The following is a 71,773-nucleotide window of genomic DNA, read 5'->3' as shown; positions in this document are numbered from 1 at the left end:
GCGGTGCGGCCGCTCTCGTCAGCGCGGGGGGAAACAGTCGGGCGGTTTCGTTTGGCACTCAGTGGCGCCCCCAGAAATTTTTCATAGGGGGGGCCAAATGGGGCCACTGAAAATCTTGGGGTGGCACACCTTGAACAGCACCTGATGTAAAATATCAGATAGAAGCATATTATGCACAATCAGAAGCTCGTGGCTGGGGGGGGGCAGCGGGGGGGGCAGGGATAGTATCAGGGTGGCCGTGGCCACCCCTGGCCACCCCTCGGGGGCGCCACTGTTGACGCTGATCGGTAAACCTGGGTAAAACACCACTCCGCCATCTTGGCATGCAGATATGGTTGCACCGAATCCGATGTGTCAAGGCAATTGAAAAAGAAAATTAGAAATAATAAGACTCGGCAGTGGCGACTGGCCGGTAGAGGGCGCTGGGCCGCCGCCCCCCCTTCGAATATCAAGAGATGAAAATCTACTTAAACATGTTAAGTATAATTTAGTTATAAAATGGAAATAATTATGAAGTTAAAGTGTTTTTCAGTCTGTGAGCGCCTGTCAGCAGCCATTAAATTTGGTTCCAAATGGTATTTGGTTGATTTCTGTCCAAATACATGTACTTCCTGGGTGAATACATATACTTCCTGGGTGAGGGGCGCCAGCCAAACCACACCTTATGTAAGCCCTCAAACTTGTGGCGAGCAGGTGACCCGAGGCTGCTGTCTGATTGGTTTCTTCAGATTTTCCAGGGGGCGCAGTTCTGTGCTGCCCCAGACACTCCCACTTTTATTGGCAGTGAATTGGTATCGTTTTAATGTTTTTTGATCTAATGCGATTGGACGATTCTCGTGGCTGTCAATCATGTTCACACCCACCACGACGCCTCATCTCGACTGTCAATCATCCACCGTCTACAAACCCTGTTAAAATCTATAGGCTACATTGTCCTTCTTAATAACTGTGACTGTGTGGCCATTAAAGCAGCTGTCAGGTGTGCTGCATCAAGGTAAATTGCGCCCCCCCCAAACATTTTTAGCACCAGCCGCCACTGAATAGACTTAGCTCTGCTCACATTGTTTAACACTTGTTTGCAGGATGCAATAAAGCGAATGTTCACGAAAATATACTGCGCAATCCTTGGCAAGTGCATGAGAGTTCCCATTTAATATGTGGGCAATATAAGTCATGACTCACACAGACCTCCATCGAAGTCTCCAGCCATGAACGGTAAATATATCAGTGGGCCATGTTTGGATGGTGTGACAAGTTTTCCAGGGTTATGGATTGAGACTCAGCTGTTTAGAGGACACGTTGAGGCTAACTTTATCGCAACGCTACTGATGATAACCTGGGAGAAGCTTTGCATGACAGCTTCCCATCTCCGCTCAGTGATTTTTGAAAGTCCCAGGAGGGCTGTGCAGTCAGTAAAAGTGCGCTGACCTAAAAAGCAGAGTTTTGCCAGACAAATACTGAAAATACAAATTTAGAGAAATGTAAATGATCAAAGAAGGTTGAATCAGTTCATCTGGATGCAATGTTTACTGACAGATACGTTTTACCACTCATCGAAGTGGCCTCTTCGGTCTAAACTGGCTGCAGGTATCCCCACCCTTATAAACAATACAGCTGCCGACTGTTTTGATTATGAGGGTGGGTGTGGGAAGATGGTGGCGCAAATTCATGTTTGCGGCGGCCTCACCCAGTACCGGTGTGGGAAGATGGCGGCGCGAATTCGCGTTTGCGGCGGCCTCACCCAGTACCGTCCATGCAGTGTCTTTGTCCACGTCTGCGTCTAAGTTTGTGTTCGTTTGATGGCTGGAAGAGCTGGCGCTGGATCGGCTGGGAGAGCTTGGTCTGCTGCGTCCTGTGGGCCCAGGGACCACGGCTCTGCCTGGAGCTGTAACACCGAGGGTGGTCTGACAGGACGCAGAAGGGGGGCAGGTTAAGCTAACTGCTAGCCCATGCAGACCGGCAGCTCCAATAACACCGAGGGCGGTCTGGCGGCGGCCTAGCCTAGCCCTGACTGTGTTTTAGTGTCGTTATGTGAAGTGCAGGGAGGTGTTGAAGGTGTCTGGCAGGGAGAGCTGGCGTTGGATCGGCTGAGGGAACTTGGTCTGCTGTGTCCTGCGGGCCCAGGGACCACACCCAGATAGCAAAATTACTGTGGCCTGGACCCATCCCACACCCGACATGTCATCCGGCCCACATATCGTATGGAATGGTGGCACTTGGGTGGTCCGCTCCTGTTTACCAGATTTGGGCCAGAACCAAGCCATAGCAATGCCACATATTGGCCACATATTTGTCAAAAGTGGCTCATATTTGTTTTGTGATATTAAGGCCATATTCACCATTTACCACACGGGCCACTTCAGGGTCACATCCAGATCACATGTTGCCCAGAGCATCGCATCTTTGCCAAAAAAGGCCCACGTTTGATTTGGGCCATATTTGGGCCATATTTGTTATTATACATGTGGGCCACTTCAGGCTCACATCCATTTTGTCAGGGCCAGAAGAAGGCCATCAGTGCCGCATCATTGCCTGAAGTGGCCCACATCCGGATGCTATCTGGGATCACAGGCACACATGCACACATTAAACACAAACACTACACTGAACCATTGCAAGTGAACATGTCTTATTCCTGTGCTCCACTGAGTGTGAATCAGTGTTGGTGGTGTTGGGTGATGAGCTCATTCCCCACTGGCAGGCAGATGATGGGTCTATTTTCTAACGAAGCAAGGCCCTGACAGGAAATGATGACACACTATACTGCCATGTCCATCTTTGAATGCAGCCCAGCCTCTCATGCCGCTCAACCCTCAATCCTCCCTTTGTACCGTTAAGTGCTAGGAGTAGAAAATATACCGCCGTGCTTATGTAATGATGCGCAGGTATTACGAGCCAGGGAAAGCTATTTTCCACAGTAAAGGAGATAGGGAAGGGAGGGTTTGAAGTAAAGTGGACTTCACATAAGTTTGTCTTTTGAAAATCTCTTTATCCCATTGCCATATCAAAAAAAGCAAAGAAATCTGGGTCAGAGTTGTCTTATGTCCCAGAGATTGAAATCGCTGCAGCATTTGAAAGCTGCAGTCAGCCACTTGTAAAAGAGCCTAATTGAAAATGGCAATGAGTGTCTGCTCTAGCCAGGTCAGCAAAAGACAAAGTCTCTCTTCTCTTGCTCCCTAAAACCAGTTTTCCCCTGATACGGCATTGACACTGACACTAATGTATGCTCAACATAGAAAATATTGTAGTGAATTCAGGGGGAACCACCGCAGCCAGGACGCGAACCTGGGTCTCCCGCACCACGGGCGACTACGTTAACCAGTTGACTAAAGGGTCTGACCTGTTAGCCAAGGGCTAGCGAGTCTAGTCATCTGTGGTTGTTACACTACCCCCCCCCCCGGGGAAGCGCGTCCCCATGCTTCAGTATATTAGCTCCCTCACGCCTCTGGGCACACGGGCTTCCGAGGGCCTCACGGTCTCACCATCCCACTTCTGACACCGATGTAGTGAATTCAGAGGGCAGCCGGGAACCGCCGCAGCCAGGAACCGCCGCAGCCAGGAACCGCCGCAGCGCGAACCCGCCCACATAGCAGACACATTTCAGCCTAATCTGGGGCACTTTTGGTACTTACGGCTCAGTTACGGCACTGGCAACTGTTGTGTGGGCCAAACGTGGCCCAGATGTCATAAGCCGGGCCTGACTTGGGTTACGGCACATACTTTGTGGGCCAGATTTGGCCCAAATTTAATGAGCCAGGCTTGACTTTAGTTAAGGCACATACTGCGTGGGCCAGAAGAGGCCCAAATGTCATGACCTGTGGCTGAGTTGAGGCAGCCACACTCACCCTGAGTCAACACCGTCATTCAAGGCCAAATGTGGGCCGTAAGATAACTGCAGATGCGGGCCATTTTTGGGCCAAAGATTCTTTGCTGTCTGGGTGGGTCTCCCGTACCACGCGCGACTGCGCTAACAAGTCGACTAAGGGGTCCGACCCGTTAGCCAAGGGCTAGCGAGTCCAGTCATACGTGGTCGTTACGGCATGCTTTACAAAAGGGTGCACAGCGTGCAGATCGGGTCCTAGAGACACGTGTTTGCCTATTGATCTGAAGTGACCAAATAAATGGGGCGAGGTAATTTCCAATCTACATGCTCCTTGTACATCCTAACAAGCAACACGAGGTGCAACCAGATTGATTTCTTTTTTTCTCCAAATGACCAGCAAGCACTTAAGTCGAGCATGGAATTCAGCATTGGCCACAGTCGTAGTCACTCGACACAATGTAAGGAGCACAAACTGCAGCCGTAATGATTTGTGGCTCACTGATGGATTTGCTAAGAGCCATGCCTAATTCATTGTGATGTGGAAGAAAAAAGAAAAGGAAAAAGTACAGCACACATCGACCACACTGCATGAGGCCGCGTTCGGAATGGTGCTCAGCAAACCTTTAAATGAATAAAATATAAGAGCAAGGCATTTATGTCTAATTAGTATTGACATTGTGTTTGGGAATGAGTGCCGCCAGTCTGCAGGGAAATTATGTTTTGGACTGGCACAATGTAATCACCCTGCAACGCTGGATGCTATGATCCATTACTTTAATATAAGACTTGAACAATGCTACTATTCATTTTGACAGAGCTGCCGCTGGCCAGAAACGGATTCAAACATAACAAATGGACGGAGGACTGTTGGAGGTTAGCAATATATGCAACTGCATGATAAGATAAATCAATAGGCCAATTCATATATATATATCACCCATATAACCCATATATATCAATAGCGATACAGGAAAAAAGTTTTAATACATTGCAGTTTTAATACTGCAATGTATTAAAAGTTTTTTACCCAGTATCTCTATTGATATTCCGCTCCTCGTTAATTCAGCACTTATAACAACACCATTGACGGTTTTGGGGAGAAAAATATATATACGTACACACACACATATATACATAAATACATATGCATATATACATACATACACATTACATACATACATACATACATACATACATACATACATACATACATACATACATACATACATACATACACACACACACACATATACATACATACGTACATACATACATACATACATACACACACACATACACACATATACATACACACATGCATATATACACATACATATATACATACATGCATATATACGTATAGACATACACACACACACACACACACACACATATGTCCTCAAACCCATACGACCACAGTTCGTTTGTTCCTACCCTCGAATACGACCCACACGAGCGTTTCCTAAATTAGCGCCCCTACCGGCGGCAGGAGATATACCATAGATACTTTTCGCCTCTGTGCATTGTGGGTTTTTATCTACTTGTTTTTGTTTTTTATAAATTTATTTCAGATTTTTCCCTTTTTATCCCAATTTAGTGGCCAATCGATCCCTATTCTAGTTCAAACACCCCCCCTCGTACTGCATGCGTTCTCCAACTGCATCTCTCCGGCCGGCAGTCTGGAAGGAGACGCCTCGCCACTTCCGTTACAAGGCGACTCCAGGCCGAACCACTTTTTTCCCGGTAGAGGCTAGTTCCCGTCGATGCAGAGAACGGTCAACTGAGCATGCGCAAGTACTGGTCGCCCCCGTTGTTTGGGTAGGTTAGGGTTGGGGCGGGGTTAAAGTTAGCTAGTCAGACGCAGAGTAGGGGCGGGTCTTCCTAGAATCCTAGCGCCTGGATGCTACGCGGGGCCTGTGGAGGCGTGGTAGAGGCATTTCGCGCATGCTCAGTTGACCGTTCTCTACTCCATTTCCGTTCTCTGCATCGATGGGAACTAGCCTCTACCGTTTTTTCCCCCCCACACAGACGCATTCATGTGACGAACACAAGCCGACTCCGCCCCCCTCCCGAAGACAGCGCTGCCAGTTATCGCTGCTTCATCGAGTCCGGCCATAGTCGGATCTGACGAGACCGGGGCGCGAACCCCGGTCCCCAGTGGGCAACTGCATCGACGCAAAGCCGATGCTTAGACCGCTACACCACCGCGGACCCCTTTATCCGCTTGTTGTTTATTCTCACTTAATAGGGGAGGACGACCTCGGGGCGTGAACACATCTCGTTTTTGGCCAAAGTAATATTCCAAGCAACACCAGTCTCCCAGTGGTGCATCGGCTAGCTTAGCATGCGGCCCCAACAAAATGAATTATTCTCCCTGATCTGTTATACTCTGCTGCTGCTGCATCGACCGCTTGAAGGGCTTCATCCAGAGATTTGATGAAAGATCTGTTTCCACCTAAAATAAGTACCTGAATAAGTATACGAAGCTATTTTGTGAAAGTCTTACACATCGCTTATAGTCGCCCTAGGGCCGTTAGTGTACCGTTACCATGGAAAACGCTGGTTCCGGTTCAGTGACAAGACGCGCCGGAAGTCGCGCCCATAATTCACGCAAAGTATCATGGGGGCTGGGAATAAGGTGGATATGTAGGGGGCGTGCAGGTAGCATAGCGGTCTATTCCGTTGCCTACCGACACGGGGATCGCCGGTTCGAATCCCCGTGTTACCTCTGGCTTGGTCGGGCGTCCCTGCAGACACAGTTGGCCGTGTCTGTGGATGGGAAGCCGGATGTGGGTATGTGTCCTTGGTCGCTGCACTAGCGCCTCCTCTGGTCGGTCGCGGAGGGAATAATAGTGTGATCCTCCCACGTGCTACGTCCCCCTGGTGAAACTCCTCACTGTCAGGTGAAAGAAGCGGCTGGTGACTCCACGTGTATGGGAGGAGCCATGTGGTAGTCTGCAGCCCTCCCCGGATTTGCTCCACCCTCCAGAGGGGGTGGAGCAAAGACCGGGACGGTTCGGAAGAGTGGGGTAAACTGGCCATGTACAATTGGGGAGAAAAAAAACCCCTCTCTAGGTAAACCATAACGTGCGTTACTTTAAATCTTTTTTCTTCTTTGCATTTTGTCCAATATCTTCTCATCTCTTCTCATCAACCCATTTACTTTATGTGTCCTTTACATGATCTACTCCTGTATTGTCACCGTGTGTGTGGTGTGTGTCTGTGTGAGAGTCTATAAACGGCCAAACTAAAGCACTTGGGGCCTTGATTCTTTTTGGAGGTTATTGGGGATGATCAGGGGCACCTATAAAAAAACAACAGACAATTAAATTTATGCATAATTAATTATGCATAAATATGCAAAATATGCATTTTTCTAAAAATGGCTAAAAAACAACTTTTCTCGGCATTTCAGGTGATTCTGAGCATCTTTGATTTTTTCGCCTATTAAAAAAAAATTTTTGGGACTTAGAAATGTTTTGGCATTATGCAAAATAAATGCATTTTTGCAAAAAAGCACTTATGATCCTTTTTTTTTGGAGGTGGTCGGCATTGTTCCAGAGAGGACCAGAGAAATAGCAGAAAATTAAAATAATTATGCATAATTATGCAAAATATGCATTTTCTAAAAGTGGCTAAAAACCACTTTTCTCGGCATTTCAGATGATTCTGAGTATTTGGGGGGGGGGAGTTGGAGTGGAGGGTTTAGGGGCAGGGGGAAGGCGGTTAGCTGGCAGGACGAAGAGGAGGGAGATTTAGACGGGTGGAGAACCAAACCGCTACATTGCAGCGGGGTTCTTCTAGTACCTCATATAACATCTTCCTTTCTTTTCAAACCCTTTTATTCGTTTGAGAATCCATACGAAACCGATTCGATGCAATAAAGAGCAGCGGATTCTGTGCAAGAATCGCCGGGACCGTAACGATATTGTCCGGTACCGAGACTTGGTGGAGGGCATCTGCAGACTAATAAGTAGGCTTCCACGTGAGGCCTCCTCCGTGCACGTGCAGCAGCGTTGAGGAAAACACACCCGGACTCCTCATAAGAGGCTGGAAGGGAGGAGGGGGGGCAAAATGCATGCACATTAAGGTAGGCCTGGTCACCCGCCTTCCAAATCAAAGCCACAACCCCGAAGATCGCCGATTCTGTCGAACTTCCTGACCCCCCATCCAGGGAGACGGGGGTAATTGCATCGGATCTCCGAATCCCGGAGATCCGTTTAGCATTAAACAGGTCTGACAGTGCTGTTGTCTCGGCGCCTTCGCCCACCAGCAAACACGCAAACAAGCTGAATAATGAATAAACACTGAACGACGTTGCCGGTGTGCAACGAAAGCGTCCGTGATTTGTATACTCGCGGATTAGCTGTGGTCACTGGAACGACCAAGGCCGTCATTTTGACGGTTTTGGAGCGTCAAAGTTTAATAACTTTGCGAGAGAGAAAAAAAACACAGAATGCTCCTAAAATTACACATATTTGCATTAAAATGAGTGTTAGATCAACTGCACACGCAAAAAAGTTGTGATGAGATCTACCTGAAACGACCATGAGCGGTCAAAAAGACCGCGCCACATTTGCGGGTGATCGTGTGCGCGTTATGTCACCGTTGTTGGTCGCGTCATTTCCTTCGCGGAGTTCGTTGCTGCGTCATAGAAACACACTAGCGCCCTCTAGTGCAGAGAAATAGTCTAAACTTGATTTGTGATTATTGCCAACATGTCTGGTTACAGATGCACCATGACTACCACCATGACTATCACCATGACTACCACCATGACTACCACTATGACTATCACCATGACTACCACCATGACTACCACCCAGGGGCGGATCTACAGGGTGGCAAGGGGTGGCAGCTGCCACCTCTGGGACACAGTTTTGCCACCCCTGTTGCCACCCCATTTATAAATCAGATAATGTGTTTTTAAAGTATATTTTATGTACATGCGTGGTGAAGGTCAATGAGACCCCGCACCAAACTCATCTCAAACAGAAGTCGCCGATTTAGAATCCCCCCTCCCCGGCGCGGATCTGCCACCCCTTTGCCACCCCAGGAAAAAATCTCTAGATCCGCCACTGCTACCACCATGACTATCACCATGACTACCACCATGACTACCACTATGACTATCGCCATGACTACCACCATGACTATCACCATGGCTACCACCATGGCTATCACCATGACTACCACCATGACTACCACCATGGCTACCACTATGACTATCACCATGGCTACCACCATGACTACCACCATGACTACCACTATGACTATCACCATGACTACCACCATGACTATCACCATGGCTACCACCGACGCGTTGCAGTATTTACAGGCGTTGGACAGCGGCCATTTTAAATTGAGACTGTCCTCCACCAAAAAAAAAACGACCCCGTAGGTCGTCTGTACAGGCAGCTTATTACCACCTATAGTTGAGTTTTAAGCCGCTTCCTCGCGGTCCTCCGTAATTATAATACTGTAACTTGCACGGATAAGTGGACCCGTCGGACCCTTTAGTCGACCGGTTAACGTTGTTGCCCCGCGGCGCAGGAGATACGGGTTCGCGTCCCGATGGCGGCAGTTCCCGGGTTGCCCCCCCCTTGAGTTCGCTGCAATACGTTACCTTCCCTGTAACAATAAGCATCTCCTCCCCTAAACTGTCGTGAGAAGGAATATTAATAAAAGCAAAGTTTAACGTCACATAGCCGTTATAATGTCCACGCTAGCTGACTTGCTAACGTTGAGTTAGCCCCTATAACGTTATTCACAGGTAAACATACTGCCAATAGCGATCTTAGTTACTATACTAGACGGCGAAACAACACAAAATCACACTGACCACACATTGTATTGTTCTCACATTGTTTTAAAAACCCACAATGCACAGAGGCGAAAAGTATCTGTGGCATACCTCCTGCCGCCGCTAGGGGCGCCAATTCAGGAAACGCACCTGTGTGTCGTCTGAGAGGACAAACGCCCTACGTGGTCGCATGGGGTTGGAGGACTTGTTTTAAATTGTTTGGTAAATTAGCGTTGAAGTTGTTAAAATGTTAATTTTGGTGTGAGTGGTTTCTTAGACACTCCAGTGGTACAGGACGATTCCCAAGGGACACCGGTTCGCATGCTGCTCTCCGGGGTGGTCGCTTTAAACACAGTTTAGTTGACCGCCCCGGTCAAGCCGCCTTGCAGGGAAAACCCCGCTTTTGTTGGCTCAGCCGATCGTCTCACTCCTCCTCCTCCTCGCCGCGGAACTGCTGCGGTCTTCACACGTGTGCCGATGCCGCTTTCGCCTCCGCCTCTGACCCGTATCAACACACACCTTTCAACTGATGCCCCCTGTACACACACACACACACACACAACCGCTCCGCACAGCCAGAGGGGCCTGTCGCCAGCTGTCAGATGACTGTCTCCTCTGATGCAGATTGCCATCGGAGATGCTAAACTGTGTCTGCGTGTGTGCGTGTGTGTGTGTGTGTCTGCGTGTGTGTGTGTGTGTGTGTGTGTCTGCGTGTGTGTGTGTGTATGCCCCCGCGCGCGCACGGTGATGCATGTGTGTGCATGTGCACACGCATGCATGAGTGTGTGTGTGCATGCGCACACGCATGCATGAGTGCGTGTGCACGTGCGCGCACACACACACACGCACGCACACACACACACACACACACACACACACACACACGCACACACACGCAGACACACACACACACAGAATCACCGGTTGCTGCCAGGGTAAGCTTTGACACGTTTCGTCTTAATGACCCGGTGGAGACGTTGAAAACAAAGACACAACGAGGCTGAAACACACACACACACACACACACACACACACACACACACACACACACACACACACACACACACATATATATTATATACACATACATCCTGACGCACCGACAGAGGTTAAGTCAAATATGATAAGCTTAATAAGGTGAATTTTTGGCAGGAGTAAGCTCGTGAAAATCCAGTAATCTACTCTGCCTTGGATTTATATTGGGTGTTGTGGGGGGGGGGTGCAAAGCTTAGAGTGCATGCGCATAGTGGGGATAAGATGACATCACACACACACACACACACACACACACATATGTATACAGAGACACGCACGCGTGTGTACACGCACGCACACACTCACCGCAAGGCAGGAAGCGGAGGACTCCCTGCTTTCATTCTGCAGTGGACTCAGGAGAGCCGGGGCTGATGCAACAGGAGCGCAGCTGCTTGGAGGTGATACCATTCAAATAACATAAGTCCCCTGTCATCCCATAAATTGATAATTTTCCTGAGGTAAAACTCAAGTGCGCTCGCTGGCTTATTAATCTGTCAAATAACAGAGGAGCAGGGGGGACCTCCGCAGGAGGAGCGTGGCTGTCGTGAAGGCAAGAAAAACAGTTCTAACGTCACTAGAAAATTCAAGATGACTACCTCTGAGTTGACAGGTGTGTGTGTGTGTGTGTGTGTGTGGTACAGGTGTGGCTTTATGCAACAGCATGGACGACTCTTGAGCTGATGACCTGTTTGCATTTTGCTTACGATGAATGAGAGAGGAACTTAAAAAAAAATATATATATATATATATATATATTCAGCATTGACTACAGATATAAGTGATGTTTTGTGATGCAAATCATCCAGAAGTTGTGGTTCATGTCTTTAGGCATTTTTGTTTTGTCTTTGTAAAAACCTACTTTGTTACCTTTTCTTTTTTTTTTTTGCAGCAGTGATGAGACGCTAATAACGGCGTGGCAGTACCTAAAGCGACCACTAGATGGCAATACAGGCCAGCGTTAACATCATGGTTTGAACTCAATATTTTTTTTCCATTTTTTTTTTCTCCAAAAAATCTAAATGATCTTGATCAACGTCTCCGAGACGAACCCTTCCTCTCGGAGTCTTCTTCGTGTTAATCAGCCCCACATAAGCTGCCTTGGGAAACGCAGCACACTTCATTTGATCTCTGCCAACTGCCGAAGGGTGTTCAGCAATTTGTTGTGCTCAGAATAAGGGGCAGTCTTTAGGCCGGCCTGCAAAGCATCTCGACGGGCCAACTTTGAACCTGCTGGACCATGCAGCTCTGATCCAGTGTGCCAGTTCGTGTCCTTCATCATCAGTACAATACACCAGCTTTGATTTCAGTCTGCAAGAGTGGGATGTTGTTTTGGTTTTGTCTTTTTTCCTTTAATCTGGGGGGTTGGTGACGCTAAACTTTCAAGAAAAAAAGCTTTTTTTCCCCCCTCCAGGATGCGAGTCTATTTAGCGTGCACTATATTGGGATCGGAAGAGTTTCAATGACCCATTTATCTTAGGAGGCAAAGTCACGAGGATCTGCATAGTTGCTCTTTGTTTTACTGTTCTCAGAGCGAGTCTGTCTGTCGATCCTTTATAGTATGGCCACTCCCAGGTCTTCTCTCTCTCTCTCTCTCTCTCTCTCTCTCTCTCTCTCTCTCTCTCTCTCTCTCTCTCTCTCTCTCTCTCTCTCTCTCTCTCTCTCTCTCTCTCTCTCTGACTACACTAGAAGTTGAGGGAAGTCGACGCACAAGGATTTGTATATGCAGTCCCTCTATGTGGTTGGGCAGTTGTTTTTTCCATCCCATCCTTGAACACAGCCTCCTTTCTTTCACTCTCTCTCTCTCTCTGCATCCCCCATCTCTCTCCTCTTATCCGGAGCGTGTGAATCCAAACGGAGATCGCGACAAAGATTTGTATTCTTCCAATCTTTTTTTTTTTCCCTCTTCTTCTTCATTCTTCTTTTTTGCATGCGGCCTTGAGCAGATAGATGCAGCTCAGATATGTCTTCCTCCCCCGAGCCCCCAGCTGCGGAGAGCTGTCTTGCCACTGCCCTCTCCCCTGAGGCCACGGGGGCGATAAATCACCCGGGCTCATTCCGGCGTATATGTCCACCGCTTCCCCCCCCTCTGACCTCCCGCGGTCGGTGGCCAGCCCCTCGCCGCGGCGTCTGTGAGGACACTCATGGAAAGGCCATGGAGGAGGCCTGCCAGAGGACCGCCGCATCTGCTCTGTTCTTGCAGAATTCATTACGGAAAGCGACGAGATATTCACGGAATTTCTTCTTTTTTTTCTTCCTTCCACGAATCGCATTCTGCCAAAAGAAAAATGCTTTAGATTTATGGACCCCCCCCCCTCTTGTATTCAAGGCTCATCTCACAATGCAGCCAGGTATTTGCAGAATGTCGAACTATCTGGTCTTACAGTAACTTTCAGATAGCATTAAAAGGGGCTGTTTGTTTGCCAGCGGCTCACGAGTCCGCCGCCCGGCGTGCGCCTCCAAACCTCCCTTACGCCAAATTCCCAACCTTACGGGATGAGTTATAGCCCAGAAACCAGTTTCCTCCGCATCCGGTGCATCAGCTCTTCCCCTCCGGCAGCAGCCACCAAGCCCGGGAGGCTCCAGCCAGGCACCAGACCTGTGTCCCCAGTCTGCAGGCCGCTGTAGGGGTCAGATCCTGAGGGTTCGGGTTAAAGCCGAGGCCACGTTGGGAATCCGCGGCGACAACGGGTCCGAGGAGACGGTGGAACGGGACAAAAGGATCCTGCAAGCAAAAAAAAAAAAAAAAAAAAACCCCAGATGCTTTCACGCCGTAAAACAGACTCCACTTTTATAGGCGAGCTGCAGAGATTGTGTCCTTTAGATCGCCTTCTGTGGAAAACAACGTGTTTCCTTCGTGTTCGCCTTTAAGATGGCAATGAAATATTCCCTTCCACGTATCCTCAATGGTTAAACCAGATGTCGGGTCCACGCTACACACAATAAGCTCATAGGTTGGGGTTTTTTTTTTTTTTTCTAAACTAGGTCAGAGCCCTCCGACTGTTGCCTCTGCTTTCTCCACTCAGACGTTTCCACGCATGTGACCCGTTTAGCCGTCCGGTTTCTTCTACGCGGGCGTCATGTGACGGCTCGAGCTCTCCCTCCATTTCTACTCGGCGCTTTTCGCGGCCTCCGCAGGGAACGCGCAGCCCCTATAATCAGAAAAAGCTGGCGCGCGACGTCGGATTCGAACGAAAGCGGTGATCTGTAAATGACCTTTGACCCGCGTCGCATCGAAAACAACACAGCGGCACGGTGTTTGATGTTCTACCTCGTACGTTTTGTTTTTTTTCAAAGTCAACGTCTCAGTTTTGATTACTGCAACATATTTCAAAAACAAATATCATGTGGAATTGGAATAAGAAGTCCCCGCATAGTCCACATAGTCTGCATAGTGTGTGTGTGTGTGTGTGTGTGTGTGTGTGTGGGCCCTGTGTGACGGCCTGGCGGCCTGTCCAGGGTGTCTCCCCGCCTGCCGGCCAATGACTGCTGGGATAGGCTCCAGCATCCTCGCGAGCCTGAGAGCAGGATAAGCGGTTTGGATCATGGGTGGACGTTTCATCATCATCATCTAAGTGACCTCTTCAGTCTCAGCTGGCTGCAGGTATCCCCGCCCTTACACACAAGGCAGTTGCGTAACGACGGAAACCAACGACCGGTTTCGTATGCAAACAGCCGCGACCATCAGCTCGAGTTACAGTGGCCATGTGTGCTATCGCAGAGGGTTCGGGATTGTTTGCAAGTGATGAGGCGATTCAGGTTCCCATACTTCCCGCAAATATGTCTGAAGGTGGGCAACAGTACGGGGGTCTTCGTTGTCGCATTTTGCATGCGCCACAGCATTCTCTGTTGCGGACAGGTCGGGACTGCAGGCAGGCCAGTCCAGCATGCAGCCACGCCTTTGTAATGTGTGCAGGATGTGGTTTTGCGTCGTCTTGTTGAAATATGCATGGGCGTCCCCGGGAACGATGTCGCCTTGAAGGCAGCACGTGGTGCTCCCAAATCTCTGTGGCCTTTTCAGCAATAGTTGTGCCATCACAGAAGTGTAACTTACCTTTGCCAAGGGCACTGACACAACCCCATACCGCGACAGACCCTGGCTTTTGGACTTGTTGCTGGTAACTTGTTGCGGCACGCTGGCCCAGTGGTCAGCACTGTCGCCTCTTAGCAAGAAGGTCCCGGGTTCGAACCCCAGGCCATCCCGGGTCCTTTCTGTGTGGAGTTTGCATGTTCTCCTCGTGTCTGCGTGGGGGTTTCCTCCGGGTCGTCCGGCTGCCTCCTATCATCAGAAAGACATGCATGTTAGGGTTCATACTCCTGCCTGTGCCCCTGAGCAAGGCAGTGGAAAGAAGACCTGGAGTTGGTCCCCGGGCGCTGCAGCTGCCCACTGCTCCTGTACAATAGGACGGGTTGAAAGCAGAAGACAGTTTTGTTGCATAATCCATCCATCCATCCATTATCCGAACCACTTATCCTGCTCTCTCAGGGTTGTGGGGATGCTGGAGCCTTTCCCAGCAGTCATTGGGCGGCAGGCAGGGAGACACCCTGGACAGGCTGCCAGGCCCTCATACAGGGCCAACACACACACACACACACACACACACACACACAAACACACACACACACACACACACACACACACACACACACACACACCTAGGGGTGATTTAGTACGGCTGATTCCCCTGACCTACATGTCTTTGGACTGTGGGAGGAAACTGGAGCACCCGGAAGAAACCCACTCAGAAACAGGGAGAACATGCAAACTCCACACAGAGGACGACCCGGGACGACCCCCCAAGGTTGGACTACCCCGGGGCTCAAACCCAGGACCTTCTTGCTGTGCTACCCACCGTGCCACCGTGTCACCTCGTTGTATAATGCAATGAGGAAATAAAGTGGCTTTCTGGCTTTCCTTCTTTCTAACGGTCTGGACGGTCCTTTTCTTCTTTGGCGCGGATCACACGGCGTCCATTTCTTCCAAAAAAGACCTGAAATACTGACTTGGCTGACCACGGTGCACAGCTCCACTGTGTGACGGTCCATCCCAAATGCCACCGAGCCCAGAGAAGTCCAGAAGCTTCTGGATGCAGTTAACATAAGGCTGCCTTTTGGCACAGTAAAGTTTTAATTGGCATCTGTGGACGTAACTACATATTGTCGTGCCTGACCAAGGCTGGCTAAAGTAATCCTGAGCCCAAGGAGTTATGTCGCTTATGACTGATGGTTCTTGATGCGGTGCCTCTGAGGGACCAGAGAGTACGGTTATGCAGCTTAGGCTTGCACCCTTGCCCTTTATGCACCGCAATTCCCTCGATTCCTCGAATCGGTCAGTTATGTTATGCACCGTCGAGGGTGAAGGATCCAAATCCCTCCCTCTCTTTCTTTGAGGAACATTGCTTTTAGACATTTCAGTAATTGTCCTGTGCGTTTGTTGGCAAACTGGCAATCCTTGGCCCCTCTTTGCTCCTAAAGGGCCAGGCTTTTCCTGGTTGCTGCTTTTGCAGCAGGTATCCCCCCCACTCTGCAGTCAGTTGAGGCTGAAGAGGTCACTTAGATGGTAAACATTGTGTCCACATGAACTGATCTTCCCACTTGACCATCTTCCGGTGTGGGAAGATGGCGGCGCAAATTCACGTTTGCAGCGGCCTCATCCAGTACCGGTGTCGGAAGATGGCGGCACGAACTTACGTTTGTGGCGGCCTCACCCAGTACCGTCCATGCAGCGTCTCTGTCCACGTCTGCGTCTAAGTTTGCGTCTTCGTTTGATGGCTGGGAGAGCTGGCGTTGGATCGCCTGGGAGAGCTTGGTCTGCTGCGTCCGGTGGGCCCAGGGACCACGGCCCTGCCTGGAGGTGCACCCGCAGAGGAAACACTGAGGGTGGTCTGACAGGACGCGGAAGCGGGGCAGGCTAAGCTAACTGCTAGCCCATGCAGACAGACAGTTCTGATAACACCGAGGGCGGTCTGACAGGACGCGGAAGCGGGGCAGGCTAAGCTAACTGCTAGCCCATGCAGACCGGCAGTTCTGATAACACCGAGGGCGGTCTGACAGGACGCGGAGGCGGGGCAGGCTAAGCTAACTGCTAGCCCATGCAGACCGGCAGTTCTGATAACACCGAGGGCGGTCTGTTAGAATGCAGATGCGGGGCAGGCTAAGCTAACTGCTAGCCCATGCAGACCGACAGTTCCGATAACACCGAGGGTGGTCTGGTGGCGGTCTCACCTAGCGTTGACTATGTTTTTAGTGTCGTGGTGTGGAGTGCAGGGAGGTGTGTCGAAGGTGTCTGGCTAGGAGAGCTGGCATTGGATTGGCTGGGAGAGCTTGGTCTGCTGCGTCCGGTGGGCCCAGGGACCACGGCCCTGCCTGGAGGTGCACCCGCAGAGGAAACACCGAGGGCGGTCTGACAGGACGCAGAAGCGGGGCAGGCTAAGCTAACTGCTAGCCCATGCAGATAGACAGTTCTGATAACACCGAGGGCGGTCTGACAGGACGCGGAAGCGGGGCAGGCTAAGCTAACTGCTAGCCCATGCAGACCGGCAGTTCCGACAGTCACCCTGCGTTCATTCTCTTGGACAGGGATTTTTTTTGTAGTTTGATATGTGTGTTGTTGTAGGTTTTGGATAGTTGTTTTGGTCTCTGTGTTGCACTGCTGTGGGCTGGGGGAGATGATATTTCATTTCACGTCTTCCCGGTTCCTGATTTAACTTTCTGAGATCTCCTCACCTGGATTACTGAGTGTGCGTCAAGACACAAGTCAAAGTACATTTAGAAATCACTGCTTTTCCTTTTGTTCCACAAGCCCGACTTTGTGCAGCGGTCCAAACGGCAGCAGGGACCAGCAGGCATCCACACCCTCATAGCTGAATATTTAACGAATCTTTTATGCTTCTCCTTATCACGCCTATCACCCGGTCCAAGACGGGGGGGGGGGGGGGGGGAGGAGAATTGAGTCTAGAAAATGTACTGCCATTGATTGGGCAACAACATCTCTGACTCAGAAGCGATGAGCGAGAGCGCATTTGTCCACACTTACATCACACTCAGCTCTCCCTCAGTAAATTAGAGCGGTAACTGGATATGTCATTTGTTCCACTTTGTGACCTCAACATCTGTCGGCGTTAGGAGGGGGAATTTGGTAAAACTGGGAAAATAGCCGTCTTACTTAGTGCACAAATTCAAAAACAGCCAACGATGAAGTGAACACCCCGGAACGGAGGCCAGCCTGTGCTGTTTTCTGGTGGGGCCTTCGCCGTCTCCGGCTGAAACGCCCTCCCGTGTGTTTCACAAGGGCGACGAACGGCGGGTTTGAGCTCGGCGAGGCCGCCGACCCTCCATTGCATTCTAAAGCCACTTTCCAACTGTCCGGATGTGCCGTGTGTAAGTCTCCGACTCCGAGCTGAATCTAACTGCTCCAAGTCAGCCCGTAAACCCCCTTCACGGCGTCCGGGGCTCCGCTACTTTCTCCCGGCGGCTCCGTTGCCACGGCGGTTTGTTGTGTTTGCAACAGGGCTCCAGTTGCAGCCTTTCTAATTGATTTGCAGTTACAAGATGTGAGATTACCTCAGCTTTAATGCACCGGGGCCTCGCCATCCTCCGCGTTTTAGTGGGCCTAAATCAAAAACGGTGCGAATTAGGATGTGGGGGTGGGGGGTGGGGGGTGGTGGGGTGGGGGGGGGGGGTGAAACCGCTCCAAGAAACCTCCCTCCACCTTTTCAGCTGAGTCATTTCGCAGCACTTTGTAATTTCGATGTGATGAGAATCGTCCTGTGGATTGCCTTATTGGTGAGGATTTTCTAGCCTTGAGCGCCAGCTGGAATCCGTCCTACGTCTCTGAATGACGGAACTAAAGCGGTGCGGCCTACCGAGGAGCCAGGACGCACGCCTTCCCGGTACAACCAGGCGACCGCTCGCATCAGAATGGGGAATCAACAGTACGGTTGCTGCCATGGAAAGTAGTGTTGCTCTTTTTTTGCTCCATCCAATCCCTCATATATTCACCCTCTTTGCAGGATTCCTGGCAGGGTGCAGCTCTTTGACCGTATATGCATGCATGCATGCATGCATGCATATACGGTCTCTCATATCTCTCTGCATATCTCTCTGCAGCTCACTGAGTCATGCATGCATGCATGCATGCATGCATGCATGCATGCATGCATGACTCAGTGAGCTGCAGAGAGATGACGCCCCTTAGGGAAAACCATACAACGTTATTTATTTCTGGTACGAAAACGAGATCAAGAATTAATTAAGGCCTAGCTTTTCCTCTTGTTTAATCATTACTACACAAATCCACGCGGGGACACATTTATGAGATACGATTACATATTGTAATTGTCCAACACGCTTTCAGAAGACCGAAACTCATTACTGAACAGACAAGCCGCTCGTCTGTCTTTCCGTTTCAGACACTCTGTTCCATCCATTTACCCCCCCCTCCGCCCCACCCCCGCCCGCCCCCACAATCAGGAATCAGGGATCAAGAAGACTTCATGTGCTTGGGTACACGAAATGGAACAAATGATTGTTTCCCCCGGCCCACAGCAGTGCAACACACAGACAAAAACACGTCTCTAAAAACTACAAGAACGCATATATCAAACTGCAAAAAAAAAAAGCAAAATAAATAAATCATAAAACAAAATAAAATCAAAAAATAACAAAAAATAAATTAAAAAATAGATAAAAATAGAAAAAAGAGAGACCACACCTCGTTTATACACAGCTCCCCTACTTCCGGTTAATGACTTACACATATGCAGTGCCGTACAACGTATGTTTTTGGCCGCCGTGCCACCGCTGAGATCTTTGTGCACCATCTTTGTGCTGCACGGTTCACGCTAACGGCTAACAATACTCGCACGACTGCTGTCTGCCAGCTGCTGTTGCGCCCTACTGTAACAGCCAGCAGCACGGCGCTGGAATGTTCCCATGCAGATCCCCTATTCACACCCAGACGTGCAGTATATACACAACCTACAGACAGAGAGCCCCGTAGGCACGCCCACACAGCTCATGCAGCGCCCGTTTCGTGGGGGACGTGAAACCAAGAAATGCTCTGGTAAGAGCCACCTGCTCGCCACGAGAGCCAGATGCCGCGGCTTATTGAGCTTCAACTGAGAAGCACCGTGGTTTGATATATTCCCAGGCTTCACAAGGCTCCTCTCCTTTAACGATAGGTATTTGCACACGCGGCGAGGTATGGATGCTCCCCGCTTCACCTAGTTGGCAGGCTCATCCACTGATGTTTGCTGTTTGGAGATTTGAAAGTGCGGTTTGGAGTAGCAGCATGTATTGTACTGCGCGTGGCAATGGGCATCCTCGGCTGCCCTCGGCGCAGGTGTGCAAGTGTGTGTTGTTGGGTAGACGAAAGCGACAAATGTGCAGAAATGAGGGTATACGAAAGCGGCAAATGTGCAGAAATGAGGGTATACGAAAGCGGCAAATGTGCAGAAATGAGGGTATACGAAAGCGACAAATGTGCATAAATGAGGGTATACGAAAGCGGCAAATGTGCAGAAATGAGGGTATAGGAAAGCGACAAATGTGCAGAAATGAGGGTATACGAAAGCGGCAAATGTGCAGAAATGAGGGTATACGAAAGCGGCAAATGTGCAGAAATGAGGGTATATGAAAGCGGCAAATGTGCAGAAATGAGGGTATACGAAAGCGACAAATGTGCATAAATGAGGGTATACGAAAGCGGCAAATGTGCAGAAATGAGGGTATAGGAAAGCGACAAATGTGCAGAAATGAGGGTATACGAAAGCGGCAAATGTGCAGAAATGAGGGTATACGAAAGCGACAAATGTGCAGAAATGAGGGTATACGAAAGCGGCAAATGTGCAGAAATGAGGGTATACGAAAGCGGCAAATGTGCAGAAATGAGGGTATACGAAAGCGACAAATGTGCAGAAATGAGGGTATACGAAAGCGACAAATGTGCAGAAATGAGGGTATACGAAAGCGGCAAATGTAAAGAAATGAGGGTATACGAAAGCTTCAAATGTGCATAAATGAGGGTATACGAAAGCGACAAATGTGCAGAAATGAGGGTATACGAAAGCGGCAAATGTGCAGAAATGAGGGTATACGAAAGCGACAAATGTGCAGAAATGAGGGTATACGAAAGCGGCAAATGTGCAGAAATGAGGGTATACGAAAGCGGCAAATGTGCAGAAATGAGGGTATACGAAAGCGACAAATGTGCAGAAATGAGGGTATACGAAAGCGGCAAATGTGCATAAATGAGGGTATACGAAAGCGGCAAATGTAAAGAAATGAGGGTATACGAAAGCGACAAATGTGCAGAAATGAGGGTATACGAAAGCGGCAAATGTGCAGAAATGAGGGTATACGAAAGCGACAAATGTGCAGAAATGAGGGTATACGAAAGCGGCAAATGTGCAGAAATGAGGGTATACGAAAGCGGCAAATGTGCAGAAATGAGGGTATACGAAAGCGACAAATGTGCAGAAATGAGGGTATACGAAAGCGGCAAATGTGCAGAAATGAGGGTATACGAAAGCGGCAAATGTGCATAAATGAGGGTATACGAAAGCGGCAAATGTGCAGAAATGAGGGTATATGAAAGCGACAAATGTGCAGAAATGAGACCAAAAAGCAAGCTATTTGGCTAACACACACACACGCACACGCTGCTTTTTTCCGTGCCTAACTTTTGTGCTGGAACAACGTTGATTCATAAACCGTCTGAAACGCTCAAGTTGATCAGTTAAATATTTGCTTTTTAGACGCCGCGGTCCTTACCATGTTGGGCACTTGCCCTGTTTGACCATTGAGACGGTCCATTCAGAGTTGCCCATTTGGCGACTGGTGAAAAGACCAGGACTGGAGAGGGCCTAGACCTCCTTGGATACCGGATGCCAGCGCACTGGATTGGTGGTGACTGACATTGTTTGGGCCGCTGTGCCGGCCTCCGCTTTGTAAGATCTGGAAAGACTGGAAGCGAGCCCAGTAAGCAGCAATAAGGTCAAACCGGAGAACTGTCCGTAACATCTGACTGAGACCCTGTGCAATATCATGTCATCTCGAGTCAAGTCACAGGACAGGTCGGGGTACATTTTGCAGGATTTGCAGCTCAGATTCTGACCTCCGGTCTGAGGCGACCGGCTATCCGTTCCTTGTTAGGTTTTCCAAATCAGAACACGACTTTCAACTTGTCTAGATTGTACTGCATTTTCATTTCCTTCTCATCATTAGTGTGCTCATTTCTCTTGTTGCACCGTTTTCGGAGGTTGCCAAGGCAACCGTTCCACCGCTTATTGTACTTGTACATGAAGTATGTGACAAGTAAACCTTCCGAATCTCTTTGAGCGAGCAGCTCGATAACCCTCTCGGCAAAACATTCCACAAGTGGAGAATATGCAGCGTAGAGGCGCCTTTACAAACACCATCCGTGGAGGAACTTCCCGGAGGAATGGGGCTTTAAAAGGAGATATCCGTAAAGCTGCGACGCCGTACAGAGAGAATCAGAGATGGATCTATATCTGCTGCCACCCCACCATGTAATGCAAAATAAGAAGAAAAAACAAGAGATATGTGCTGATTTTGGTCATGTTAGTGGTCAGGCCAAACAATAATAAACACTTCATGATAACCTCTGTGGCGGCACGGTGGCGCGGTGGTTAGCGGGGTCGCCTCACAGCAAGAAGGTCCTGGGTTCGAGCCCCGGGGTAGTCCAGCCTTGGGCGTCGTCCTCTGTGTGGAGTTTGCATGTTCTCCCCGTGTCTGTGTGGGTTTCCTCCTGGGGGCTCCGGTTTCCTCCCATAGTCCAAAGACATGTAGGTCAGGTGGATCGGCTGTACTAAATCACCCCTATGTGTGTGTGTGTGTGTGTGTGTGTGTGGGCCCTGTGTGACGGCCTGGCGGCCTGTCCAGGGTGTCTCCCCGCCTGCCGCCCAATGACTGCTGGGATAGGCTCCGGCATCCCTGCGGCCCTGAGAGCAGGATAAGCGGTTGGGATAATCGATGGATGGATAACCTTATTGATCTCGGACAGTTCTTAGAGCCGGCCTTACAGTCATATAGGCCCTTGTGTCTAGACAGGCTTGCATCCAGATGTTTCATTCCTCCACCACAGCGCTGTCTGCAGATACCGTCACTACCATGCAACAATGAGGGAGACTACAGAAATGGTGTGACTTCTCCGTGACTTCAAATGGCCATCTTAGTCATTCGCATTCAGGTGTAGCGAATCAGGTCTCCTCCCTTTTGAGTGCACAACTGTGTGACCCGCAACCGCATTTAAATCCGGAGAGAATAGGACGCGTTTTAAAAGATGACATTTCACTGTTTGAAAAAGCCCGGTTAGCCCTTATTCATTAGCTTGCTAGCTCGACTAGCTAATCCTGCAATGAATATATGTCACTGTTAATCACCTAATGCGGGGGTGTCAAACTCCGGGCCTCGAGGGCCGCAGTGTCTGCAGGTATTTGTTGCAACCGTGCACTACACCGCCTGGTTTAACTAACCAGCTCACCTCCTGGACCAACGAGGGACAGGAACTAGTTTAATCCGGCGATGTAAGTGCACAGTTGCAACAAATACCTGCAGACACTGCGGCCCTCGAGGCCTGGCAGTTTGACACCCCTGACCTAGTGAGTAGCGGAGGGATGGGGAGGGTGGGGGGAGGGACTTTTTTTTGTATTTGCTGCAGCTGTTGTGCACCATTAATACGCGATATGTTATATTCATCTAATATCTGTTTTGCATTAAGCGTCTGTTTCTGTTTTGCACCCTGTGGTTTGTCTTTTCCGTTTGTTGTGTGCTTGAAAAACGAGCCCTGGATATCGTGTATGCTACATGCACCAGCTAACTGCTCCAATAAAACCTACATTTAAAGGAAAATAAGGGTCCTGCTGCAGACCGTGAGAGCCGGGTGCAGGCCACGTCGACCCGGGACACAGATGAAACTTTCCCAGTGTCCCCGGTGAGGATGATGAGGAGGATGATGAGGAGGAGGAGGAGGAGGAGGATGATGTAAATAAAGGGGACGAAACGCGAAGGGAGCCGTCCACCCACCGGTTAATCCCATCGGCGGTGACGTCACCCGCTCTCCAAAGGGACCCGGCGCTGGCTGGCTTGTCGGCGGACCGAGCGAGCGAGCGCGCGCGTGTGTGTGTGTGTGTGTGTTTTGTTGCGTTCGCTGCGCATCACCGGACGCAACAGACCCGCTTGCGCAATTTCGGCTCAACTTTTCCGCGGATCGCTAAACTTCGGGGGAGAGCAAAGCGAAACTTCGGGGGAGAAAATGGGTAAGTTTTTGTTTTTCTTTTTAAAGATTTCGCCGACCTTTGGTGGGGGGGGAGGTGGGGGGGGGAATCGTCTCGATCGCGAATGTACTTTTTCGTTGTCGGGACACCGAAAGCCGGTGTGAGCGGCGCGTCTCCGGCGGCGCTGAGAGAAGGACGCGACTTTGGCGTTTTACCCCGAACCAAGCCGCCGTGCTAGCGGACGGGCATGGGGGGGGGGGGGCAGGTAGGCTGGTGGGGCAACTTGTGAGGAGAGATTAGCCAGATAAAGCTTTAAGTCTCTAGGGATTTCTCTCACCCCCCCCCCCCCCCCGCAGCCTCGCTCGGAAGGCTGGGGCACGGTGGAGCCGATAAACCCCGGATCACTTCGCCGTCGCGGTCTATGCGCACTTTCAGTTGTCTATTACAGTTGGTTTGCTCAGCGCTGCTGTGCTTCACAGATGGGATGGGATGGGGATGGGGGGGGGGGGGTAAAAGTCGTCCCGGGGTAGCTCGCCCCCCCCCCCTCCCGGGGGGTCGTTGTTGCGGGTCTATCGGTTTGATCGGTTTTGATTGGGGGGGGGGGGTCCGTTTGCTTTTGTACGTCGGCGGAAATCCCGTCAAATTTACATCGAAACGACGTCGCCGAGCTCGCGCCAAGCCCGGGGGGTTCCTACTCGCACGAGCCTTTATTATTGTTGTTCGCCACATTTTTGGTGGCGTCTCGCGCTGCCGACGAGCCGCCGTCGGTTTCGTGCCGCCGTGTAACGAAGTGCGTGTCTCGAGTCAGAATGTGCCGTCGCAATTAGCCCGTTCGATTAATCTCGTGCGAGATTCGCGCTGACGCGAGCTGGAGGGATTTGAATTGGGGGGAGGAGGGGGGGGAGACGGTTCCCCCCCCTTGCGCAAATGTGTTTCCTGCCCCGGTCCCAAGTGTCGGCCATCTGTGTTCCCACCCGGGATGTGCCTGCAGGAGCGGGGCGCTCATATGGACGCTCCGTAACTTCTAGCTGACTGGAGGCTCCGAGACAGTTAGCAGGATGTCGGCCAGATGGGAAGACTCGAGGCTTCGGCTCGCACCCCCAACTCTTCCTGTGTGGACCGCAGACACCCCGGGTTCAAATAATAAGGGCTCCATAAACCCTGCTCACTGTAGATCCAAGTGGGGGTGCTTTTGTTGTTGTTTTGTTTTGGGGCTGTTGGTAGCTTGCACCCTCAGCTTGGATCTTCAGGGTACATACCCCCCCCCCCCCAAAAAAAGCCTGCTGGGTGCAGCTGAAGCTAAAGGAGAATACTCGCGGACCGCAGACACCCCGGGTTCAAATAATAAGGGCCCCATAAACCCTGCTCACTGTAGATCCAAGTGGGGGTGCTTTTTTTGTTGTTTTGTTTTGGGGGCTGTTGGTAGCTTGCACCCTCAACTTGGATCTTCAGGGTACATACCCCCCCCCCAAAAAAAAAGCCTGTTGGGTGCAGCTGAAGCTAAAGGAGAATACTCGACAATGCGAGAATGTGCATCGGCCCTCATTAATTCATCCTGAAGCACAGTGGAGCCTTTGTGCTCCTAATTTGGAGCTGCTCCTTTGTGCGACTTCGGTCGCTCTTAACGTAGAGGGAAGTTCACTGAATTGCAAGTTTCGGAGCAGACGCCCCTGCGAACTAATTCCCCGTCCCCCCCTCCCCCGTCCCCTCGTCCCCCATCTCATGGAGGATATTGCCCTGCGTGGCAACTTGACCATTGTCCTTTGTTCCAAGTGCTCATGGCAGGGCCTCCAGAACAGCAGCTCTCACCTGTTGGCATGGCAGTAGTCTGTCATGTCATCATGTCGACGAAACGATGATGAGCAAGTAGAAGACTCATCCAAGGAGACGAGACCCTTGTAAAAAAAAAAAAAAAAGAAAGGGGGGAAAAAAAGGCCACTTGTTGGCTGTGATTAATGAATTTCTTGTGATAAGGTTGAGTTGTGTGACTAGTGGGTAAGGGGACTCGCTCGGATTGCTGCGCCGAAGCTTATCGTGTAACTGCGCCGTGATCTGTTGTGGTCCACATGAAGGCACTTGGAAACTATTTAAAGTGGATTATGTGGAACTGTGTGGACGGAATAGTTTGGGCCCAAAACAAACAGGATGTCTCGAAGCTGTTTGTGTGCGAGCGGCGCGGAGGATTGGGGGCTGACGATGTCCCTCGGAGGTTATATAACTAATCAACTGTCTGATTTGATTTCATGGTGTCTTTTGCCTCGGGGACAGGTCACTTTTCCCCCATAGAGGGTTGGTTCTGCGGCCCTTTAGCGAGCCGTTTAAGAGCGCATCTGTCTGCGTGTGTGTACGTGTGAGAGGTGTGGGTGGGTAATTTGGCTGCAGACTACTGGGCTCGGTGCGGTTCCTAACTCAGCATGTCATCCCCCCCCCCCCCAATACATTGTTGACCTCCGAGTGTTAGTCCAGCAACAATTACCGACCCACCCATGCGGCGTGTGGCCGTCGTTGAGGCCCCGAATAACCACGACACAAGCTGAACCGTGCGACGATCATACTCGTTGCGCAAGAGGGGCATGGGCGGGATTCTGCGTACGCCGAGAACTCATGGCGCTTCTTTTTTCGTTGCAGAAAGGCCGCTTTAAACTTTAAAACTTTCTAATGGATGCAATTTCATTATATGCTGGCCAACATTCAAGACTGTCTTGTGACTGAAGCTACCACCCACTCGATACAGCACATTATGGACTTGACTGTGAACAGTCTCCCTGTTCTTAAGAGCCAGACCCTGAAAAATGACCCTGGTGGGGGTTTTTTTCTCCCTTCTGTCCTCTGTCTTAACCGTAGTGAGGAAAGTTGAATGGGGTGAAGGTCTACTGTAAAAGTTGCGTCATTGCCTCACAGCTCCTGGAGAAAGAGGAAATTCATCATCACTGGCAGCTAGAGTGAATAAGGAAATTGTAAGACGGTCCTCTGATTAACCATGCTATGGATTCTTTTTTCTTCACCTGAAATAGGCCTGTTAGTCTTCTTTAGTCGTGGTTTTCCAGGTGCCCCTTGTCATTGTACAGTCTAAACCCGGTGCCACGTCTCGTTCGTCTCCTCTCCTGATTCTAAAACGGACTTTTTGACCCGTCGGTGAAAAGGTTGCCTTTCTTTCGACCATCATTGTGCGACTGCTTTGTTTGCCGCTATCCTTTTAAGACTCTTCTTCTTCTTCTTCTTCTTCTTTTGGCTTGTTCCCTGTTTCTCAGGGGTGGCCACAGCAGATTTTTCAGTTTCCGTCGGTACCCTGTGAGGACACAGCACCGATGGCGGCCGTTGTTAACCCGGGCCTCGACCGATCCGGTATGGTCTTGTCGGTCCGCATACTGATTTGGCAAAATGTTACATCAGATGCCCTCCCTGACACCACCACCGACCCTGCGGACGGGGTGTCACTATCCTTTAAGAGCGATTATGACAAAAGTGAAGGAAGCATGCCTCACGGGTGCTGTAACCGCTCTGCACCATGCATGCCTGTACACCCTCATCTGATCCAGGGCGTCTGGAATGTGTCTTGATTTATTTTGGACGCACTTCAGAAATGATTGTTGCCACAAAGACGTATAGCAGACTGCACGAGCTGCAACCCTGCACCCTGAGTCCGTGGAGAGGAAAGACCCGTGACTGGCCAACATCAGCGGAGGAGGGGAAAAAGTGTTTTCCGTGTCGGGAGTCAGCCGCTTGTCAGCCGACGTCTGAGCAATAACAGAGAGTGAGATAATGTTTCCCCTTGCTTTTCGTTTCGAAGGTTCAAGGTGAACTCGGTCGGAAGCCATGTGTTGGAGCGTGCATGTGTTCCTAGGAGAGATACAGGACACAAAGAGGACGAGTCGCCGCAGAGATGAACTGGAAAATGCAGACTTATAGATGCTGGGCTTTGCTCGTTTGTGTTCGGACCGAAGGCCTCTCCGGTTTCAATGTTGCTCTGGATGGGCCCCTCGCCTTGTTCTCATACTTGAACTTGGGTCAGTTCTTTAGCCAACTTTGAACAAGGAACACACACACGAGTCAAAATTTGGTTATGCAGTTACCTCCAAATAAAGGAGGAGCCAACTTTTTATCAGGGCCGAACAATATATAGTTTCAGAATTCACTTGTTTTGCCCTTTAACCTGAACCTCATCAATGCTAGTGATGGAGCTCTGAAAGTTCAAAATGCACGTTTCTTGTGAAGTTATGCAACAGAACTCCTTTTTTAGGGGGGGGGGGTTCCCCTTTTTATCCCCAATTGTACCTGGCCAATTACCCCACTCTTCCGAGCCGTCCCAGTCTCTGCTCCACCCCCTCTGCTGTTCCGGGGAGGGCTGCAGACTACCACATGCCTCCTTCGATACATGTGGAGTCGCCAGCTGCTTCTTTTCACCTGACAGTGAGGAGTTTCGCCGGGGGAAGATAGCACATGGGAGGATCACGCTATTCCCCCTCAGTCCCCCCCCTCCCCTCCCCTCCCGAACAGAGGAGGCGCTAGTGCAGCGACCAGGACACACATACCCACATCCGGCTTCCCACCCGCAGACACAGCCAATTGTGTCTGTAGGGACGCCCGACCAAGCCGGAGGTAACACGGGGACTCGAACCGGCGATCCCCATGTTGGTAGGCAACGGCACAGACCGCTACGCTACCCAGACGCCCCAGCAGAACTCCTTTTAGTTCTTTAATATTACAGTACAGATGGCAAATATTGCATGTTGATTTTCCAGCCTTACTTTTTTATAGAGCCCTTCCACATTTTCAGGGCAGTTTTATCACGACAACATTTTCTATATTCATGGGTTGGCAGTCACAGGATACGCTGAATATCGGCGATAATGAGGTAAGCTAGTCGCAGTCATAATTAAATGATTTCTGGGCCTCTTTCCATTTGGCATAGGTTCTGAGGTGGCGAAGGAGGCCCATGCGCTCGCATGATCTCGGCATCTCCCATACGAAACCACTCCAGTTCAGTCAGAAGACCTCTGCCATCTCATGCTTTTCTCCCCTCGCCACTTTGCCACCTCCCAATTCCCCCTCCAGCCTCTCATGCGGTCTTCCTCGCGCCTCTCTCACCCCCCCCCCTCTCCTCTTCGACGCATTCTTACCTCTTCTGCCACCTCTTTTTTTTTCCGCCTTTCCCCTCTCCCTCACTCGCGGTTGTTGATTGTGTGCTACCAGTGCAGCGGGTCCGCCAGTCATGTTAATTTGTTGAGTTTAACAAGTCCTCCGATAACAAAGAGCACCATTGTGTATTGTGACACGCAAAGATAGGAATAGAAGTTCCTGAGTGGGGATGCTTGCTCAAGCATGCTCCTTGGCTGTCACTTTCGTTAAGGGCCCATTCACTGCTCCACAGAAGGCATGTGTGTGTGTGTGTGTGGGGGGGGGGTGGTGGTGGTGGTCAGGTGTTGAGTGATTCAGAAGGTTTACCCCTTGAGAGCCGCCCCCCCCCATGTTAAAGAGATGTCACGTTGCCACATGGTTGAAACAGAATGACATTGAAATAACTAAAAATGCCCCCCCCCCGATATGGAAACGAGCAACACCCTTCAGACGAGCTGTGAGATGAATACCGTGGAAGTGTTTTTAAACTTAAAGTCGAGCTCTCGCTCCCATCGGCAAACCTGCTGAGGGGGGGAAAAAAAAATCCCGTTATTTCTGATGGTATTCGGACCTTTTCTTGTAAACATTTGAAAGTAATTGGTTGCAGAAAGTCTCTTCCTCTAGTATGGGCGGCATCACCGTCCGTGCGGAGAATAGTGGATGTTTGTCAGTGGAACAACAATCTGTATCGTAGATTTTGTCCACAACAGAACGATTGTTCTAGAGGGCCAGTGTGAAATAATGGATCGGAAAAGCAAGCGGAGAGGCTCGACCTGTAGCCAATGGGCATTCACCCACTCAATGAACAGGCATTCTGCTCTGCTGCATGGCTCGCTGCCGTCCAAATCAAACTGCACCTCTGCACCAAAAAACCCCCCGTTGTATTTCAATAAACCCCCCTCCCCTCCCCCCCCGTATCACACGAATAGAGGACATTGAGTCAATACCGATCAATAAGCGAACCTTAACTAGATTAACCCACTTTTTGTTGCCGGCCTTGGGTCGGCAACTAAACCGACTGTAATGGATTCGGCACCGAAAAGAGACATTTCCCAAGGTCAGAAGTACGAGTTTAATGCCGTTTTCTGTATGAATCCATACGATGGAGAGATGGGGGAGGAGGGGGGGTCAATGCTATAACCACCTCTTTATTGTGATATTACTGCCGTTAGGACGGACCCTGCCTCTTTGGGGGGGGGGGGTCAGGATGTGGGCCGGAGGATGGAAGCGGGTCACTTGATTGTGAGGAGAGAACAGCTCGGCCTTCAACAAGACCCACGAATTCTTCTCTATTCGGCATAAGTTGCCCGTGCGCAGATGGCGTGGAGACTGCGCTGTGATACCCTGACGGCAATAATCTGAGCAATTACTGTGTAAAGTCTTTAACCAGACCGTCCTTGTTCTGACCAACTTTTTTCTTTTTTTTTTCGCTTAAAACCGCAGCTCCAACTTGCTGGCGTCGCCCAGGTTTCTTGCGTTCGCCTCTTCCGTTGTGATGAACCATTTAGGCGTATGATATCGGCTCGGATGGAAACATCGCTGAGAAGGTGGAGCGTGAAGAACTCGTCGGAGCTCGCAGGCAATCCCCTCCAAGGTCATCTGCAGGCAGCGAGCGTGTGCTTTCAGATTTCTTTGGTCTACTTTTGAGCTGTGGGAGCAGCGCCGGACTGCTAAAAAGGGACCCTGCAGGGTTGAACTGCTGGCCGCGCGCCCGCGGAGCCCATTCAGCGCTCCACAGATAGGTCTTTGTCCTCGGCTCTTTTACGCAGCTGCTAAACAACGGTAAGACAAAAGCATCTGGGGTACCCCTCAACACCGACGAAAACGGTTCACCGTGTGAAGAACTGTGCCGGGGAGCCTCGCGCCATTCGCATGCAGCCGGAGGCTGCGCTCGAGATGTCTTCAGCGGACTTTTAAACGCCAACCCCGAGTAACCCTCTTACACCGCTTGCTTGCCCTCCACCATCATCTCAACGTGCAAGGAAAAAAAAAGCCTCTTATTGATCCAGTATATGTGAAACGACACCGATGCTGTGTGTGAGATAGCGAAACAGACAAAAAGCTGTCCACACACACACACATGGAGGATATCGTCCAATGCCAAGCGAGCCCACCGCCAGCACGCAAATTCACGCCCCAACGATGACCTTTTATTCTTGTAAAGGAGCAGCTGTCAAAATGAAAGACAAGTCTCTCTCACAATTCTGACATCCCAACACAATTACACAGACAAACTGCTCACAATGTGCGCATGACTCCTCCGTAGCCAAGTCGCGGTGACGGCGCTGCACGTGACGCCGCGGAACCCGTGTCGGAGGCCGCCGGCCGTGTAAGACGCGCCGTCCAGCGGGGGGGGGGGATCGTCGTTTTGGCCCAATTAGATACCCGAGTGAAAGTTGCATTGTCTCACTTTTTTATTTTTTCCTCCTGCAGAGAGAGGCTCGACAGGCACGAAAAGGCACTTCTGCCAAGCAGATGAAGATCTGGACTGGCTGAGTGTTTTCCCAGATAAAGCGACAGCTGCAGGAAACCCAATAGCTCGGGGAGAGTTCCGAGGGGGGGGGGCGGGGGGAGGCCGTTTCCCTCGCAGACGGACGGTTCGGCGACTTGAGAAAATGGGGTTTAAAACCTGCGTGACAGTGTTTCGTCACACGATAAGCGATCAAGCAGATCCCGTATCACAAATCAAACGCGTTCAATTAACCAGAAATCATAGATTTACTAAAGGGGGATAATGCCGGACGCTAATGTCGTTACCATGCGTCTTGGTTGGGGGGGGCGAGGGGAGTGGGGGGGGGTCAGTTCGGCGGTTTAGGTTCATTGCAGAAGCGAGAGGTGAAAACGTCAAGGTAGGGCCTTCGCAGAGCGCCGAGTCGGGGGGGGGGGGGGACGGCGTTACCGGTGTGCAACAACTTCAGGGCAGAGGAAATCCCGCCTGTTTGTGTCTGAAAACGGCTCGAGCCCGTAACTGCAATAAAGGAGCAGGGCCGAGCGGTTGGCAACGAGACTTTTCTATCTGCACCGCCGAGCGGCCTCGTAAGTCATGTTAGCTTTCCACTCCTATGCTATTAGAAGCGAACGCTGCAACAATAGAGTAGCCAGAGCTGAAAATGGGGGGGGGGGGGAGTAATGTTATAAAAGAGAGAGAGAGAGGGAGGGGGGGGAGACATCTGGAATAGACAGAACAAGTGGTTTACCACATCTCTCTCTCATAGGCCTGGAAACCTGGACCGTGAAAATGCTTTGTAGAGTCAGACTGTTATGATGAAGCGGAGTAACTACATGCACATGAAATATCTGACTCAGAGCTTCCCCTTCTCTGTGCCATGCTTCTGCTGCAGGGAGAGAGAGGGGGGGGGAGAGAGAGAGAGGGAGAGAGAGGGAGAGAGAGAGAGGGGGGGGGGAGAGAGGGGGAGAGAGGGAGAGAGAGAGAAAGAGAGGGGGGGGGAGAGGGAGAGAGAGAGAGGGGGGGCGAGAGAGAGAGAGAGAGGGGGGGAGAGGGAGAGAGAGGGGGGGGAGAGAGAGGGAGAGAGAGAGAGAGAGGGAGGGGGGGAGAGAGAGAGAGAGGGGGGGAGAGAGAGAGAGAGAGAGGGAGAGAGAAAGGGAGAGAGGGAGAGGGGGGAGAGAGAGAGAAAGAGAGAGGGAGAGAGAGAGGGAGAGAGGGAGGGAGGGAGAGAGAGAGAGAGAGAGAGAGAGAGAGAGGGGGGGGGGAGAGGGAGGGAGAGAGGGGGGGGAGAGAGAGAGGGAGGGAGAGAGGGGGGGAGAGAGAGAGAGAGAGAGAGAGAGAGAGAGAGGGAGGGGGAGAGGGGGAGAGAGAGGGAGAGGGGGAGAGAGAGGGGGAGAGAGAGGGAGGGGGAGAGGGGGAGAGAGAGGGGGAGAGAGAGAGCGAGCGAGGGAGAGAGAGAGAGAGAGAGAGAGAGAGAGAGAGAGAGAGAGACTATAACTCTTCAGCTTCAGAGCCCCTCCTCACTTCTGTTGGACTGTATCGACGTTTTTGGGTCCGTTTTGTCTCAGCACACACTGAAATATGTTTCTTTTTATTTACCGCGTCCAGAAGGTGTCTAAGCGATGGCTTAAGCGTCCTGTCGTGATCGCAGGAAGAGGGGGGTGAAAGGCGCGCTCGTCTGCCAAGAGAGCGTTGCGAAGGAACGGGGAGAAGAAAACTGGCCGCGGCAACTGGAATTTATAAAAGATAGGAGGGGTTTTTGTTTTTTTTAAGCAGCTCTGTGGGCCGAAGCATCGGGGAACTCGACGGATATATGAACGGCCCTGCGAGCTTTCAATTGAGAGAGCGGTTTTGGTCAGACTCGAACCCCCGATACCGTGACTTTTATGGCCGCATATGCAGTGTGCATCACATTCCACCGAGGGAGGAACAGAAAATGTTAAATCCACAGCTTTGCACCCTGGCTATGATATTGTGCACACTGACAAAAAGTTGTCGAAGCGTCCTGTCTGTGATTTGTCCGTGGGTGTCCCCCCCCCTCCCCCCCCCACACAGGTCAGGCGGTGGACAGCGGATACCGTAGTCACTACCGGGCGGACCCGACTTAGTCATTCGTGAGGAATAGCAGTAATCATGGTTCAGATCACTTCCCCGAACCCGCGAGCCAGACAGGCACGTCCCTGCTGCCTGGAAATGCCCGTGTCAGTAGGGCCCTATGAAATCCATTTAATTTATCCCTAAATTCCTTTTTATTTTTCCCATTTTCGCCCATCCAACCCGTCCGTTATCCGAGCCGCTTGTCCCGCTCGCAGGGCGGCGGGGGTGCTGGAGCCTACCCCAACAGTCATTGGGCGGCAGGCGGGGGAGACACCCTGGACGGGCCGCCGGGCCGCCGCACAGGGCCGACATTCATACCCAGGGACACTTTAGCACAGCCGGTTCACCTGACCTGCATGTCTTTGGGCTGTGGGAGGAAACCGGAGCCCCCGGAGGAAACCCACGTAGACACGGGGAGAACACGCAAACTCCCACACAAGAGGGGGACGACCCCCAAGGTTGGGCTACCCCGCGGAGCTCGAACCCGGGACCTTCTTGCCGTGAGGCCACCGCGCTAACCCCTCTGCTGCCTTTTTCCGTTTTCTCCATTTTATTTACCCCCCCCCCCCTCTTCATTTTCTATTTTTCCATTTTCAGTTTTCTCCATCCATCCATTACCCAAGCCGCTTATCCTGCTGTCAGGGTCACAGGGATGCTGGAGCCTATCCCGGCAGTCGTTTATTTATTTTTCCCAGATTCATCTTTTCACTCGTTTTTACTCTATAAAGATTGCGTAATTGATTTACAACAATAAAAACAAAAGCAAAATGGCCGTGTCTTGGGTTTTTCGACGTAGGTGTGATGCTGGTCATTTTGACTATCGTTTTATTTTCTATGCCGTGCAAAAAAAACAACCCCACCTGCGTTTACTGACCGGGGACACCGTGATGTGCATAAAGACACAGAAGACCCCCTCACAGACAGACAGACAGACAGACAGACAGGCTTTCTGTGAGGTAGAACGACGGATGGTCTAAGGACAAGCTCGAAGGAAGTTGAATGAGTTCATCTGGATTCGAGTTTTATTGAGAGAGAGAAGCGTTTCATTATCATCTAAGTGACGTGTCTGTGAATGTTCTCATTCATCCAGGTCATGGTTGTCCAAAGGAGTTGAATCAAGTGCAGCTGGACTTGGTATATATCCGGGAAGACGTTTCGCCTCTCATCCAAGAGGCCTCCTCGGTTCGTGCCTTTCTGACTAGCAGAAAGGCACGAACCGAGGAAGCCTCTTGGACGAAGAGGTCACTTAGATGATGGTGAACCGTATCCGTCAACAAACGGCGTGTCCGGACGAACTGATTCAACCTTCTTTGATTTTCTGACCTGGACCATCGAGCCCGCATGAAGACACGAGGACAAGTTACTTAAAACTCCTAATATATCTTCATACAATTTTGCAATTCTCCCAAGTTCCGCTCACTGTTTATGTCTGAAATTGGTTTCTATGTTTCCATTTGGTGATCCCGTCCCGTCCCTGCTTTAGGTAACGGTCGGAGTCTTGTTTCCTTCCAGGATCCAGACCCGGGATGCGGGGCTTAGGGACACATGTTGGGCCCGGTGTCTGGAAGAACAATGGCATTAAAGCGATCTGTGTGCTGGCTGCTCTGTTGTCATAGCGTCGGAGATGAATCTTGACAAAGTGGGTCTTGGCTGGCCTGCCTAGCTGTTGAGTTGCCTTGGCTGGACTGAATGGACAGCCCCCCCCCCCCCACCACCCCACCCCACCCCCACCAGGCTGCAGAGGCCTGGGAGATCACTGCTAGAGGGCTAGAATAGGGTAAACTTTGGGGTCAGGGGTGAAGTGGTTGATGCTGTGAAACAGAACACAATAGTGCGAGAGAGAGAGAGGGGGCGAGAGAGAGGGGGGGGGCAGCTGGGAAAGAAAGAGGAGAGGGCGTGTCTGGGTAAGTGGGGGGTTGTTCATGGGAAGCCCCCCAAGATTAACTCGAGAGTCTTGTCTGCTGTCTCCATGTCTCCGGGTTTCATTATGTCTCTATTGTGTGTGTGTGTGTGTGTGTGTGTGTGTGTGAGTGTGAGTGTGTGAGAGTAGCAAAATTAAAAAAAAGGACCCTCTCCAATTTAATGGTATTCACTGGCCCAGCAGCTGGAGCGTGGGAACTCCGGGGTTGTGGGGAACCTCCCGGGCATGTGGGTCTCGTACGTTAACGTGGGCCCTGAGAGGAAAGTTGTTGCACAGGCAGACGTCCGAACCCCATCAGACGGACGCCGGGCGGCTGCGCTGTACAGTCGTTCACGTTCGTGCGTTTGCCGACCAACTTCTTCTTCTTCTAGTTTGCCCGCAGCCATGTACGCAACGCCTCCAAGCCGCTGAGATTAGGCCCGGCGGCGTTGTGCCGCTTCTCGTTGCTGATTTTCGGTGGCTGATACGTCCCGTTTTGAAGAGAGCACGTTAATTATGTCGTGGATAATCACCCTGCTGAAGAGCGACGTCCTCAGCAAATCCATGAACGGCTGATGAATAGTACGGGAGCAGCCAGTTCTGTCTAGAATAAATGTGCTTATTTAAGGTGACTGCTGTCTTTGCCATAAGAACAGTCAGAAGCCAGACAGAACTAATACCCTGTTGGGCTGAATGGTGATGGGGGGGGGGGGGAATTGCAGTATTAGTTTTTACCCAATTGTATTTGTCTATTAAAGAATAAAACGTAGTCACGTAATGCCGTGCCATAAATGCAGCTTTTAGCTTTCAAAGCTCCATTTGGAAATCATTCATCAATCCAGCAACGATTAGGGTGATTTAAGAGGGGAAATAGCAGTTGTCCAAGAAGTCATTAAATAAGTCGAAATTATATTATTCTTCAGATGTGCTGGCATATTTTTCCCTCAGGAGGACTCGTAAAAAAAAAAAAAAGCAGACCTTGCTAGATCTTGGTTTTCTAGCGAGACTTTAAGCCCAACGCTGATGCGTGGCGATGAGACTCTTGCACGTGTGCTATATATGTGCGATGGCGACTCTAAAACGACCTCCTGTTCAGCCCGGATACCCTTTTAATTCCTCTATGCAACGGACTACCGTCGCCCAAGTAACCGGCAAGCCGGTGAACTTAGTATTAAGCTAAATATAAAAATGCTTAGGGTGAGAGGTATTGTATTTAAGGGATTACCTACCCTATGGGAAGACCTCAGGAGAGATTTATTTTTACCCTCAGTGTCGTCCAGCACCAACGAACGACATCTGCTTCAAATTGTAATTGTAATAGGTGTGCTTTGTCAAGACGATTCATTTGCTGGCGAGTTGGTTTTTACAATCTTCAGTTAATGAACCTTTGTTTGGAAGCAGGACGGCTTCATCTGCAGGGCTGCGGTGTGGAATGAGCTGGCCTCTCTCGAGATGCAGAGCGGAGGGAACAGATTGAGTCAGATTAGAGGGACGTCTACGCTGCAGGGGGCCACGATTATATGAGTCTCCTCTAGAGGAGCTCTGCCCTCAGGCTATGAGCTCCTCTAGAGGAGCTCTGCCCTCAGACTATGAGCTCCTCTAGAGGAGCTCTGCCCTCAGGCTATGAGCTCCTCTAGAGGAGCTCTGCCCTCAGGCTATGAGCTCCTCTAGAGGAGCTCTGCCCTCAGGCTATGAGCTCCTCTACAGAAGCTCTGCTCTCAGGCTATGAGCTCCTCTACAGAAGCTCTGCTCTCAGGCTATGAGCTCCTCTACAGAAGCTCTGCCCTCAGGCTATGAGCTCCTCTAGAGGAGCTCTGCCCTCAGGCTATGAGCTCCTCTACAGGAGCTCTGCCCTCAGGCTATGAGCTCCTCTACAGGAGCTCTGCTCTCAGGCTATGAGCTCCTCTAGAGGAGCTCTGCTCTCAGGCTATGAGCTCCTCTACAGAAGCTCTGCCCTCAGGCTATGAGCTCCTCTTAGAGGAGCTCTGCCCTCAGGCTATCCCTCAGGCTATGAGCTCCTCTAGAGGAGCTCTGCCCTTAGGCTATGAGCTCCTCTAAAGGAGCTCTGCCCTCAAGACTACGAGCTTTAGAGGAGCTCTGCCCTCAGACTATGAGGTCTAGAAGAGCTTTAGAGGAGCTCTGCCCTCAGACTATGAGGTCTAGAAGAGCTCTAAAGGAGCTCTGCCCTCAGACTATGTGGTCTAGAAGAACTCTAGAGGAGCTCTGCCCTCAGGCTATGAGGTCTAGAAGAGCTCTAGAGGAGCTCTGCCCTCAGACTATGAGGGTATGAATCGGACACCTTAAGAGTTGTAGGTACATTGTAAAACAGTCTAACTTATGTTTCCATCTTCAGGGCCAAATGTAGTTTGGTTTGTTTTGGAGAACAATTGGGGTTTCTGTAATCATAGCCCTTCTCATGTCCAGATTACAATATGAGTTGAAAAATGGAATGGAAAATATTCATTCGAAAGTGCTTTCATTGGGCTCTTGTATACCAGAGGAACTATTGAATGAGTTCCATTGACCCATGTGGGAAATGTAATATATATTATAGCCGCTTTTCCTCATAACCTATTTTTATGAAGAAAACGTGTATACTTATTTGAAATTCCTTGGCAAATGTTTTCCACAACATACATCCAGAGTATTAGAAACCCTTGTCTAATGTCATCTTAATTGGATGTTGGAGAGGTACGTGCATACCGCAGCCCGCTTTGCTGGCTTGGGAAGTGTGGCTCACCGCAAATGCTATAAGGGCCCCTTTCAGACCAGAAAAATCATTAAAAAGTTTCATGTGCCCTTGCATCTGACGGAACAACGTGAAATTATGGAGAGAAAAAAAAAAACAACATTCCGACCTTCTCACAAAAAGCAATCTACCCAGTGGTGTTCGAGAACAACAGATGTATAAACCTCTACAGTGATTTCTTTTTCACTTTCTCCCTCATGTTCTTTTGTCTCTCCTTATCTATCCATCTCTCTTATGTTATCCTGGCCCAGAATCATTCTCCTGATCCCCGCATTAAAATGATGAAACTCATATTCTTAAGGATTTGGTGTTGTATTGTTTTTCTGTCCAGCCAGTGTTCCTCGAGCCGTGGTTGCAATTCCCGAGGAAGAGCAGGAAGTCTAGGTAACGCGAAGCATTTTGCTTTTTCCTCCCACTTCAGCTCTTCACAGCTGAAACCACGGCGTCTGTGGCAGTTCCAGGGAGTCCGGGGGTTGTTCAGTCACTTTTTAAAGGAAAAACATGGCTGCCAGGCATCTCTGAGTATTGGTCCTCCTCCAGACGTAACACAATAGCAGCACAAACATGCAATTTAAGAAGTGCTGAGTTGGATATCCTCTGTGTTATTTAGTCAAACACTTGCAATTACTCGAGAGAAAATTCCAGCGAGGGAATAATGCAACGGAAGATACTGGGAACGCCAAACCATAAAGCGTATCTGTATTGGGGGTTGGTTAGGAAAAAATGGTAACTCAAGGTTTAGAATTATGCATGCGTGCAAGATGTTGTAGGTGGAATTGAAAAGATTTCCTATGGTTTCCTATTGGGATGGTTGAAATAATGTAACAATAAGACTGGGTCAGAACCTAGTATGCGGCTGGACCGTGTATGGCCATTGTTCAAAATTGGAAAAAACTGGCCAAGTTTATTACAGGGGTAGTCAGTGGTGGTGTCTATAATGTGAACTCCTGGATAAGTGCTATTTTCTGTAGTGGTCCCAGTAATCCACCCACCCATTGTCCAGACCGCTCATCCCGCTCTCAGGGTCGCGGGGATGCTGGAGCCTATCCCAGCAGCCGCTGGGCGGCAGGCGGGGAGACACCCTGGACAGGCCGCCAGGCCATCCCGGGGCCGGTCCCAGTGTTGTTAAAAGTGTACTGAAGTAGCATATGGGATGACACGGTTAGGCTACGTTCGAATAAAAAAGGGCTAATGCTGTTGCAAGAACAATACTTTTCACTCATTTCACAGGGTGTTTGATTTGAAAGGGAACTTAATGTAATTGTAATTATAACTATTATAATTATCGGTTAACTCCCCGTCCTTTTTCATCCGTGTCTATCTGCCGATGTCTTGTTTTTCGAAGGGCACATCTCAAGTCTCTTATTTGCATCCATGTTTCCCTCACTTGCGCCTTGTCCTTGTAAGCCCCCCCCCTCCCCCCGCATGGACAGATGTAAACCCATGCAAGGAGAGAAGTCGTTGGTTGGCTGACCAATCGTGTAACTTCAGCGACGGTCGTTGGTCGCTTGTCGCAGCGGCCGATCCGTATAACTTGATCACTCGGTCACGGACATTCGTGTCTGAAGGGCTGGCCCACTGGTCCGGTCCAGCCGAAAAGGACCCCGTGTGTGTCTGTGTGAAGCTATTTAGTCACCAGCCAACTGACCCTTGGGTGATCCTCAAGATCTTTGGTGGGCGCTCAATGGTTAAAGGAAGGGGCTTATGACCAGAATGTCCTCACTTTGAGTCCGTGGAGCAGCTGGTAAACACTGCGCGAGGCAACTAAATGACCGAGGAGCTCCGTGTCCATGGCTTATTCCACGGCCAGTAGGGGTAGACTCGGCATGTAAACATGCTGAGCAAGGACCGGGTGATATAATTGGTGGAATGACGCGAGTGCTGGTGGAGAAAATCCCTGAAACTAACCCATTAGATATTCAGCTAGATATGTACAGCCTGTTCCTTATGAGATTTCCCGAGTTATTCACAATGGGCAAACATGATTTTTAAAAGGGAAAATGTTTTCGGATAATTTGTTCTTTTCCCCCCATATACATCCGCGGGCCAGGGATTCGGGGATTTTTCCATTGTTTACGGCCTTCAGTCTGACTTTGCAAAAAGAAAGTAATTGCCTCGTAAGTTTGCCTATTGTGGTTTGTTCACTCTCTCCACATATTTTGCTGTAATGAATGAGGACAGTGACTTTTTAATGGCTTATGTAGTTTTTCTTGTGTACAAGAAGGCATTCTCTCCGGGGGACGTTACCGAGGGGCCCCAGATAGCATGCTCGGTGATTATTCCGGTTTAAGTATGACTGCTGCGGTGGCTTGAAAGCGTAATTGCTGACTTTGATCTCGGTGAAAGTCTGTTTCGCGTAAGTAGAAAATAGAAATTCAGCAACTTGTCCGTGTGTGCTGAGAGACATGTTGGGCGGAAAGGAATCACAATGAACTTCTATAGTCGTGTTCCTGTTTAGGCTTGTGTCGTAAATGGGTCATCAAACAGTTAATGGATCTGTTTAATGGGTTTTGTAGATCAGCGCTGCTCTGAACAAATCAATGGCTTACATTCAGCACGCCGAACATGAAGTGGGGAAACCTGCAGCACGTTGACCTGTGAAGTGGGCCCGCATCAAAAACTAGGTCACCGATCGAGTTAGGTTTAGGAAAGAATTCAGGGAGCCATGACGAGAGTAAAATGAAGTTGTTGCATGCGATATGTAGACCCGCATTTGCACACAAAGACACAACCTGAGCGGGGGGAGATTGGGTATCTCACTTTCTCATGCTATATATGTTCTTTGTTCTCACTGTCCAAGTCCAACACATTACAAAGGTTATATTAAAAGGTTAGTGTCATTTTTACATATTAGAACTGTAAACAAAAGTAAAGTTGCTGCAATGCATTTTTCACTGTTTATAGGTCTCAACTCCGTTTTGAGGCCTCTGTAAGACTGACATAAGCAAATGTGACACCATTAGCAAGAAGATTAGACATTGCAAAATAATGATGCCAAATGCTTGTCTACAGATTGGATCCGCCGCAAAACCTGATGAAACGATTTGCGTCACGCAGTTTGGAAACTTCAAGATATGTTATCTCAGCACTGCGTATCTCATTTTTCAAGTCACCACCACATCTCCCTGTTCTCTTCCAGACGATTACACAAGCGACAAGAGGTTGAATGTGGGTCTCTGCAAAGTGAGGCAATGCTTATGCGAAATGAAGTTCGTTCCTCCAGAAATACCGCCGCTTTTGTCCACAGGGGCGCACAAAGTCAACAAACCCCCCCCCCCCCCAGCCTCCTTATAGCAGCCCTAAGAGCGATGATTTGGAGGTACGCTTTCCTTTCTTTTGATGATTTTTCTCCAGAAACTTCAGATTAAGTTCCCCTCCATCCAGCCTGCACATGTGCACCCCACCTCCTCGACTCGGTAGGTCCTGCTCGGTGTAAGGTGTTGGCTTGGCATGGGGAGGGCGCTCTCGCGGGCTGTCGACGGCGCATGAGAATGGCGGTCGGATTTTGGGCTTGGGTCCATGAGAATTCCTTCCTCTGTAAGGGGGTGGGTCTGCAAGGGTGACTGAACACCGAGGAGCATTCAAGCCCCAAGTCTCACGGCATTAAAAAGACCGACCCACAATGAAGTCCCCTTCATCTGTCTGGGCTCAATCATCATTGATTTTTGTGTCGCTGACAAGTGGGACGACACTGTCTCCTGACATGCCCCGCTTCACCATCCATGCGTAAGGTGATTTTTCTTCTCACTGGCATTCAGCCGCTCCACAGTATTTTGGGAACGCTGTGAGTCGTTCCGTCTTCCGAGGGAGGATTCCCTCGGTTCGCGTGACAGGCCGAACTGTTGTGATGTTGCGTTTGCGGCCTCGAAAGCCCTCGAGAAATGGAGAACGCTGCATAGTGACATGTGATTTTTGGTCAGGCGAGCTAAGCCCCTCGCTTCTGAACGTACATTTTATGAACTTCAATGAACTTGCTGTTCGGGAATCCTGTTTTCGTTAGTTCCTGTTGCTATGTCCGAGTAATTGTCAAGATAAGGTCCATTTCTATTATGGGTTTGTTTAACTCGAGTGTCATATCAACGGGGTAAACAGACCGGCCCGACTGCGGTTAACTCCTCTGAGCCAACGTGTGCCTGTTGATGGTTTCTTTATTCAATTGAAAGTGTGGTTTTTCTGTGAGGCTTAATCCACTTGAGACACCCTCCGAAGGCCGGTTCAGGGGTTTGGGGAAAAGGAATAAAAACACAATTCCCTCCAGTCTCTCCGGAGAGCAGGAAATTGTTCCATATTTTTCTCAACAACTTTCCAGCACCGTACGCTGCATTAAAGCCTCTCTCCCCCCTTCGGTCTTAGCGGGCTGTCGTGGTGGATCGTTGCCGGTCCTCGTTTTGTGAACGGTTTGACCTTGGAAATGGTTGGACAGCGCTTAAAAGTGTAAACTCCAAGGTTTATGCTACGCAATTTTGTTCTTCATATACCACCAAGAGGGAGAAGCGAGAAAGTTTTGCCATTTTGAAATATTGACTCGGGGGGGGGGAAGAAAACCAGCCTCGAAATTGGCGTTCATCGGGATTCTGTCAGGATGAAATGGTCATGAGGAGGCGGATGATGTCTGTGGTCTGAGCTCAGAGGTGCGTAGAAGCAACGGTTGGTGGGCGTTGAAATTCGATTTGCTTTCAGCAGCGATCCCACGTTGTGGAAAGAAGAAAGCCACTTGATTTTTGTCATTGTACAGTTACAAGGAAATTTCCATCCATCCGTTATCCGAGCCGCTTATCCTGCTCTGTGTCATGGGGATGCTGGAGCCTATGCCAGCAGTCGCTGGGCGGTAGGCGGGGAGACGCCCACGACAGGCCGCCAGGCCATCATAGGGCCCACACACACACACACACACATTCACAATTTAGTACGGCCGATTCACCTGACCTACATGTCTTTGGACTGTGGGAAGGAACCAGAGCACCCAGACAGCACGACCCCCAACATTGGGCTACCCCAGGGCTCAAACCCGGGACCTTCTTGCTGTGAGGCGACCACGCCAACCACTGTGCCACCATGCCACCCACAATGAAATTTGTCCTCTGTGTTTCAACCCATCCTATTGTATAGGAGCAGTGGGCAGCTGCAGCGCCCGGGGACCAACTCCAGTTCTTCTTTCCACTGCCTTGCTCAGGGGCACAGGCAGGAGTATGAACCCTAACATGCGTGTCTTTCTGATGGTGGGAGGAAACCGGAGCACCCGGAGGAAACCCACGCAGACGTGGGGAGAACATGCACACTCCACACAGGAAGGACCCGGGACGGCCTGGGGTTCGAACCCAGGACCTTCTTGCTGTGAGGCAACAGTGCTGACCACTGGGCCGCCGCGCCGCCGTTCTCACACCGTTGCATTACACGGTGTTTTGAAATGTAGGTGTGTTTTTCTTGATCATAGTGACAAAAGCAACCAAGTACATGGGATGGAAGATGGACGTCGAAGGAACTTAGCAGGTACGAGCCTCTGGGTTCAAGCCCCCTCGTGCCAGCGAACGTCTAGCTTGTTAAAGTTGTCTTGAGAGATGGTTTCAAATCTCGACCAGTTCCAAGGACGCGAATGTACTACTTACCGTGACCTCTGACCTCCTCGCAGAAGCGGCGCAAAAAAACCCAGTTTTGTCATCGATTAAGCAAAAACAAAACATAGTGCGTGCTCGAAGACTTTGTATTGTAAAACAACGCGCTCGACATCCGGGTCAGCGAGGAAGGATGCTGCCGTCCCCTTCAGGAGCGGACCCACGGGTTCCTCTGGTCTTGTAGGTGTTTCGGAGGCTGTGCCCGTCGCTGTCCCCCAGACCCGAATGACTAAAGTCACTTCTTCTGACATAACTAATACCTTCCAATCCAAACAATTGTTATTTCATTATGCTCCAGATCCCCCACCCCCCACCCCCCTTCCCCCCATCTGTGGAGATTATGTCAACTGTCCTGGTGTTTTACAGTCCCGACGGTAAAAAAAAAAGAAAAGCTTGTCGATTGGCGTAGCGTTTGCTGTTGTGAGAGCCCACCTAAGTTCACTTCCCTGACCCCCGAGGACCCCACCCCCTCACTCCTGCCCCCCCTCCCCCACCACCACCGCCGCAGCTTCCCCCCGCCTCCTGTCCGAGGTCTGGTATCCGTGAGAAGACCCCACTCCAGCAGAGCTCCCTGCTGAAAGGCCGGTGTCTCATTAGCATGCCTCTGGGGTATCCTGACTCCGCGTCTGCCAAGCAAACACGGCTAAAGCCCCTCATCTCCGTCTCCCTCACTGGGGGGGGGGTGTGTTTCTTTCTCATCATCCCTCCCTCTGTCTGTCTGTCTCTGTTTGGTCACCTCTCTCTCTGTTTGGTCACCTCTCTCTCTCCTCCCCCCCCCCCCTCTCTCTCTCCATTTGATCACCTCTCTCTCTCTCTCTCTCTCTCCATTTGATCACCTCTCTCTTTCTCTCTCTCCCTCTCTCTCTCCATTTGATCACCTCTCTCTCTCTCTCTCTCTCTCTCTCTCTCTCTCTCTTTCTCTCTCTCTCTCTCTCCATTTGATCACCTCTCTCTTTCTCTCTCTCCCTCTCTCCATTTGATCACCTCTCTCTCTCCCTCTCTCTCTCCATTTGATCACCTCTCTCTCTCTCTCTCTCTCTCTCTCTCTCTCTCTCTCTCTCTCTCTCTCTCTCTCTCTCTCTCCATTTGATCACCTCTCTCTCTCTCTCCATTTGATCACCTCTCTCTCTCTCTCCATTTGATCACCTCTCTCTCTCTCTCTCTCTCTCTCTCTCTCTCTCTCTCTCTCTCTCTCTCTCTCTCCATTTGATCACCTCTCTCTCTCTCTCTCCATTTGATCACCTCTCTCTCTCTCTCTCTCTCTCTCTCTCTCTCTCTCTCTCTCTCTCTCCCCCCATTTGATCACCCCCCTCTCTCTCTCTCCATTTGATCACCTCTCTCTCGCTCTCTCTCTCTCTCTCTCTCTCTCTCTCTCTCTCTCTCTCTCTCTCTCCATTTGATCGCCCCTCTCTCTAGTTTTCTCTCTCTGTTTAATTGCTTCTCTCTCTTTCTATTTGGTCACTTCTCTCTCCCTTTCAATGTTTGGTCCTCTCTCTCTCTCTCTCTCTCTCTCTCTCTCTCTCTCTCTCTCTCTCTCTCTCTCTCTCTCTCTCTCCATTTGATCACCTCTCTTTCTCTCTCTCTCTCCTCTCTCTCTCTCTCTCTCCATTTGATCACCTCTCTCTCTCTCTCTCTCTCCATTTGATCACCTCTCTCTCTCTCTCTCTCTCTCTCTCTCTCTATTTGATCACCTCTCTCTTTCTCCTCTCTCTCTCTCCTCTCTCTCTTTCTCTCTCTCCGTTTCCTGCTCTATCCACCTCTCACGGATCTTCTGGCATCCCTTCTCGCTCTTCCCCCACTTTAATCAGCTCCATCTCCCTTGTTCACTTCCCCGATATTTCCAGCCTTCCTTTTTTTTCTTGCTCTCTCATTTTCTGTTTTGTTAGTATTTTGTTGATGCTGGTTCCTCTGTTGTTTGGATAGGCCCGGCAGGCTGCAGGGAGGGAGGGAGGGAGCGGTGACCTGTCCCTCTTTCCTGTGTCCTTCTCTGCCAGTTAGAAGTCACCAGATGGAGGGAAGGCAGCGGTCAGAGGTTTCTAATGTATGCCACAAAGGCAGGAGGCATATGGTGCAAGTCAGAGGATGAAGCCCCCCCCCCCGATACCCCTCCACCCATCTACACCCCCCCCTCCCCGTCCTCTTTGCACTGCAGTTAAATGGGAAATAGAGGGAGGTGATTGTGTGCTGACATGCTTTCTGCCCGAGGACTCTCCTCTCTCTCTCTCTCTCTCTCTCTCTCTCTCTCTCTCTCTCTCTCTCTCTCTCTCTCTCTCTCTCTCTCTCTCTCTCACATACACACACACACAGTATAGAGTAGGGCTTTCATCCACTGTGCCAACCCAAAGTAGGGGGTCCCTACTCTCCCACACACACACACACACACACACACACATCCCCGTCTCTGATGTAACAAGCCCATTCTCACCAGGCAGCCCCTCATTGCCATTCATGGTGTCACTCCATCCCACCCCGAGACAGACCGAGACGCCTCAGAGGAGGGAGTGTCTTTTGGGGGCGGGCTGTGGTTTTGTGTGTGTGTGTGTGCATCTCCATCCGCATGTGTGCTCGTGTCTGTCTGTATGTGCGTGGTTAAAGGGACAAATTAATTTGTCAGAACCCCACCAAAAAAAAAAAAAAATCACAATACAGCCAGATGCTCAATCCTCCCGGCGAAACTGGGTTTTTAAGTGATGTATAGATGGCTGGGACACGAGGTTTGCTGGCAGCGTCCACCGAACTCGGTCCAACCCCATGTGACGAGCCCCGCGTCTCGGGAGAGGAACCATGGTGTACCCCATAGGAGCTGAGGAGCTGTGACTCCGTCAATAACAGCAACGCCGAAAGAACAAACAATGAGGCGAGAGCGATATAGCGGGGGAGAGCGCAATATAGCGGGGGGCGGGGGGCGGGGGGTGGCTTGGGGAGAGGAAATGTGCAGTAAAGGAAGAGAGCGAGCGAGGAAGGAAGAGAGCAAAGTGGGGATAGGAAGAGGGAATTTGCTGAAAGGAAGCATTTTTGTTGGACGGGATAAAAACAGCCATGGAAACTACATCAGGAGAAAACCAAGAGCAGAGCCGGCACAAAAGAGGTACCGACGAGCGCCCACAAAAGGCCAGTTTAGTTCTTTTCACTGCTTTGTTTACTGGGCTTTGAGGCTACTTGAACAAGCTTGGTTTCACACCACACAATCAGTGTAGATTTTTGCCCCCCCCCCACCCCCTCCCCATTACAGCTTTACTGATTTGCTGCAGGCTGCATCAGCTCTGTGTGCAGAACTGTTGATATTTCAGTTGCAACGCCCTGCATCATTAAACGCCCGCTAAGCGCTGGACGTAGTTGAGGGCACAGACTAAGTGCGCTCTGCTTCTTCTTCTGCCCGTGCTGTAATCTAATTTGCCGCCGTCTGTGGGACATTTCCTGCAGCCCGTGCTCCTGCAGCATGGGAGAAATGTGTTGTGTGGTCACCCGGCGAGACCCGGTACCGGCTTCACCGTTAGGGACAAAGCGGGCGCTACAGCATCGATAACGAATCGCTCGATGCTCGGGGTGTGTTTGAATTGTTGGGGATCGGTATTTAATGGGGGCGGGGGGGGGGGGGTAAGAGGCTGGCAAGGACAAAGACTGATGCATTGACAGCACTTGATACAGCACGCAGCAAGCCCCGATGATTATCCGCACCATGCAGAAAGACCGAGTAAGCAGGAGAGAGAGACAAGTGACACCGCCGGAGGCATCAAACGCTCACGTTACCTCCCAGTGGGGTTGTAAACATGCACATGAGATTGTCAGGAGTCATTGATTTCCCTCTGCTCATTGCGCTGTTTTACGGTGTAAATGCTGCTGTGGTGTTCTGTGATGCTAATTAGTTGATTTATCATTAACTCGCTGATACGTCCGTAGGATGGCAGAGGCACCGTTTAGGAAAAGTTCCTTTTTTTTCATTGTGACATTACTTGAGCTGTGCAAAGGTGCTTGCTCCAAAAACCAGTTGGAGTATAGGTTGTATACTGGTAAGAATTTGGTGATAAGATTTGCGTCACGATTAACAGTTCAAGAATATTTTTTGATATAATACCACAAACACTGCAACAGATGGCAATATTTTGTCACAATTTTTGCAAAAATGTCACAAACAAAACACCGCCGTAGGCATAAAATGAGGGTAAGCAGAGCCATAGCTAGCATAGCACTGGCAACGCCTGCTGCTGTTGCGGTTCTGTGCAGCCCTGTTACAATACTGCCACCTGCTACCTAGTGGTCAGAGGTGTGCACTACACGATGAAGTCGCGCCGCTGCCGTGGCTTTGAATGTGATATTAAGAATTGATTCAGTGTTTTTGAAAAATTGATAAAATATTGTGAAAGACAATATCGCGATACTGTATCAATACTTTCCTGCACCCCTGGGGTACACCAATGCTTAAAAAACTAGCCCTATAACGGCCTGGCGGCCTTGTCCAGGGTGTCTCCCTGCCTGCTGCCCAATGACGGCTGGCGTAGGCTCCAGCTTCCCCTCGACCCTGACAGCAGGATAAGCTGTTTGGATAATGGATGGGTGGGTGGATAGTACAGGAAATGGGACTTCTGAAAGTACGGTGGGTGACTTCGGTGCTAGCTTGACAAAATAAGGCAACTATTTTTAAGACGAGATTATCCGTACGATAGAGACGCTGAGTGATGAAAATAAAGCGATGGTTTTTCCTCATAGCTGGTTTCTGGAATGGAGCATCTCGTTTTTGGCTCTGTGTAGTCTAACTGGGGCTTGTCATCTCTTCTCCCGGGATGGCCGACTGTCTTCTGATAGCGCCGTTGGCAGCACCACACAAGAAAAGGGGCTCAGTGCACTTTGTTTAATACCCTCCCCTTGATTACCTAAAACATCACACCACATATGTTCACATAGTCCCCTCCGCCCGCCTCTCTCACATCCCTGACTGCACATATAAAATTTATGAGCCTTTACTGCCATCATTCTCCTCTTATTGGTCATTAAAGATAAAGTGCACATGCACCAACAGCCTAGTTCCTTTCATGCAGTCATGATGAGCTACAGTCACCCGCCATTAGCCACCAGAGTGTATGTTTCTTTCATTAGATGGGTAAACAGCAAGGGCGTTTTGGATGAATTTGCAGGCTCAGATCCTTCATTCCCTCGAGAATGGCCATTATAGCCATTATGTCGCTTTTAGCGTTGTTCTTACTGAGGTGCGGAGTGTGGAAATTCAGGCTGCCTTTCTTATTAATGACGTTTTGGCTGCAAGCCCTGGCACAGCAACAAACAACATTTAGCGTTTGTGGTTTAATTGAAAGGTACATCTGTAAGCAATGAGGCTGGATGACAGATAAGGACTGGATACCATTGTAAGCTGGTAAGAGCTGAGAGCATCTGTTGTAGCCAAGAACTCAGGGATGAATTGTGAGAGTTTTCTTCTCTCATCAGACGGTGAAGTGCATGTGTGCGTAGGGGGTGGGATGATATGAAAATTTCATGTCACGATTATCCTGACCAAAACAACTGCGATTATCCCGATAATCATGAAAATTTGCTCAAAGCTCTTTAAATGGCACTAAAATATACTGCACTTGGGCGGTCTGCTCCTGTTTGCTAGATTTGGGCCAGAACCAAGCCATAGCAATGCTGCATGTGCCACATGTTTGCCAAAGGTGGCCCATATTTGTTTTGTGATATTTGGGCCATATTCGCCATTTACCACACGGGCCACTTCAGGGTCACATCCAGATCACATGTTGCTGAGAGCACCGCATCTTTGCCAAAGAAGGCCCACATTTGATTTGGAGTATTGGGGCCATATTTGCTGTTATACATGTGGGCCACTTCAGGCTCACATCCATTTTGTCAGGGCCAGAAGAAGGCCGTCAGTGCCGCATTATTGCCTGAAGTGGCCCACATCCGGATGCTATCTGAGTACAAACACGTGTATCCCTGACTGACTGAGTGATCAGCTTGGCACGATCAGGTGGCCAACGACGGTTCCAGCTTGTGGCGACCAATGACGTCGCTGGTAAACATGGAAGTGGGAGCTTCCCTATTGGCCATGAATCAGCGCAGCGGTTCGCACGCTAACGAATGTAATATATTGCTTCTCGTGGATGCTTCCGAGACGCCTCATTGCAAAAAAAAGTCCCAATTCACAAACGCCAGCGTTGGTGGTGCTTGTGAGGTGGTGCCTCGGAGGACGCCGTTCCTTCTCCAAACAAGCTGCAAAAAACAGCAGGACGGTCACCAGTCAGCCAACAAACAGAAGACACGCTAACCTGATCATGCAGAAAAGACAGACGGGGGGGGGGGAAATCTCTCAAGTTAGAAACCTAGTGCCGTCCAAACCCTCACTACCACTGTCACTACCCGATCTGTCTGCCGTAGATGTGTGTGGCGCATGCGTGGGTGTAAGTGGTTTACGGTGTGTAACTCCCACCATGCCGTGCAGAGAGAGGGAGAGTTTTTGCAAGTCACTCGTGAGGACATTCACGATTATCCCCATTTATTATCATCCCGATAATGGAAATTCACCACGATCAACTTTTCATGTTTTTTTTTTTTTTATCGCAAGCCACGATAAAATCCTATATGGTCCCATCCCTCCCAGACAGCATCCGGATGTGGGCCACTTCAGGCAATGATGCGGCGCTGATGGCCTTCTTCTGGCCCTGACAAAAGGGATGTGAGCTTGACGTGGTCTACATGTATAACAGCAAATACGGCCCAAATATGCCAAATCAAATGTGGGCCTTTGTTGGCAAAGATGCGGTGCTCTGGGCAACATGTGATGTGGATGTGACCCTGAAGTGGCCCGTGTGGTAAATGGTGAATATGGTCCAAATATCACAAAACAAATATGGCCCACCTTTGGCAAATAAGTGGCACATGCGGCATTGCTATGGCTTGGTTCTGGCCCAGATCTGGCAAACAGGAGCGGACCACCCAAGTGCCATCATTCCATACAGAGTGTGGGCCGGATGAAGTGTCGGGTGTGGGACGGGTCCGGGCCACAGCCATTTTGCTATCTGGGATGTGTGTGTGTGTGTGTCTGAGTGTATGTTTGTGTCAGGCAGCCTCATACATCTATATTGAAAATGTTTCTCTTAGTCACAAGACCACGTCCAGCTGATGTTTCTCCGTACTGTATACAATGGAGACTATATACATTTGCCCTCTTCTCGGCTGAGGGTCCCAGCTGTCGAAAGATTGCAGCGGCCCGGTGCTTAGTGGTGTTGACAGACCTGTTCATGTGATGGCAGTTGTTGAAGGATGGAGGGGCTGCGATGAAGCAGGACCAGCTGCTGGGGGGGAAGGTGCGATGAACTGGTCTAGAAAACATGGTGGTGAGGCACAACAGCAGCCCGGCGAGCTTAGGGTTGACTAGAGGTGTAAGAAAATGTGGGTACTCTTGAATATGGTGATACCGTCTTTCAGAATATCGTATTGACTTTCATGCAAAGACGTCGCAGCTGCATCCCCTCCAGCGCATGCTGCGGTTAGTCACGTGTTTGTGTGTGTGTGTGTGTGTGTGTGTGTGTGTGTGTGTGTGTGTGTGTGTGTGTTTGTGTGTCTGCCTGACCGTGGCTAATCTCGCTAACTACCGGACCTATCAGTCTAGTATTTTCTCTGCACAGTTATGACCACGATTAAGAACCTCTCGTGGTTGCGGTGATTCAGAACCTTCAAAAGATGTTTGTTCTCGCGGTCACCATTCCCTCTCTTCTTTCACTCTCTAGCTCGCTCGACCAACGCTGCCGTCCATCGCTGCCCGATCCGAGTCAACCGTGCGCGTACGTGACTCGCACCTACAGTTGAGTCAGCGGGTAGCGATGGTCAAAACCCAGCTCGCATCCGCATGTGGGCCACTTCAGGCAATGATGCGGCACTGATTGCCTTCTTCTGGCCCTGACAAAATGGATGTGAGCCTGAAGTGGCCCACATGTATAACAGCAAATATGGCCCAAATATGGCAAATCAAATGTGGGGCTTTTTTGGCAAAGATGCGGTGCTCTGGGCAACATGTGATCTGGATGTGACCCCGAAGTGACCCCGTGTGGTAAATGGTGAATATGGCCCAAATATCACAAAACAAATATGGGCCACCTTTGGCAAATATGTGGCACATGCGGCATTGCTATGGCTCGGTTCTGGCCCAGATCTGGCAAACGGGAGCGGACCGCCCAAGTGCCATCATTCCACGGGGTATGTGGGCCGGATGAAAGAAAGATGAGAGTCGGGTTTTGGACGGGTCCGGGCCGCGGCAATTTTGCTATCTGGGAACCAAAACATGATGTATTCGGGTATGACTCTTGAAAGTAAACGAGAAGTCGGTCGTATTCCACAAGCCGGCAAATCGTACGCAGCTAGCTGATCTCGGCATAGTTCGCCTTGTTCACCTCGCCGCCAGCCACGTGGAGGTTCCATAGTCTCCAGTGTTAAAACCCCACCATAAGAATACGGTGTCGAGAGTAGGATTAACCGGTCCCGGCTGTGAAGCATCTCGGTACCTACAATAAAACCTCTCCCGTGGCTGAGCTGTGTTTCCTCACCGCCGATTTATGAATGGAAGTCGGTCAGCAGAGCAGCCGTTCACCTTGATTCATGTTCTACCCTAAAAACCGCGAAAGTTAAACGCACCGGACGTCTCTTAATAGGGGCTTTGAAGCGATGGCGGCCTCGTTTCTTGTCGTTTCATGTCGGACTGGGTCACATTCGTGCAAGGGCCTGCCGTGGAGGCTGCGCATCCTCAGACCGACAGGCAAAACCCTTTTCTTAGAAGTTTTAGCTTGAGCGCCGCTTATTAACCCCCCCCCCCCCATATTTCCTGTTCAGTCGACTTGGGCGTTGCACAAACGTCTTCTAATGGCGAGAAAAACACCGTGTTTTGCATCCTGTGTGTGTGTATGTGTATGGCGAGGGGGAGAAACTACGCCTGGCGGCGACCCGAGTGCATTCCTCTAGTTGCGTTGTTAACATCCCCGGCCGCTAAGTGGCAGGTGCAGTATTATAACAGGGCTGCACCGACCCACAACAGCGGGTACTGCCTTTGCCACACCGTCTATGGCAGTAATGGCTCTCATTTTATGCATATCGTGTTTTCCCCCCTCATGACGTCTCTGCAACATTTCTGCAAAACATTTCTGTGTATCGCCGTGCTTTGTCGTACCGTATGTCGCAGTACAGTGAGTCGTGGCACTTTCATCGCGACGTGACTCGTATCCCCGCAGGTTTGCCAGTACGCAACCCTGCGGTTGACGTCTTGCTCCCGGCGTTGACGTCATCGCCGTCCCGCCGTCCGCTTTCCCAGCCTGCGTATACGGCTCCGTGACTCCCAGTCCATCTTATTCATGTGCTGTAACGGGGCCGCGGGCCTGCAGTCCTCATGTCGGCTTTAACAAGCCCTCTGGTTCACACGTTGCATGACTAGGGATGGTCTGACAAACAGGATCCTCCTGGAGTGTGAAGTGGCTGCCCCCCCCCTCCACCACCCCCAGCACCTCATTATGGCTGGGCTGTACGCTGTGTTGATGGGGCAGACAGAATGGAGCTCGGCGGTGGGCCTTGTCCCAGGCCCCAGACTGCGGGCCGGAAGAGCGGGGCCGCGGTCCACTGCTGTTCTGAATGGGCCCCCGAGAGTCCGGCGTGATGGGCAGTCCAGGGCTGCACACACTGGCTCTTTGTGTCGGGGCTTTTTGGCCTATCCTACTCTCTGTTTCTGTCTCTGTTGCACTCCTCTCACACACACACACATAGATGTGTACACACACACACACACACACACACACCCATTCATTCTCACACAAATATAATTTCCGCGTCTCTCTGTTTGCCCTTACGGTCCCGAGTCGGTAAACACGGCCTCCATAAGGCGCCGATAAGCTGGATGCTGTCGTTAGGCACCGTCTTTAACTGGCTCTGTCTCCTCCTCTCTCTGTTCTCCCCCCTCTTCCCTCTCCTTACCCTAACTAGCTCGTCTCTTTCATCCGTGAGATGATTAGGGTCGAGCCTTGGAAGTGGCCAGACGCCTAACCGGGATATCAGTCAGTGCCTGGGAGCATGTGAAAGTCATCAGCGAAATGAGAGCGAGCAACAACAAAAAAACCCCCAATGTGATATTCATTTGCGGGGCTGCATTCAAAGCGGAGGCCCGAGGCTGCGTTTAGTGTGTGTGTGTGTGTGTGTGTGTGTGTGTTGTTCGCAGAGTAAACAACATCTGACGTTACCTGTGGAGGAGGGCTTCACCCTGCAAAACCCGGCGCTGCGATATCCTGCGCTATAAAGTCCCACAGCATGGCAATTAGAGAGGGTCGCTGCAGCTCGGCAGCGTGGCAGGTTTGCACAACACGGAGGCGCCGTGCAGGGGAGACGCTGGCCGTCATCTCGGCCCGTGTCGCCGGTTCTCGTGGCCGGGTCGAATCCCACCCGGCGTGGTTAATTACCAACACGTCGCGCTGTCTTCAGGGATCAGGTTTCTCGGAGGTCGAAAAAAAAACTCAATGATTCGGACAAAAATAGTGCGTCGTCGTATCGATAATCGTGAATAATCTCACGTTAGCGTAGGGATATCAACACAACTTTGTTGTGTGTCACTGACAGTGAAGCGACTGCCCCCTCCATCACGTGTTTGCAACCTATATGATGTAATTGTATCAGGAGCCCCCCCCCCCCCTTTTTCTCCCCAATTGTATCCAAGCCGATTACCCCGCTCTTCCGAGCCGTCCCGGTCGCCGCTCCGCCCCCTCCGCCGATCCGGGGAGGGCTGCAGACTACCGCGGGCCTCCTCCGATGCGGGGTCGCCGGCCGCTTCTTTTCCCCTGGCAGTGAGGAGTTTCGCCGGGGGGACGTAGCATGTGGGAGGATCACGCTATTTCCCCCTCCCCCTGAACAGGCGCCCCCCCCGATCGACCAGAGGAGGCGCTAGTGCAGCGACCAGGACACGCACCCACATCCGGCTCCCCACCCGCAGACACGGCCAATTGTGTCTGTAGGGACGCCCGACCAAGCCGGAGGTAATGGGGGGGGGGGGTTCGAACCAGCGATCCCTGTGTTGGTAGCAGAGGTGTAAAAACCAGGTCCAGAAAGTAAAAGTCCGAACCGTATATTTGCTCCAGTCATGCACTACACCAGCAGATTCTAGTCAACACCACCCCTCAACTAGGTGGGGGAAAACTAGCTAGTGGAATCAGCTGGTTTAGCAACATGGGTGGAGCAAATGCACGGCTTGGACATTTACTTTCTGGACCTGGTTTTTACACGTCCGGTGGGTCGGCAAGGGAACAGACCGCCACGCTACCGGGGGGCCATGTGTTCTCACACACATCCAGGGATTATGTCCCTATCCCAGGAACGCTAAAAGATCCCCCCGATGAACGCGCCTCGTTTTATATCGGGTTTAACCGCCGTCCGTGCAGAGGTCGCCACCGGCCTGCTGAGGACTCGTGCAGGGCTCTGGCGGTGTTGTTTCGGCCTCCGTCCGTCCCCCCCGAACGCCAAGCGTAAGGCCTTCGCAGTGGCCCGGTGTGAACGGAGCACGTCTGCCGTGGTCGCTAACAGTTCAACTCCCGTCAGCGGGTCTTTCCCGGTGCCGGTGTTGTTTCAGCCAGCCGGCGCCGTGTTACACTAACCAGCCAACGTGTCCGTCCCAGCTGTGAAAATACCACCTCGGATTTATAGAGTTATGAAACATAACACCTCGTCGGAGGCATAAGGCCTCTCCATGGAGAGAAAAACATCTTTGTTCCCCACAGTGGTGTCTCTGTGTGTGTGTCGCTGTGTTGAACCCTTATGGTGCAGACTGATATAGAGGTTAAAGGACGTGTTTGACCAACATCCCTCCCCCGACTGACTGGATGGGGAGATATTCTCGTTAAAACAGGCCGCCGCCGTGGGAGGGGGCAGTAATCGAACAGGCGGCCCATTGATTGCGTCCCGCTGCCTTTTAACCCCGACGTAAGGTTTTCTCCCTCTGAGGTGATCCGGTCAGAAAAGCATGACGCTGACGTACCCGGCTGACGCTCGGTGACGGGCATCATGTGAAGCGGGGGACAAAGGACTCGAGTTGGCGCTAGTTAGTCATCGCCCACGGGTCGGGGAGTCTCTGCATGCAATCTCAGGGGGCTACGGTTTTAATCCCTTCCATCTCTAGACACGTCAAGTCCTTACGGTGACCGCCGTCAGGTCCGGTAAGAGCAAGCCTGCTAAGGGACGCCGCGATGGAGTCGTGACATACAAGGCTGTGTTTGCCTTGAGACCGTGATGGAAAAAGAAGGAGTGCTGAGTTTCCGGGCGCGGTTTACAGCTAAACAGACTGTCAACGAGCTGGGGCAGCGTGTGACTTGCCGTTCGGGACATGTCCTAACACAGTGTTTCTCAACCCGGTCCTCAAGGACCCCCTATCCTGCAGATTTGCATTGACAGAACCCAAGTGGTGGGCGATAGCAGCGGCTACAGTCGTTTGGTAGGAATGACCTCATCTCGTCTCATCGTCAGCCGCTTCTCCCGGGTCGGGTCGCGGTGGCAGCAAGCTAAGTAGGGCAGTGTTTCTCAACCCAGTCCTCAAGGACCCCCCTATCCTAGAGATTTGCATTGTAACCCTGCATAGGTAGCCCTGCTTGTACTTACTCGACCAATCATCTCGCAGCACTTAATTATGCAAGGTGTGCAACGCCTGACAAAATTCACTGCTGATTGGTTGAATAACTACAAACGGGTACCTATTCAGGGTTGCAAAGAAAATATGCAGGATAGGGGGTCCTTGAGGACTGGGTTGAGAACCACTGTAAACAGATCGATCGAAAATAACTCCTAACAAGCTCTCAATTTACCAGTCAGTCTTCGTTCCAACCCTCACCTATGGTCGTGAGCTTTGGGTAGTGACCGAAAGGGTGAGATTGTGGATGCAAGCGGCTGAAACGAGTTTCCTCCGTAGGGTGTCTGGGCTCAGCCTTCGAGGTTAGGGTGAGGAGCTCGGACATCCGGAGGGTGCTCGGAGTAGAGCCGCTGCTCCTTCGCGTCGAAAGGAGCCAGTTGAGGTGGTGCGGGCATCTAATTAGGATGCCTCCTGGACGCCTTCCTTTGGAGGTATTCCAGGTATGTCCAACTGGGAGGAGACCCCGGGGTAGGCCCAGAAGTCGCTGGTGGGACTGCATGTCCAATTTGGCCCGGGAACGTCTCGGGATCCCCCAGGAGGAGCTGGAGGGCGTTGCCGGGGAGAGGGACGTCTGGGGTGCCCTACTTCAGTGTTTCTCAACCCAGTCCTCAAGGACCCCCTATCCTGCATATTTTCTTTGCAACCCTGAATAGGTACCTGTTTGTAGTTATTCAACCAATCAGCAATGAATTTTGTCAGACGTTGCACAGCTTGCATAATTAAGTGCTGCGAGATGATTGGTCGAGTAAGTACAAGCAGGGCTACCTATGCAGGGTTACAATGAAAATCTCTAGGATAGGGGGGTCCTTGAGGACTGGGTTGAGAAACACTGTCCTACTTGGCTTGCTGCCACCGCGACCCGACCCCGGGAGAAGCGGCTGACGATGAGACGAGATGAGGTCATTCCTGCTGCTATCGCCCACCACTTGGGTTCTGTTGTAATGCAAGAGGGATTTTGTTGCGGAGGTAAATCTTCGCCACGCTTCCCATTCGGAAAAGAATCGCGTCAAAAAGGTCTTCATCCCCCTGTTCTGCAGAGGTGGAAAAACCCGGTCCAGAAAGTAAAAACCCCAACCGTGTCTTTACTCCATCCATGTATTAAACCAGCTAATTTGGGAAACCAGTCAGTGCAATCTGATGGTTTAGTACATGGGTGGAGTAAAGACACGGTTAGGGGTTTTTACTTTCTGGACCGGGTTTTTCCACCTCCGCTGGTCTGTGCAGCAAGTCCGACTCGGACTTGTGACGGTTCGTCTTCATATGAGAATTTCCTGGCCGGGAATGGTTTCTCTCGATGCGGAACATGGGCCTACCTTCCACGACGTCCACATTGTCCCCAGATACATACAAACACATCCCCCCCCCCCGGAGGAAGAACACCCTCAGAACCGACGCCCGCTGCAGGGCAGTTCCCCCTTTTGCTGGGCTGTATTTACTTGGCGGCCGGGCTCAGTAAGCCGAGGAGCTGCCCCGTCCCGCTCCCCCGCTCCCCCTCTCCCCCCCCCCCCCCCCCCGTCGTGCTCATGGAGAGAGATGTGGGCTCGGCTGCGGCGCAGGCAGCCGCTCGCTGTGGGCACACTCATTGGGTTGTGGTTAACACGCTGCCATGGCAACTCCTATTCACCCGCCCGGGGGACAGAAATGTTTTTCATCCCGCTGCACTACACAAAGAGTCGGGGCGACAACTTGTGACAGCAAAACTATTGTCCCGGCGGCGATATATCTGTTTTAATGTCCTTTGTCACGGCAAATGGACACAAACGCGGGCGAACCTTCAGGAGCCTCGCCTCGCGCAGGAGGCCGGCGGGCGGTCAGATAAGCGCTTTTCTCCGCTGTGGCTCGGGTGCGACCGGGTCTTTGTGCGGAAGTAGCGGGTGTTCGGCCGGTGTGCAGCATGGCTGGTTTTGCCTTCACGGCCCCGAAGGGAGAGTCGAGGAGGGGCAACTTCTGGTACCTGACGGGTCGTTTGTTTTTAGGACAGATTTGTTTCTTCCGTCCTGCCCACCTGCACAATCCATACGGAAGAGTCGATTAAGTCAATAAATAGTTTTCCAACGAATGCATTCATTTCTTAATTAGCTCAATTAGAGTCAGGGGGACCTTCGCGGTAACTCGTGAATGCCAGTTACGAGGCCGTGGTGTTTAGACAACACGTTCACTTCGCAAAACCTCCGCTGCGAACCGCTGTTACTGTATTGACAGTTAGGAAATGAGGATTTCTCGTGTGCACTGAGGCCTTGACCTTCGCCGCCGCTGGGGCGCCAGGACCACGGCCATGGGCAAATAACGTTGATGGCATTTGCACCTGAATGCTACAGACACATATTATTTATTTATTTATTTTTTTTGCATTTTTTTTCTCTCCCTTTTTCTCCCCAATTGTACCTGGCCAATTACCCCGCTCTCCCTAGCCGTCCTGGTGGCTGCTCCGCCCCCTCTGCCGAGCCGAGGAGGGCTGCAGGCTACCACATGCCTCCTCCCATACATGTGGAGTCGCCAGCCGCTTCTTTTCACCTGACAGTGAGGAGTTTCACCAGGGGGATGTAGCACGTGGGAGGATCACGCTGTACTCCCCCCCCCCCCCCCCCGACCAGAGGAGGCGCTGGTGCAGCGACCGGGACACATACCCACATCCGGCTTCCCACCTGCAGACGTGGCCAATCGTGTCTGTAGGGACGCCCGACCAAGCCGGAGGCACTGCCGGGACTCGTACCGCCGACCCCCGTGTTGGTTTGTACCGGAATAGACCGCCGCGCCACCCGGGCGCCCTTAGGCACACATTTTTATTTGAAAAGCTCCCCGCAATGAAAAGAATGCCCCCATTGGTTACACGGCCTCTTCTTTTGAGGGTCGGAGAAAGGTTTTCAAAGCCAAAACGGTCAGAACCGGTCTGGCTCGGCAGAGATTCCTCAGCGTATCAGAGACACACGAGAACCAGGGGAGGGATCTTAAAATATGAACCGCAGGCTTAAGACATCATGTGAATCTCAGCTGCCTGCTTGAACTGAAGCGCCCTCCTCGACACATGTGGACCCGATCAGCGGTGCACCGTGTCCACAGACGGCGCGTTAGGGTGGGTGCCGGTGTTACAAGCGCCGAGACTACACCATCTGTCAGCGGACGGACCCGTCCAGGTCACGTCACGCCATCATTGTGGGCCGCAGTGGATTTCCTTTACAGCTTGGCTGACGTCCACGGCTCCGACCTGCCGGATGGCCATTTGTTGAAAGTGCAGTGATGAATCGCCGGATAAGATGAATGGTAAAGACTGTAAAGACTGTCCAAGTCTGTCCAAGACTGTCCAAGTCTGTCCAAGTCTGTCCAAGTCTGGCCTCTCAACGCGGACTTCACCGTGCTGGCTGACGCAGCACGTTGCACAAGTCTGAGAAGGGAGCGGCCCCGTGCGAAGGGACATCACAATCATTCTGAAATCCAGCTTTTTTTTAACCCCCCCCACCCCCACCCTTTTTCTCCCCAGTTGCACCTGGCCAACTACCCCGCTCTCCCTAGCCATCCTGGTCGCTGCTCCACCCCCTCTGCCGACCCGGGGAGGGCTGCAGACTACCACATGCCTCCTCCCATACACGTGGAGTCGCCAGCCGCTTCTTTTCACCTGACAGTGAGGAGTTTCCCCAGGGGGGCGTAGCACGTGGGAGGATCACGCTATTCCGCCCAGTTCCCCCTCCCCACCGAACAGGCGCCCCGACCGACCAGAGGAGGCGCTAACTTTTTTTTTTGGACCCCCCCCCCAACCCAATTGTACTTGGCCAATTAGCCCACTCTTCCGAGCCGCCCCGGTCGCTGCTCCACCCCCTCTGCCGATCCGGGGAGGGCGGCGGACTACCACATGCCTCCTCCCATACATGTGGAGTCGCCAGCCGCTTCTTTTCACCTGACAGTGAGGAGTTTCACCAGGGGGACGTACGGCATAGGAGGATCACGCTATTCTCCCTCCTCCACCCGAACAGGCGCCCCAACTGACCAGAGGGGGCGCTAGTGCAGCGACCAGGACACAAACCCACATCCGGTTTCCCGCCCGCAGACCCGGCCAATTGTGTCTGTAGGGACGCCCCGACCAAGCCGGAGGTAACACGGGGATTCGAACCGGTGAGCCCCGTGGTGGTAGGCGACAGAATAGACCGCCGCCACGCTATCCGGACACCCCCCCTGAAATCTAGCCGAAGCGGCCTCCGTACGGTTTGCGAACGCATCGGTCGCTTTGCAGCGTCGAGGTCGACACTTCGGCCTGTTGCTCGGCAAGGCTCGACAAAGCCAGTCCCCGTTGCCATGGGGACTGACCAAAAGACCTCTGGCCCCCGCGGCAAAACGACACGTCTGAATATCTCGCTTCCTTTCCGGTTTCGAGATGCGAGGGAACAACCCTTCCAAGTAGCGGAACCGAGTGACCCAAAGTCCCCAGAACCCCTGGTATGGGCGTGAGCACGTGTTGTGTAGAATTGGGTAATGAGGCCTTTTGAAGTAACGAAGGCGCTGCGCTCAGTAGACGCTTTATTGATGATGCCAAAGAAACGTGATGTGTATATAAAATGTGTCCCTGAGCAAGACCCCTAACTCCTAACTGCTCCTGATGAGCTGGCCGTTGTCTTGCATGGCCAACACCACCGTCAGTGTGTGTGTGAGAGTGAATGTGAGGCGTTAATTGATTGTAAAGTGGTTTGATGGCTGTCGCAGCTAGACGAGCGCCATGTAAAATGCTGTGGGTTTACCGTCTCCCTTCTGTGTATCTTTTTTTGGTACAGGTTGCTTCGAGTGCTGCATCAAATGTTTAGGAGGGGTTCCCTACGCGTCCCTGGTGGCCACCATCCTCTGCTTCTCCGGCGTCGCCCTGTTCTGCGGATGTGGCCACGTGGCTCTCACCGGCACCGTTACCATCCTGGAAAACCACTTCTCCAAGGTCACCAGTGACCACGCCATGCTGACCGACATGTGAGTGACACTCCTCCGCCGCATCACGCGTCACCCGAACGGGTGGCAGGTACAGGGCCTAGGCGACCTCCTCCGCCCCGTGAACAGCCGCTCAGCACCGTTGCCAGTAGTCACCCGAGATTACGGTCGAGCTTGTCGACCTTCTCGATCCGCAAGGGGACCCGAAGAACTCCTTCCGAGACACTCCCGGCCCTTGGTCTTTTAGACCAGTGGTTCTCAACCTTTTTGGGGTCCTGGACCCCCTGCGTATTTTTGATCTACCCTGAGGACCCCTCCACCTGATCTTGGGGGAGGGGGGTTTGCAATTTGATAGAAACAGTAGAAACTGCATTTTAAATTGCATTATAGCATTTATTCACTCTTTGGGGCAAAAATAAGAGCTTTCAGTTGTAACTTAGATATATGTAACAAAACAGAATTCTTATGCAGTAACTTTCAGATATATGTAACAAAACAGAATATGTATTCAGTAACTTTCAGATATATGTAACAAAACAGAATATGTATTCAGTAACTTTCAGATATATGTAACAAAACAGAATATGTATTCAGTAACTTTCAGATATATGTAACAAAACAGAATATGTATTCAGTAACTTTCAGATATATGTAACAAAACAGAATTCTTATACAGTAACTTTCAGATATATGTAACAAAACAGAATATGTATTCAGTAACTTTCAGATATATGTAACAAAACAGAATATGTATTCAGTAACTTTCAGATATATGTAACAAAACAGAATATGTATTCAGTAACTTTCAGATATACGTAACAACAGAATTTTTATGCAGTAACTTTTAACAACGGAAACGGGAGTGAGATCTCTTATTAAAATACAATAAATTACACTTGTGAAACAGATGTAATTAGAGAAAAAGGTCCTGTTACCCTTTATAGTTTAGGTAGATAAAGGTCTCAGTCACATTTGAGTAAAATAATCCTATTTCTATAAATGTCATAGGATCTTTTTTTTTAAAGATATTTTATTTTCACGGACCCCTTGCAATGACACCACGGACCACTAGGGGTCCGCGGACCCCCGGTTGAGAAACACCGTTTTAGACCGTCGTGTCCCTTGTGGGTTTTGTTTTTTTGAGCCAGGACCACAAGATAAAATTCCCCGCAAATTTAATTGGCGAAAAGTTGAAGGCAGATGAATCACGTCGACGAGCTACACTTTTAGTGGGGCTAATTTATTGCGGTTTATTTTTAGCCGGTAACATCCTCGGGTGTCATTGCGGCGAGCAGGCCTAATATGGAGTCGTTTTGTACGCTTTACTCCAGACGGTGAAAGAGGAGAGCGCGGGAGGGGAGGCGAGATGTCTCGTGTCTCGGTGGAGACGTGGACTTGGAGCGCGCCGGTTAATTTGAGACGTCCGCCAAGAGGCCTCCTGCCTCTCGGCGGACGAGTTCCCCAGACGTGCGTCACCCGTTATCGCTCCGGTCCGGAGGAAGGAGCTTAGCGTCCCTCTTCGCTTACTGGGTTTATTGGGAGACGCTGAGCCGTCCTACCTTAGTCATAGCCATCTGTGTACAATTAATCAGTTTGCGTCGCTTAATGATCTCGAGTTTCCACTTGGGTTGCCACAAAAGAAGGAAACAATGGTAGACATCACTGTTCATTCCCAGTGTGCAGTACATCACATGCTATAACTCCCACCAGACACTTTTAGGGTTTCGCTCTGGGACTGATGCTGGAGGTTGGGGGGGGGGGTACCACGGCGGTTGAGTTATTCCTACTGTGGAATTACCGTCGCACAGTCTCTAAGGCCACGGCTGATCGATGGGTTGCGTGGCATCGTCTCTCTCTCTCTCTCTCACAGAATACAGCTGATGCAGTACGTCATCTACGGCATTGCCTCCTTCTTCTTCCTCTACGGCATCATTCTGCTGGCCGAGGGTTTCTACACCACCAGTGCAGTCAAGGAGCTGCACAGCGAGTTCAAGACCACCATCTGCGGGCGATGCATCAGCGGAATGGTTTGTCCAGCTCGGCTTCCTCCACCGTGTAGTGTAGACCGGGGATGCCACGGAGAGCCGTGTGTGTGTGTGTGTTGTGCAGGTTTGCTTTCCAAACCCAAAACTACACCAGCTGCTGTCATTAGCTACCACTCCTTTAACCAGACGGGGGAGGACTAAATGGTGAAATCCATCGGTGTAGTATTCGGTTGGAAGGAAAAACTGCATACACATGGATATATATATATATATATATATATATATATATATATATATATATATATATACATTGCACATGGTTGAATATCACTGGTTTTGACTTTTTAACGCTGCCTGTCATGTGCTAGAAGACTCCGTATAAACACGTGACTAGATTCTGAGAGACATCAAGTTTTGCACCACTGAAATATATGTTCAGACAACAATGTTTATGTTGGGTGTATTCCGTTGCCTACCAACACGGGGGATCGCCAGTTCGAATCCCCGCTTTACCTCCGGCTGGGTCAGGCATCCCTACAGACACAATTGGCCGTGTCTGCAGGTGGGAAACTGGATGTGGGTGTGTGTCCTGGTCGCTGCACTAGCACCTCCTCTGGTCGGTTGGGGGCGCCTGTTCGGGGGGAGGGGGAACTGGGGGGGAATAGCGGGATCCTCCCACGCGCTACGTCCCCCTGGAGAAACTCCTCACTGTCAGGTGAAAAGAAGCGGCTGGTGACTCCACGTGTATGGGAGGAGGCATGTGGTAGTCTGCAGCCCTCCCCGGATCGGCAGAGAGGGTGGAGCAGCGACCGGGACGGCTCGGGAAGAGTGGGGTAATTGGCCGGGTACAACTGGGGAGAAAAAGGGAGAAAAAAAAAGTTTAATGATGACGGGAAATGATAAAGTATTGGAGGATGAGGAGACGTGTTGTACTCATAGTGTTCAGTTGTATGATTATCCAGTGATGCTAACACGGTACCGTCTCTCTGCACGTGCGGTCCAGTTTGTGTTCCTGACCTACATCCTGGGCGTGGCCTGGCTAGGTGTGTTTGGCTTCTCTGCCGTGCCAGTTTTCCTCTTCTACAACATGTGGTCTACCTGCGCCGCCATGAGGTCGCCCATCGCCAACCTCACCAACATTGACTCCATCTGTGTGGATGTCCGTCAGTACGGTAAGGGACTGAGGTTCGAACCTGTTCAGTCTGAAGCTCTTGTTCTAGCTCGCACTTGTGCAACATGAAATTGACATTTTTCTTTTTTTTTTTTAAGTTTAGGTGTCAAACACAGGCTTCAGTGAAGCGGCTTAGCGCTAACACTTTTGCATGGCTAATAATAAATCTAACACTAAGCTGCTTTTGGCATCCCTTTGTGCTCCATTTATAGTCCACCAAAAGGAGCATTTAATGATAATAATAATAAAATCTGATATGCCAAAATGTCCACTCTGCCAAGTTTTACAGCTTTGATACCTTTAACTCGTAGATTATGGCAATTTAACAGAAATCTCAACAAAATTGCAATGACCTCGTCCACGCTAAAGAGATAATTGACAACAGGCCGTTGGATATACTTGGGGCAAATTTTGTGCTTTCCTTGTTGGGTTTCAATTAGACGCGATACGGATTTGCTCTGTGTAAATATTCACCTTTGGAATTTTGTAAATCTAGGGATTATCCCATGGAATGCGACACCAGGCAAGGCTTGTGGGTCTACGCTAGGTGACATTTGCAACACCAGTGAGGTAAAAGCCCTTTTACTATTCAGACCCATTCATCCATGGGCCTCACACTGTCGTTCCCTGCAGAACACCGTTTGAAATGTTTGCCACTTATATGTGATTTCATTAATTTCTTTCCCACGTTCGATTATTAATTTAGGAACGTCAGTTAGTTCAATTGTGTTTGCTTTCCTTTGTTCCAGTTCTACCTGTCCTACCACCTGTACATCGTAGCATGTGCCGGGGCAGGGGCTACTGTGATTGCTCTGGTAAGTGTCCCCTTTATTCTGTCTGCTCATCCTGTCCCGTTAGTCCATCCTTGCATGATTTTTACCAATAGATCCTGAGTCAAGTGCTCTTCTCCTCATCGCCCATGTGGTTTATGTAGCCAGTCCAAGGAAGAGATTACATGTAGCCTCCCAACAGCTCCAAACCCATTTGCTGTTTACCTTCGGTTAGGATGCCCGCTGGCCCCCTTTTAATTTGAAGTAGGATGTGACGGAGTGCAGTTTACCAATTCCACTTGTGCATTGGGAATTGCTCACTAACCGGGTAGTTGGGCGGCACGGTGGCCCAGTGGTTAGTGCTGTCACCTCACAGCAGGAACGTCCTGGGTTCGAACCCTGGGGTTGTCCAACTTTGGGGGGGTCATCCCAGGTCGTCCTCTGTGTGGAGTTTGCATGTTCTCCCCGTGTCTGCGGTGGGTTTTTCTCCGGGTGCTCCCGTTTCTCCCACCATCAAAAAAGACGTGCGTCGGCCGTCCGGGTAGTGTGGCGGTCTATTCTGTTGCCTACCAACACGGGGGCCGGCGGTTCGAATCCCCGTTACCTCCGGCTTGATCGGGCGTCTCTACAGACACAATTGGCCGTGTCTGCGGGTGCGAAGCCGGATGTGAAGAGTAGGGTAATTGGCCAAGTACAATTGGGGAGAACGAGGGGGGAGACATGCACGTTAGGGTTAATACTCCTGTCTGTGCCCCTGACTGAGGCCTGGCAAGACGAACTGGAGTTGGTCCCCGGGTGCTGCACGGCGGCTGCCCACTGCTCCTAGCTACACAGCTAGGATGGGTTAAATGCAGGACACAATTTCCCTACGGGGATTAATAAAGTATCTCGAAATAAAAATAACTAGAGCGTCAGTATAGCCGAACCCCTCCCCGGACGATAGAATCTCGAGTTTCGTCTTTTGGGATAGTGGAAAAATTGCAAGTACGATTATTGGCGATAATTCTTTCTACGGCCTTTCACATCTTTTGAGTATGTGACCGCAGACAGGTGGGCTGATGCAGGGAAAAGATGAGTCGTCGCACTTGACATGTTATGAGCCACTACGATGTCGCTGGCATGTTCTCTCATCACCTCTATTCTGTTCTCTTTCACCAGCTGATCTACATGATGGCTACCACTTATAACTTTGCTGTTTTGAAGTTTAAGAGTCGAGAAGACTGCTGCACTAAGTTTTAAAACTGTATTAATAAGAGCACAGTACGGCGTTTCAGGCTGTACTGAGTAGAGACAGTGGCCACTGACAACAAATGAACTAAAAAAACCTGAGAATAGAAAACCAACCTCTCTCCATTAGTATTCACATGAATTGTAAATAGCTGAATGTACGCATCCTCTAGCGTTTGATATCCAGGGATATATGCCTGTCTGAGGGTACCTGATGAGCGATTGTCTTCGGAATGCGATGGTGTATATCTTGACAGGATCGAGTAGCTTTCCTGGGGCCTCATTTATAGTAAACACGTCACCAGTCACCATCAAATCTGGTATTGTGCACAGCTAGAAAGCCACATCAGTGTTATTTAGAGACCTTGAACTTACGATTGAAGAGGTTTCCCGGCACTTTGGCAACTGACCTAACCTGCACACGCTCGGTAGAAGTGTGAGCTGCATCTGTGATTTGAAAACCCTGCAGTATTTTGTGTGCGGCACTGCGCACGGCGGCAAGAGAAAGTCAAGTATCGGCGGTACTTGGTGGCGATTTGAACAGCCGTTAATTCACGTTTGCTCAAATTCCTGAGGCGCTTAAAATATAAGACGTGTCCGCGCTGGTAGTTTTAGAATCAGGTTCTTGCCCAGTCTAGAAATGACGATGGCCCTTTCTCTTAATTGAACCCGCGTTACGCCCCGTATACAGTATATCCCCAAAAAAAGCTCTGAAATGTACCCCAGGATGAGGAGGAGACCAGAAACCGGTCTGATGACGGATGATGAGGGTGTTCCCAGGTGTTGGGTCAGGCTGGCATATCGGGCGAGGGAGATTTCTAGCGATGCATTCGGACTAGTTACGGTAGCGGCGGCGGCCAAGTGCCTTGTGTCCTCTGACCTTTATCTCCCACTGGTTTCTACGCCTAGCCGACGCCGTTTTCGTCGCCAGGCAGTTAAACCACCGAGCGCTCACCCGGACGATTCCCGGTATCGACTCCTTTCGTCACAAAACTAGATTCTAAACCGAACTAAAACCAATCTTTGGGCAGTTTTGCGTTGCTGTAGAGCAGATGACCGGTTGTGTATAGTAGATTTCACAGTAACTGCACGTTCTTAGCACAGACCGTAAGTACTACGAAGGGTTAGGCCAGTACCAGGAGTGCATCTCTGCATGAGGCCCTTAGCCTCTCGTTTCATTTCTTCATATTTTATATAAAAAAAACCACAAAAAAAAAACAGATTTTCTCCTTGTGTTGGAAGAGTAGGCTAAAGGGTTTTTTTTTCCTTCTTCTATGAGACCTTGACGCTGTTCTAGCTTCGGTTGATGTTTTGTTTCATACTTTTTTTCCTTTTATTCATCCAGAAAGTGCCATTAAAGAGCCATTTTTTAACACTGAGCCTGCATGCTTACATTTTTCAAATTCTTTTTGATTTGTTTATGGTTTACTTATACTCCACATTTCATATATTTAATTCTCTCCTATGTTTTTTTTTTTGAAGACTGTAGTTCCCCCCCCCCCTTTCTACAAAATAAACGATCTTTGTTTACGAAATATCCGCTAAATGGTCTGTTTTCTTACCCCGGCCTTCTTCGCGGGCAGGGAACCGCGGTAAATGACAATCTAGCGAGCTCGCCACGACGCGTCCGAGTCTAACGCTGCGTACTAACCCCCCCCCCCCCCCGACCCTGTCAGCCGTCACCAAGCTTGCATGTGCCCCAAAACATCCATCCCTCTTCCTACGCTGCTCCTCCTAAGTGCTCCTTGTGTAGCGCCGCCCCTGGCGAAGTAGCCACCCTAGCACGGTGCCGGTGATGTAACCGACGTCTTCCCCTCGTGTTTGTGTGAAATGTCTTGACCAGTTTAACTTATTATTTTTTTGTGTTTCGTTGTACGCGTGTGATGTAGCTCTGACTTCTTTGTAGCCGGCTCTCTCTCTTCTTTCTTTTTTTTTTTGGCATCTTGACATGCTCACCGGGCCATCCACCTCCTCACCCTTCTCTTCCAGATCCACTTCCTCATGATTCTCTCAGCAAACTGGGCCTACCTTAAGGACGCCAGTCACATGCATGCCTACCAAGACATCAAAATGAAGGAAGAGCAGGAGCTGCAGGACATCACGTCACGCTCAAAGGAGTGCCTCAACTCTTACACATAAGAATTATACACACACACACACACACACACACACACACACACACACTCACTCACACACATGCATAACACACGTGTATATATACAGACGCGCTCAAACACACAGACAGTAAAGGTCAACCAGTGGCTCCCCCCTGTGGACCAAGACAACATTCAGCTGAAGTAACCTGCCAACCAGCCTCACACTGTGCAGTACTAACCAGGCTCCTAACAAACTAATGCGTCAGTGTTGCTTTCTGCACTAACTCACCAGGGTGTGCGTTGGGATCTCTTCTATGTGGTGCATTTGTACTGTTGTTGGGGTTTTTTTTTTATACACTTTTTTTTTTCTGGTGGTAAAAAGAAAATCGCACATTGAACTACGATATGATTTTTTTTAATTTTCTCTGGCCCTTTTTTTCCAGAGCCAGTTCTGCTGGCGAAGCTTGAGACGTTGCACTATGCTTACACAAGGTGTAGGTTATTGTTCCACTCCCGGCGGTCCTCTGGACCGCGGAGGCCAGTTTGTTTTCTTCCAAACGAGGGAAGACGTTTTGCATGTGAAGGGAATTTTTTTTCTTTTCTTCTTCTCCTCTCAATCAAAAGATGCAGTTTAACTCCCGGCACCTGACGTCCCAGCACAGTTCGGAAACGCCTTACGTACGAAACCGCATCGAAGTTTGTGTTGTTTCTGAATACGACACAAACCCGTAACACAAACCGCGGTCATCGATTTACGCCGACACAACTTGTGAGGCCATGTGATCGAGGGGATGTTAACAAACGCGGGACGGCGTGGGCAACTCGTTTTACTACACGACAAAGTTACTTTTGGGGCGTCCGGGTGGCGTGGCGGTCCGTTCCGTTGCCTACCGACACGGGGATCGAATCCCCGTGTTACCCTCCGGCTTGGTCGGGGCGTCCTTACAGACACAATTGGCCGGGTCTGCGGGTGGGAAACCGGATGTGGGTTTGTGTCCTGGTCGCTACACTAGCGCCTCCTCTGGACAGTTGGGGTGCCTGTTCGGGTGGAGGAGGGGGAATAGCGTGATCCTCCTATGCCGCACGTCCCCCTGGCGAAACTCCTCACCGTCGGGTGAAAAGAAGCGGCTGGCGACTCCACGTGCATCGGAGGAGGCATTTGGTAGTCTGCCGCCCTCCCCGGATCGGCAGAGGGGGTGGAGCAGCGACCGGGGCGGCTCGGAAGAGCGGGCTAATTGGCCAAGTACAATTGGGGTGGGGGGGGGGTCCAAAAAAAAAGTTACTCTTGCCCTGGTAAAGTTATTGCCCTCATCCGTCGACAAAGCGTGCCCGGATCTGTGACCTTTTGACCGGCCGGGGCTTGCACTGCTTTCTCATTTCCACGAGGTCAGTTAAGTTTCTAGATTAATCTTCTCAAATCTTTAGAAAACAGATTCACAACATCCACGGCCTCTGCTACCACTACCTCAGGTGTGCACTAGACTCTAGAATTCAGTAACCGGAAACGACCACTCGCCCGCCCGCCCGCTTCTCTCCGCTACGAGCCAAGGCTCCCGGCCTTTTGACCCGTTGGCGCATCTTAAAAAGATGCCACGAAGAGAGAGGAGGGCGCTACTGCAGAGTTGTGTCGACAATGGCTGTTGGACGGATCCAAACACAGTATTAATGACATTGAAAAGCATGACGCCATAACCTTAACTTGCTTTCTAATTGTAGACCGCTGCCGGTTCTGAGATAAAAGGGCGTTCGATACCATTCGTAATCAAAGTATTGACAACTGAAATCATCCTTTCTGTGTTTAAGGGAATTTACCAAGAATATTCTCCTACGTAGAGGGCATCCCATCCCATCCCTCAGATTGTCACGTGGCCCATTTGTGATTTAAAACACATGATCCTTTCCAGAACCTGTACCATATGATGGAAGTGATGTAGGAAAAACGATGTTCATATTTGTGCTTTGTTACTATTGCAAACCCTACTAATCAAATACTGTTTGGAGACCGTCTTGAGTTTAGTAATCTGTGAATATTAAGTCCACATGTTGTCTGGAAGTGGAACTACAGACCAGTTTAGATGTGAATAAAACGTCTTATGAGTCAGGAATTTTAGTTTTTACTTTTATTGTTATTACTATTGGTGATAAAAAAAAACCCACTCAAAAATGTTTTTTTTCTTAACTCCATAATTGCATCTGTTTTTGATGTGCAATTGTTATAATATTGACTTAATTACTTGTGTAATCTTTTTTCTGTTAGTTAAGAATTACAGGGATATCTCGATGTTTATTTCTTTATTGCATGAAGAAAACTCTGCAGCGGTGTGCAGTCGTTTATACTGACATCCATAATGGGCAGCGTTTGCCTTTTTTTTTCTAACTGAACACGAATTAATCCAGCGTATGACCGTAGCAGAGCTAGACGTAGATGTTTTGTAGTTCCTCCTTTATGCAAGTCGAGAGTATATGAATCCTAAAGTATTTTGTTACCCAATAGTGTATCCATATTTTCAATGAGTGTCAAGGGCTTCCTTATGAAATGACTTGCATAACTCTTCACAGCAGTTTGCAAAAACCACTTGTTATTCATGTAATTGGATATGGCAATCTGAACTGGAGATTCAGCCAAAGTCTACGCTCCATATGGACGATGTGCATGATGCTCCGTGCAGCATGTCACTAAAACCCTCATGCTGTTCCGCGTCTAAAGAACCAAAAAGTAAAAAGAATCGAGACTACCTATCAATCAGCAGGAGGACAATAATCCAGTTTCCTTCCTGACTGGAATCCCCTGAATGACATTACCCAGCCAGCCTGTCAACTTTTTTTTTTTTAACAAAAAATAAATAAAAAAAATATGAACTCCACTTTGTCATGGTATGGTTTGTCTTTTGCATGAACCTGAGTTGTGTGCAGACATGAACATAGAAGTGACTAAATTTTGGGGTATGTTAAAAGTATGTATTATTAGTACGTACAAAAAACACTGCTCTTACGGTAGACCGAAGGAGGTATTTTACCAAAATGTATGTTTCTTTTCTCACGCCACACTTTTTTGGTGACACTTGTTTTGTTACAGCACTATGGACCATAAAATATTTGAGAAGATTGTTGCATCCAGTGGTTAGCGTGGTCACCTCACAGCAATGAGGTCC

At 50.4% G+C, this 71,773-nt stretch overlaps 1 protein-coding gene across 2 annotated transcripts; it reads left to right on the top strand.

Annotated features, from left to right (window-relative positions):
* Positions 1–23,751: 23,751 nt before the first annotated feature.
* gpm6bb (glycoprotein M6Bb) lies at positions 23,752–71,479 on the top strand. Of its 2 annotated transcripts, none has more exons than XM_056289428.1 (7): positions 23,752–23,938; positions 61,228–61,414; positions 63,243–63,399; positions 64,361–64,529; positions 65,025–65,098; positions 65,278–65,343; positions 68,515–71,479. In XM_056289428.1, exons 1-7 carry the CDS (start codon positions 23,935–23,937, stop codon positions 68,662–68,664), a joined length of 807 nt encoding a protein of 268 aa, XP_056145403.1. In that variant the 5' UTR covers positions 23,752–23,934; the 3' UTR covers positions 68,665–71,479. The 2 variants fall into 2 exon arrangements, with proteins under 2 accessions (XP_056145403.1, XP_056145404.1); XM_056289429.1 differs by lacking the exon at positions 68,515–71,479 and adding an exon at positions 66,457–67,825.
* Positions 71,480–71,773: the final 294 nt, after the last annotated feature.

This window comes from Lampris incognitus, chromosome 11 (genome assembly GCF_029633865.1).
Source record: "Lampris incognitus isolate fLamInc1 chromosome 11, fLamInc1.hap2, whole genome shotgun sequence".
Lineage (NCBI taxonomy): Eukaryota > Metazoa > Chordata > Actinopteri > Lampriformes > Lampridae > Lampris > Lampris incognitus.
The sequence above is the reverse complement of the archived record's forward strand: the minus strand, read 5'-3'. Positions and strand labels throughout refer to the sequence as shown.

Bases quoted from the DNA above. Each gene is read 5' to 3' on its own strand.
- gpm6bb (XM_056289428.1), top strand. The intron at 63,400-64,360 runs GTTTGTCCAGCT...CGTGCGGTCCAG, and splicing joins GGCGATGCATCAGCGGAATG to TTTGTGTTCCTGACCTACAT. The intron at 65,099-65,277 runs GTAAAAGCCCTT...CCTTTGTTCCAG, and splicing joins ACATTTGCAACACCAGTGAG to TTCTACCTGTCCTACCACCT.